Source organism: Asterias amurensis, chromosome 13 (assembly GCF_032118995.1).
Source record: "Asterias amurensis chromosome 13, ASM3211899v1".
In the NCBI taxonomy this organism is placed as follows: Eukaryota; Metazoa; Echinodermata; class Asteroidea; order Forcipulatida; family Asteriidae; genus Asterias; species Asterias amurensis.
Window position 1 is genome coordinate 15,864,279 of NC_092660.1, and position 72,089 is coordinate 15,936,367.

General features: G+C 37.8%; 2 protein-coding genes and 1 pseudogene across 2 annotated transcripts; 2 read left to right on the plus strand and 1 right to left on the minus strand.

Annotated features, from left to right (window-relative positions):
* Positions 1 to 14,430: 14,430 nt before the first annotated feature.
* Positions 14,431 to 51,650, plus strand: LOC139946284 (protein sidekick-2-like). Its single transcript, XM_071943908.1, has 26 exons — positions 14,431 to 14,527; positions 16,101 to 16,355; positions 17,119 to 17,253; positions 17,677 to 17,835; positions 19,088 to 19,219; positions 19,651 to 19,785; positions 20,084 to 20,215; positions 37,169 to 37,303; positions 37,382 to 37,513; positions 38,020 to 38,076; positions 38,683 to 38,976; positions 39,598 to 39,906; positions 40,746 to 41,030; positions 41,519 to 41,818; positions 42,007 to 42,291; positions 42,608 to 42,916; positions 43,074 to 43,364; positions 43,908 to 44,216; positions 44,656 to 44,940; positions 47,156 to 47,288; positions 47,822 to 47,997; positions 48,463 to 48,747; positions 49,564 to 49,802; positions 50,683 to 50,752; positions 51,093 to 51,348; positions 51,593 to 51,650. The coding sequence occupies exons 1-26, from the start codon at positions 14,431 to 14,433 to the stop codon at positions 51,648 to 51,650; spliced, it is 5,253 nt and encodes a 1,750-aa protein (XP_071800009.1).
* LOC139945889 (angiopoietin-1 receptor-like) lies at positions 51,606 to 57,398 on the plus strand. Its single transcript, XM_071943393.1, has 11 exons — positions 51,606 to 51,662; positions 51,881 to 52,059; positions 52,293 to 52,644; positions 52,986 to 53,096; positions 53,242 to 53,408; positions 54,123 to 54,236; positions 54,508 to 54,578; positions 54,747 to 54,787; positions 55,992 to 56,088; positions 56,553 to 56,658; positions 57,324 to 57,398. Coding segments are annotated over exons 1-11 (1,314 nt in total). The 5' UTR covers positions 51,606 to 51,661.
* Positions 57,399 to 68,941: 11,543 nt separating this feature from the next.
* Positions 68,942 to 72,089, minus strand: part of LOC139946285 (uncharacterized) — a 5,018-nt pseudogene continuing 1,870 nt past the window's right edge.

Genomic DNA, 72,089 nt, shown 5'->3' on the forward strand with positions numbered 1-72,089 from the left:
TAATTTCACGTGTAAGGTTTCCATTTACAACCACTTACTGTTTAGCTGACATTAGAGCTGACAGTCTTCCTCAATAGTCCAACTTATTTTACTACACAATTACAAGGTAGTATGTGTAGTACCTTGTTTACACAGTCTCTATAGCTTGCAAAATGTCCTTTGATAACCAATAAAACAACCGTAACAAGCTGCTTATGATTTCTTGTAATATTTCACAATAGGTTCTTTATGAGAATACCTTACCACGCAAGGAGAAACCCAGTGCACTATCCCAAAGGCATGTCTCTCTGGTACAGGAGTCGGTTTATGAACCCGTGGGCCCCGGTCCATCTGTACGTAGAGATGCACGACCAGCACCACCACCGGAACCACAACCCACATACGAAGATGTTGGTTTGCCCATATGGGCTAATCCATGGAGTGTCTTGTGGGATGATTTGATGGTAGGAAATAAAGTACTTGGGAAAGATCACTTTGGTGAAGTAGCTGATGGTGTTGTAAGAGTAAAAGGAGATCTGTGCAGGGCTGCGATCAAAAAGCTCAAAGGTATGTCTTAGTTCACTTTTCATAGTGACAATTACTAACAAAGAGAAGTAGTTTTTACATACACAACATAAAAACAATTTAACCTTGATGATGACAAACAATATATCTCTGTGTCTGCATTGTTTTCCTTTACTGTGGCAGTTTGTGTATTAGCTACTTCCCTTTTTATATCTTTTGGGAATATCCCCTTCTTGTTTGTTGTCGTACGGTTTAAACTTTGCTTTGGTTTGCATGGACAATGTCAATCAAACCAGGGACTTTTTTTAAAGTAATTTTACGGTGTAAACCGAGAGATGTCATCTCTATGCTCCTTCAGTATCTCCGATGTTTTGACTTGAGAAACGGTAAATTTATTTTAGAAAATGCAACTTCAGCTGACAGACAACATTTCTTAGAAGAACTGAAAACTATGACTCTTCACGGAAGTCATCCTAATCTCGTCAAGATTCTAGGCGCTTGTCAACATGAAGGTAAGAACACACTCAATCCATCTTGAGGAACCGGTCTTTCATAATACAGGTTTTCTCGGTCAAATTCGGCAAATGAGCAGTCAATTACATTTCCATGCGTTCGAATTAAAGCTGTTTCGATGTTCCGGTTGTTACCACACAATTTCGTTCTGAGCCGCGTCAAATTCCTGTGACACTCTGTTCAATTTAGCGTATCGTCGTTCTTTTTCGTGACACACACGCCTCAAGAAGCGTCTGCGAATTTGAATGCTGCTTTGATGAATTGTTAAATCGAATGACGCAACATTATATTTGACATGAAACAAAATCGAATGACCCTTTTCAGTAGCATTCGATTCCGAACGAAATCGAATAGCTTGGTGGTTAAATTGGCTGCTTATTTGCCGAATTTGACCGAGAAAACCTATATCAACTAACTCTAATATTATAATATTATGTTCCCTGTCTTGAACAAAATAAAATGTTCGCTCTGGTTGACTCTACAACCACGGCCAGTATTTGTCTTCAGTGATGGGACAAAGTACATGAATAAATGATTTAATGTATTTTAATTTTGAAATTAAAATTTGATAAAAAGGTACATTATTAAGAACAATAATACTTCAGAAATAGCATTGTAGTAAGCGTTTGACAACATTAACAAACATTTTGTTGTACGTGTTTTCAGCGTGTTTGTATTACAAACACGCTGAATATGAGGAGCGGGCTTAAGTGTGAATAAAAAAATAATTGTGAAAAAAAAAAAAAAAAAAAAAAAATGTTTTGGTTTGTTGTTCTCAATGTTTGTTTCAAGGTACATTATACGTAGCTATGGAGTACTTATCCAACGGTGACCTCCGATGCTACCTGAGGAAGGCTCGATCTATGGAGGATGATGGTCAAGCATCGCTGTCTCCTCAGAAGCTCCTCCAGTTTGCTCTGGATGTGGCTAAAGGAATGCAACACCTGGCTGCACATGGGGCAAGTATACAGTTTCCATTGTCTGCAAAAAGGGTGTAAAGTCTGTCTTAACAAGTTCCATAAACAGTCAATATCATCGAAGCAAAAACAACGGTAAAGACGGGAAAACAACACAAAACAAGCCGTGATGTTTCTTCTGCACACAAATCAAACTAATTCGTCGTTGAGAAAGAAACTACGACTGTACTAATCTCAGTTTGGAGCATTAGGTTCAAGTATTTTCAATGAAGATTTCTTATGGAATATCTCTTTGACATTTTTTTTTTTTTTTTTTTTTTTAATGGCATTTTAGGGACTCACTTGTTTGAATATAATGTTATTTCAACTCGGCCTCATATGTAATCTCATTATTTGTATGTGTGGTGTTGCAAGGCTGGTTCATAATGCGCCATATAAATGTATAACAAATTGTTTTATTTTGTTGTCCCTTCCTTGAAAATGCAAACTAAGATAAACGGTCATGTTTAGACCCTTAGAATAATTGATAATTTGTTATATACCATATTACAGATGATACATCGTGATTTGGCTGCAAGGAACATTCTCCTCGATGATAATCTGGTTGCAAAGGTTTCTGACTTCGGTTTGTCACGTGGAGAAGACGTTTACGTACAGACTTCCAAGGTACTAAACTTTACATTCACATACAAAGACTGCACTAAGGCCCTGCACACATGTGGCAGTCGAACCAACCAAAATTTACTACCTCCTTTCAAATGCAAAACACTATCAACTCATCAGACTTGCTCTGAAAAACTTCCAAACAAACTGGCTGTGAAGGGATTTATTGTTTCAGTAAAAAAATTATTCATAAAGTATTTTTATAAATGATTTATCTCCGTATGAGGTTTTTGTCATCTCTTGGTAAATATTGTACTTTTTGCAGACTCGTGTCCCTACTCGCTGGTTGTCCCTGGAATCACTGACCCACCAGACGTACACCTCAATGAGTGATGTGTAAGAAACTTTTTTCTTGACCAAATCATAAACACAACATTAATGTTTTTATGGAAACCATTCGAATTATGTCAATGTGCTTGTTTCACTGTGTTCGATAATGTATACTCATTTGAGGTTTTTCTCATCTCCCTCTCCGGTTTTTTGTTCACTCTCTTCACAGACAGAAGAGTGATGCGTAAACAAACTTTGTAAAAACAAAGTACAACCGCACAGTAGTGTGAACCGATCGATTAACGTTATCTATCAATGTTGCTTGTACGTGTGGTTGATTTCTTTAAGTGGAAATTGTTTACTGAACCAAGTGACTAATTATATTATTAATATTGATGCAATATGTTTTACACATTAGGTGGTCCTTCGGAATCCTGCTGTGGGAGATAGCCACACTCGGTAAGATTCATACCACTTTTAGTAATAGCCTGTGATATTAAACTAAATATTCCCCATATAGTTTAACCACGTTGTGATTATTGTTTGCATACCAAGGTGGGACACCGTACCCTGGTATCAAGACTCAGTTCCTGACATATAGATTGCAGAATGGATACCGTATGCCTAAACCAGGCAATTCTGATGCCAAAATGTAAGAGAAATTCATTATTTTTTGTTTTAAAAAGAAGACCCGAAAGAGGGATATTGAAATCATACATGTAACATAGGAAATCATCGGATGATACCAAGTGTGATGGAAGTCTTTATCAATCTTGAAAGTTTGTTGTTAGGACTAAGACACATTGTAGTATGAAGACCCTAAAGAGACACCAATTAAATGGTAAAACAAAATGTCAAATTCATCTCGTTACCTCGAGTATTATGAAATTATTTTCCAAACAGTTGTATGTCGATCATTTTCGGTATTTCGATTTGAACATGAATCACATTTCACATTATGGCCAAGGGTTTTAAATTATGCTTGTCGGTTAACTTGATTAATTCAACAGTTACAATTTGATGTTGAAGTGCTGGCAGGATAATCCAGATGATCGACCATCCTTCAAGAAACTTGTTTCTGTCCTTAAAAAAATGGCAGACAGCAACGCGGATCAGGTAAGACTAAAGTTGAAGAACTGAATGTTGTTGAATTAAGTTGAATTAGTTGCTCTTCTCATCGGGTATACAAAATACAAAAACAAATCAAATTTTAATTGAGCAGCAACGGATAACATAATATATAAAAAATGGAAAAACAAATCCCCCCAAAAAAAATCTTCAAAAGGAGATTACAGGTAACACAAGCATAAAACAACAAATTAAGATTCATTGATAAGTTGGGGAGGTAGTGCTTTCTGCTCTACCGGCTAGGCTTTTGAAGAAGGATACCCAAACATACACCCGATAGACTGTACAGGGGGTGACCCTTATTCAGCAACAGGAGCAGGTGGCGACAGCGCCATGCCTGGAAAAATAGTTGATTGTAGCCCAATTCTTGAAGCGGCCTCCGAGCCTTGTGTGTCAGACGACTTGCATTACAAACAATTTAAAATAAAACAAATCTCTATATATATAATATGCATATATTTTGGATTTAAAACAACGACCCTTCGTATTATCTAGCGGATATAACACAGAAACGGACGCGCCCGTTAACGAGGTCTTAACAATTCGAAAATACTTCAATACTGCGTCAAGGCTATCTTTAGACAATTGGTTGCAAATGCTTCATTTCGTGTAGCTTATTCATAGAGATGAACTGTAAAGCTTTGTTTATTTATTTACAGATCTACATCCGTCTATTACCGAGTTCGAACAAGTATTTGTACGAGAATATACACCCGGAGTTCGACGACAACTAACTTGATTTGTTCAAGTCGTATGGGCATCGTTTGACACCCGAACCGTTATTTTTTCCCAAACGCCCAATACACCCGACATTGTGAAGGAAAGGATATCGTAACATTAATTTTGCTTCTGCAAATCATTTAATCTCGCTACTTTTAAACGCGTTGGTGTAATTGGAAAAGCTGAATCGGAGTGCTATTTGTTAGCACATTCTATGTTTAACTCTCCAAAACGCCTTTGTACATTTACTCAGATAATTAATGACATACCATTTATAAAATGTTTTAATTGATTTTATTTTTCTAGAAATAGTACCGTTTAATGGATGTTAGCCATACACAGTTGAGTGTTACCTTCCATCTTTTTACTTGATCTGTTTTTATTTGGAAAAAGGAAGTTTATTCTCTGAGGAAACAACAAATCACAACAGTACATATTGAGTTGCCTTATTGGTATCAACTTCAAGTGCTTACTTTATTGAACCATGTCACACCACATTGGTTAATTATCAAATGGGGAAAAAAGTAACTATTTAATAACAAACTTTATTTGACAATTATTTGAAGTTCGAACACTGTTACAGTAATACTTTGGAGAAAAATTGAACACCGGTCCGCTTTGAAATATACACAGAATGCGAACAATGCTTTTTAAAACAATATATCTTGTAATACTCGATTATTGTAAACTACACCTGTAAAATGTATGCTTGGGATTATTTGTATTGAAGTTTTTGATCGTTGTTTACTATCTTATCATATTGTAGTTTGTCGTCCCGTTTGTTTTTCAGTACGCGCTAGTTTTTGACTTGTTTGCGGGAGTTCGTTACTTTGTTAAATTATAATGTTATTAAGACAATGAAATGGGTGGAACGATGTGAAATCGTCAGGGTTGTGGTCGTGCGATAATGAACTTAGCCGAAGACGTGGTCTTTTAAATCGCACGGACACGACACTGCTCGGTTTTAAGCGAAAGTCCAAAGATAACCACTCTTAAATCAACAGTGGTGTGCTTGAATCAATAAATTAGTAAGAAATTAACTATGTACATTTATAAGTGCTGATAAAAAAAATCAATATTCTGTTTTTGATATACACTTAATGAAGATTACATCAACTAGTGTGTGTTTATGTTCAATCTTGGAACAAGTAATATCCAACAAATGAAACTATACCCTAAATGAATTTATTTATCTTCCTTATGTTGATTGGCATTCCCTACTTGTATATTTTTTTACTCGTGACATAATAGCTTGTTCGTATCACTGACAATAACATAATTAAATATAATTAAAGGAACGTTACGTAATTGGTAAAAACAAAAATAGTAAAGATCACAGATTTACATAAAACTTACACGGTCTATTGATGATAGTGGAAACAAATCCCTTGAAATATTTCTGTCTGAAATGTCAAATTTGGTGAGAAACAAATAATCTAATTTCGCGTTCGGAGTTTATCGCTAAGTGAGCGTTTTATTCATTTTTGTTTTGGGATCGATGCGATGTAAAATTTGTAATCAGTTTTTCACTATTTTCTCGTGACCCAGATGGCCGATCGATCTCAAACTTTGTCAGTTTATGTATATTTTGGATTACATAAAGTGCTTACACTGCCAGCAACCTTTTTGCTAGCAAACCAATTTTATAATGTTCCTTTTACTAGAAGTTATATACTAAGTAAACCAACGAACGTAGGGATCAGATGGACATCAAACAGAAGGAAAGTAAACTAGCCTCTGATGAGGACATGAAAAACCAATGGCCAATGGGTAAATAGCTCTATGATTAAACATGAAGTTTCGCTAGTGAATAACTCAGTGGCATTGTTATGGTTTAATAACATTGAATCAAAATTAGTGTACTTATTGGAAACGTTTTGACAATTAGCCAAATGTAGAAATGTAGTTACTACTTTTAGGCATCTTAAAATAGAATAAAAACAGCAGCAAAATAAACAGCTAATAATTAAATGAAGGAACAACTTCGGCTGTTTTCAGGTCTCGCAATTTGTGTTAATTTAACATGATAATAATAATGGGCAGTTCCTACTTGACTTACACCCTGACCCTTTATGTATTTATTACTAATAACACTTTATGCACAACTTTACATTATGCAGAACTACCGCGTACAATTTGCGCGAATTTGATCAATAATTCCTTGCAAATAGTCATGAAACCACTTTGCCCATAAAAATTGCGTCAATTTCCTTATTGTTACAACATCGTATTCCTTTATATTGTTTAGACACGATTTAAGGTCACTGTTTTCTCTAGAACTTTCAATGTATTTTCAAACTGCGGGTTCTTTCATAATTGTACGATTACAAGTTTGATGTTGATAATTGGGGTAATACTAACCTGCTGCCTGCTTTGATCGAGATTGAATCTGAGCGTGTTAGTTGGTTCGTAATAATAATAATAATACAAAGTTATCAAATTTGTGCCAAACACGAAACTTGCCGCTGTTTGGAGGAGATTCTGCCCCACTATTCTTGGGATTGGATGTAGGAAACGCCGCCTCTCACGTAGACAATGACTGTATCAAGTCGTTTACCTATGCATACACACAACATTCTTTTGTTAGTTTTAAACAAAGCGAACTAGTAAAGGACCTGAAGATAATTAAATGAGCGACTGCGTATGGTTTTGAGTTAGGGTATTGACATAATGACATGTTTAGCGGATGGGCATGTGATTTCTTTCAAGCCAACCCCTCCACCTTACGGCGAACTGTGTACAAAGTTCTTTTGAAAGCGCCCTCTTTTTATTAAATTTCCTCCAGTGCATGCTAATTTCCCATGGGGACATAGTCTCCAAAATAACGTTGATTAGGGGCATTCTATTGTGTGGTTGTTAAAATAAATGTCTAGAGGGCGCTGTGTTGTCACAGCTGCATGATTCTCGTTGGACCAAAAATGAGCTGTCTTTGCCCGGGGGTCCCGACAAAATCACTGACGAATGAGTTTCGCCTCTTTGGAAGTCACTTGTAATCATAGGAATATTATGTCTGTTTTGGGGTGATTTCAAGGTAATTCATGAGAAAGTCTTTGTATGCAGTCCTTATGAATAAAGCTACACGTCCGTGAATACATTCTTATGCAGAAATCCTGTTTCAATGGGCGTGTAAGTCCACACAAACGTTTTGTTGTTGGTGTGTGTAAGTACATGCGTCATTGGTTACTGCCAACGGCAAACTTCAAATCGTCATGGTGGCCTACTCAAATCCATTCATGACTTCATCACTATCTCAAATGAGAGTGGTGTCTTACACACCAGCACTTTTGGCTAATTATGTTAATATGGCATTTGTAAATAAAAGGTAGACAACCATCACTTGTTTGTTGTGGTTGGTGTGTGTACATGTCAATGGGGACTTGTGCGTTAGTTTTTATTTTATTTAGCTTTTGGCCCTTTTGGCCGCCCATAATAACGACGATAAACGAACTAATTGTTAATAAAAGTAATTAGTAGGCAAGTTTGGAAGCCGGTCAAATTCCACAATCGTTCTTAGCAAAAACGACCTAAGTATCCGTTATTGGTCAAAAAAGAAATAATAATAACAACTGCATTTCCAATTCTATACGATGTTTATTTTTTATTTTTTTACTGAGAATGTTGCACCAAGTCTCTCTGCGCCCGCCGGTGAGAAAACATTTTTGTTTGCACTAGGGTTGAAATATTTCGTTGAAACAATAATTATGTATGAAGGTCCAAAACCTTACGTCGAGACGAAAAACTTCCAAATAGATTATTTAACTTCGTTAAATCGCATGACATAGCCAACCATACCGACTTTGAATTAGCAATAACCATAGCTTGAGATGATCGCAGGCCAATTTCAACCTTTATCCTAAACCACGAACTACTTAAGCATTATCAATGGGAATGGTTTCAAAAGGATTACATTAAGCATGTAACTTTTTTAAGTTTCTTGCTTCGTCACAACGCATATCAGTACTATTTGTCCCGACGGATACATCCAAAAACTTGCCTCTTTCAGAAATAAAGAGAGTTAATTCTGTTTTACTGTTATCATTCTCATTTTATGCTCGTTCAACCCTTTTCAGGGACCGAGCCCCATGAAATTGAATTAATTGTTAAATTTCAAAATTAAGAATAATTCTGGTTGAAATAGAACCAAATAAGTTGTTATGCTCAAAATTGTTTTGATTAATTACCAATAGTGTCCAACATATGTTGTTGGCGTGAATACTTAAATACCAGCAGAGTACGACAACACATTTCTGTGTGATATTCATTCAAGCGTATCAGCAGTTGCATACTTCATCATTGTGGCAGCTCCAACCTCTTCATTATACACTCCATAGGTACTCCATAGGTATTCAAGTTATTTGGTGTTCGATGGTGAGACCGCAGCAGACAACAACTCGTACCGCGAATATCAACGGCAATGTCTGAATGTTACAAGAAACATAGAGGATGTCAGGATTTTTAACAGCAAATGGAGACAAACATGGTGGGTGAGGTGGTTCAAACAGAGACCATGCACTTCGACATTAACAATGCCAGCACCAACGGCAGCGGTGTTTGTTCGTCAAAGGTAAACAAAATCATGTATTTTTTTACATTAGCTACGCAAAAGAAAAAAAAGAAAAAAAAAAAAAAAACATAAGCTACTTGGGTCATCTACCTTCAAGAAAATGAGTACGAAATTGTTCCTATACATGTGGGGAAAACCCATCTAAATATTTGTTTGAGTAAACTATTGTTTCCTGTTGTTCATAGTTATATAGATGGTACTATCACAGCTTTCTTGAAAGAGGCTGAAAGAGGAAACGTTGCAACAAAACTCATTGAGCACAATCAAACCAACAATGCTTGGCTCGAATTCTATAAAGAATTAATAGCATTATCCTTAGTTATTAGCCGGGTAACTTGCCATCAACACATTATAGATACTTGGCACTGGGAACTTCATTGATGGTTTATGTTTTCTCAAACTTCAAGAAATGATTGGCACACGAACTGTGCAATAGGCCTACACTCGTAACAAGCTAAACGATATCGCTCAATGAACAGTTTTTCCGAGGACACCAACTATTGTACTCGACATCAAATTGCAACGGGCGTGTGGGTGTTTTTTTTTTTCTTCTTCCTTTTGTCCGGCTTCTGTGTTGCCCAATCACCATCGGGTACTCACAGAGGCGGCCTTTATGCATACACAAACTAATTGTGAGGGTGCGCTTGCTTCTATTCAGAATATTGTTGTCTCATTCAAAACAAATGTGTGCAACAAAAATGTTCAATCTGAATGTAATAATGTCACTGTGTATTGTGACTGGGTTAGACGGCAATTATGTGCTGAAATCAGACACCAGCATTTGGATCTGGAACGTTCATGGAATTATTTGAACACTCCTGTACACCGTGGCCGAGCGGTTAAGAGCACCAAATTCTAGCTCTGATGTTTGATCAGCAGAGTGTGGGTTCGAATCCCGGTTGTGGCACTTGCTACATACAATTGGGGAGGTAGAGCTTTCTGCTCTACCGGCCAGGCTTCGGACTGATGATACCCAAGCCTACATCCGTATGGACTGTAAAAGGGGTAACCATGTTTCAGCCCTAGGAGTAGGTGGCTTTAGGCCTCTGGACAAAAATAATTGTAGCCCACACCTTGAAGTGGCCTTCAGGCCTTGTGTGTATGGCGACTTGAATAAAAAAATAAAATAAAAAAAGGACTGTGAACTATCGATACACTGTATCGATAGTTCACAGTCCTTTTTTTTTTTAGATTGATATTTTCAGTCTGTTTTATGATAAGTCTGGATGACGATTTGGAACGAATTAAACTGGACTGTTTCTCCTCATTAGCTAAACAGGAAATCAAGATGTCTATCACAAAAAGACGATCAACAAAAAATATTTGGTTTAGAACAGTTCCTCAATTTGTTTCTCTCCTTTGTTATTTGTTTCCCTTTTATTGGACTGGTACGGATTTTGAAGTTTCACACATTAATGTTTTGCGGTGTAACAACCGAATCAAGGGCAGTACGTGCTTCCAAATCATACAAAAAATACAATGTAATATCTATTAGCAAATAAAGGGAAATTAAAGCACAAATCACCAATGTTAACACAACAGTTTTGTTTTGTTAGTTTGACAAAAATTTACGTGAATTTGAAAAATTGGATCTTCACCTGTACGTTAATAAAAATGAACATTGACTGCTCCTTGTTGCTGTCTATGAAACGACCGTTGTTGTTGTTGTTGTGATTGTTGTTGTGATTGTTGTTGTTGTTGTTGTTGTTGTGATTGTTGTTGTGATTGTTGTTGTTGTTGTTGTTGCTGTTGCTGTTGCTGCTGCTGCTGCTGTTGCTGCTGCTGCTGCTGCTGCTGCTGCTGCTGCTGCTGCTGCTGCTGCTGCTGCTGCTGCTGCTGCTGCTGCTGCTGCTGCTGCTGCTGCTGCTGCTGCTGCTGCTGCTGCTGCAGCAGCAACAGCAACAGCAACAACAACAACAACAACAATCACAACAACAATCACAACTGCTGTTGCTGTTGCTGTTGTTGTTGTTGTTGTTGTTGTTGTTGTTGTTGTTGTTGTTGTTGTTGTTGTTGTTGTTGTTGTTGTTGTTGTTGTTGTTGTTGTTGTTGTTGTTGTTGTTGTTGTTGTTGTTGTTGTTGTTGTTGTTGTTGTTGTTGTTGTTGTTGTTGTTGTTGTTGTTGTTGTTGTTGTTGTTGTTGTTGTTGTTGTTGTTGTTGTTGTTGTTGTTGTTGTTGTTGTTGTTGTTGTTGTTGTTGTTGTTGTTGTTGTTGTTGTTGTTGTTGTTGTTGTTTTTTTTTTTACGTTGCCCTTGCTTTTCCGGTACTTTTGTTATACATGCCTACAGTGTTAGGAACTACTCATTGGCTTACACAATCTATTTCTCACATGAGCTTAGGGACTTCCACTTGTTTGTCAGGAAAGTGTATGGAAGGTATGGTTCTTTTTCAATAATAATTGAGATTTTAGGTCGCTGCTCTGAGCTTTTAGGTTTTTCTTTTAATAAAGGAGTATTGTGCAACACTGTGCAATGGAAGCCTTACATGGAAAACCTTGTATATCTGGAGTTTTATTAACGATACATAAATTAGTTTAATTCATAGACAATTCAATGTCATATGACATTCAAGTGAAATTCCGTTTACATTTCATAACTTTCCCTTACAGTAAATATAGTATATTTTAAGTTGTGATTATTATACTTGATTAAGTGATTGGTGCAAAATGCCCCACTTTCGTAGTTTGTCAATGTTAAGTTTGCGTCTTCGAATCAATCTGTTTTAAATCTGAGCGAGACCATTGAAGGAAACACGCAAAATTAACGATTATACAATAATATTGTTTAAATAATATCTCTTGAAAAAGGCCTAAAATACACCAGGATTTCCTTTTCTAGAAGGAACTATTCAAGTTATTTAACGAAGAAAAAGTAAATTTGGCAGCCAGTCAACTTCTACTCAATCTTAAATGCAACAAATTATAGTATTCGCCTTTGGTTCTTTAATGGACTTCGTAAGTTCCTCCTTTTGTTTTGTAAAGTTATATATTTATATGGTTTTCATTCATAGAATGGATCATTATTAAGCAAGGGGGAGCAGCTGAAGTCGACACACAGGCAGCCATGGCGGGACAGCTTCATGTGAGCTTCAAGGAGCTTTTCATACTGTTTGGAGTTTTTGGAGGTATGTACTTGAGTCCTAATAGATATGATGCGATGAAACGAGCCCGCTTTAGGGTCCTGGTATAGGGTATATTATGGGCGAAGCACTCGGCGGCTGTTATGGGGGTATATCCCCAGAACGTATTTAGTTTTGGCAATTCTTGAATAACTGAAGGAAAGTTCAACTTTCTACAACTATTTGCATAAATTAAACTTGGTAAAAATCTTGGAATTTGTTCTGTTCCCGAAAGCATTTGGATTTCGGCAAACTGTAAATTGTAAGTAAGGGAGGACAAAAAAGTACTTTGTAAATTTAAGTAAAGGGATGGATTTATATATGTGCCTTGTTGCTCAAACTCAGCCGACAAGAGGAATTGGTATTTTTTAAATTTCTTGTTCTTCAAGCCTAGCCCAAATGCATAGACTTTGCTTATGTGTATATATGCGAACGAGCGTTGTGCAAATGCACGATTCACGGTGTTGTTCTGCACCACTAAACTTACTAATCTTTAACCGGTTTGATACTTTAAAACGAAATGCTTCAGCTTCCTTACCGTATACCCCCCCCCCTGTTTAGTTGTTTGACGGTTTTCATTTTTGTTCCCCCCCCCCCGCATTGGAACATGTCGCATTTCGCTTTACCGTCTGCAACTATATACAAGCATGCAGGACATTGATATTGTTGGCCTACATAGTTACTTACGACCTTTTTTGCGGCATTCACGTGTTTATATGTATTCCCATTGACATTGTTGGCCTACATAGTTACTTACGACCTTTTTTGCGGCATTCACGTGTTTATATGTATTCCCATTGACATTGTTGGCCTACATAGTTACTTACGACCTTATTGCGGCATTCACATGTTTATATGTATTCCCACTAACGCATATAAAGCCATTGGACACTTTCTGAACAGAACAACAATTAAAAGTTTACATATCTACAAATATCTTACATGGTTTACATAAGGTAATGGTGAAAGACTTCCCGTGAAATATTATTCCATGAAATGCTGTAATTTTCGAGAAAGCAATAAAACAATTATCAATTCTCGATATCGAGAATAACGGATTTATTTTAAACACATGTCATGACACGGCGAAACTTTCGGAAACGAGGGTGGGTTTTCCCGTTATTTTCTCCCGACTCCGATGACAGATTGAGCCTTATTTTTAACAATTTTTATTTTGTATATAAGTTGTGATACACGAAGTGTGGGCCTTTGGAAATACTGTTTACCGATGTTGTGCGATTGCTTTAATAAAGGCTGGCTTCCACAAATACTTTTTATTTATTTTTATTTCTATTTTTTATTATACATCAAAAACCTCATTCAGCCTCCTCGAGTATCAAAAACAAAAATATGTAAGTTCGCCTTAGAAGAAGCTGAACTTTAAACCTTGGTTAAAAGTGAATTGATAGAGTTAACATGTTGTTATTATTTTGTACTAAATATCAGAGTATTTTACCGTATTTTAAAATGTTCAGAAGAACACCACATTCGTAAAAATCTAATGAAATAAATTTAGAAAAGTGCAAACTGTTCAAATTGGAAGGTCACTGGAAAATATAACCATAAAGGTTCATTAAAAAGTTGTCAGTTAAGGTGTGAGCGAGTTTGTACTAATATATCTCACCATTCCCTTTTTTCACATAAATATTGTTTTTAACAATGTAAACAAAATAATTAAAATCATTAGCTTGTTTGAATTTGTCCTTGTGCCTTGCTCATACTTTTGTTTGGTAGGTGAGTCTGTTTTTGTTGTTCTTCTTCTAATCAAACAAATCGCTTATTAAATTATGTTCCTCAGTCGTGTCATCAGCAGTGGTAGACTTTACCAGCGTGACAGCTATTGGCTCGCTGCAGGGAACTCATTACGCATTCATTGCAAGTTATTTGGTGACTGGTTATGAGACCACAGCATACAACAATGAAGAGCTTGGTTTTACACGATTCATACCGACTGGTAGAGCTACCAAAAGGATTGGGTGGACGGATTCTTCTGATTCTTTACCATCTACATTGTCAGACAATGTAAAGAGGAAGATGTACAAAGTTCGCAATGACACTACAGTAAGCGTCGGTGCGTTCAAATGGACGTATGGCTCTAACGAAGTGAAAACGATACGGATGAGATCCACAGGTGAGTGATTCAAAATGAATCGAGCATGTTACACAGTATTGCATTCACTTGCAAAACATTGCCTGTGAATATATTTTAATCGACTAGAGAATCACTGATATCGATTTTGGCTTTATTTGTGATTTTCTAAAAGAAATGTGAACGGGTGTGTAACAATTTAATTTGCTTTAAGTAAAACTCATTGAAAATGATTTCCATCAAGTAAACCTGTGATCACTGTCACGCTTTGCAAAAGGCCGAGTTTCAGGTGAAAAAAAAACTCAGAGCGCCATACAAATTAAAACGGCATTGTCATGAAACAAGCATCAACGGTAAACAACATTCATCTAGTCCTCGATGTGACTAAGTTTACGTCACAGTAAGGACTATAGATTAACACGGAACACAACTGAGTGTGCTTGTTCGGGTACAAATCATTTTGAGCGCACGAAATTTAATTTATTGCTCTTTAAAATGTATTATGTTGTGTCCTTCAAATAATTTTCTTCGATAAAATTACTAGAGTGGGATTCGAACAAACGAACCCGAATTAACGTTGGTTCGAATCCCACTCTAGTCAATTCTTTGTTCAACCCCAACAATAATTTCAAAATTTACCCAGTCAGTTTCCCTTGTGGTTTATATTGATATATTAAATTATTTTTGTGTTTCGAGCACACGAACTTTGTTTAAGTGCACGAAATTAATCCCGAGTTTTGTTTAGTGCTAAAATGACTGTGTCAGCACGAAATGTTTGTGAGCGCACAAAATGAAAAACTAAAAATATACTTGTGTTATTTTTGGTCTTCATCGTGTCCTGTTTGTAAAGGGGCTCCTTTGAAACAACCATTGTCCTATGAACAACAATTAAATACGAATAAATATGTGCTTGGCCAGTTTTAATCACTCTGTTTAATACCGGGTGCGGTCTGGATGCGATAATTACCTGAGCCAAAGGCGAGGATAATTATCAGCATCCAGACTGCAACCGGTTTTAAACAGAGTGTTTAATACTGGTCAAGCACATTTTTATTCCAATTTATAATTACCTTTTCGGTCAAAAAAAAAAAAAAAATCTAAAATATTTGTCCAAAAGTAAAAGAATACGCACAAATTATAATATTGTTCAATGATTTCTTTCAACAAAACACCCCTCCAGCTATGAATGTGGCACAGGTGTCCCAGCCGTTGCTCTCGACCAATACGCCTCTCTTAATACTTATGCATGACGTCATAATTCCTACCCAAGTGGCTGCGCCCATCGCCTCGTTTTGAGTTAGCATTGTGACGTACCTCATGCATAAATATTAAGAGAGGCGTATAAAAATGAAAGGTAAACAGCAATGGAGAGATAATGATAGTGTAAAACATTGTGAGAAACGGCTCATTCTGAAGTAACGTAGTTTTCGAGAAAGAAGTAATTTTCCACGAATTTGGTTTCGAGACCTTATAATTAGACTTCAAGGTCCCGAAATCAAGCATCTGAAAGCACACAACTTCAAGGGGACAAGGGTGTTTTTTTCTTCCATTATTATTTCGCAACTTTTTTTCTTGTTTTGTTGTGTCATGACGTTGTAATTTTTGAACTCCCCAGCAACCCTTCTACCCATTTTTGTCACCCGCACGGTGAACCTCAACGACAACGTAAGTCTGATAGTTAAACAAAAAACACCAGATGGACATATTCAACGGAGCAGATGGAGAAAGGATGGTGGCGATGTGATAAAACAAAGTACCTTTAACTTCGATATAAACAATGCCAATACCAACGACAGCGGTGTTTATGAGTGTCACTATCAGCAAAGACGCGGTGAAGGAAATCAAGCGCTACTGAGATTAATCGTCAGAGGTAAACCGAATAATTTTATATTTTTATTTAGTGACGATTGTCTCTAACAAAGGTTCTTCGTGAGTTTTTGCTACAACGTTTTTGTTCAATTACTCACCCGATGTTCATCCACTACCATACATTCAAGAAACACAATACAGAAGCTGATACCGCTAACTTTGAACATTGCAAAATAATTTCAAAGGTTGGGATCACCGTTTAGTTTTTCACTGTTTATGCTTTCGATCAAATTCCAGTCTCGGCATGCAAGAGCACTTCGACAAAATACTATCCTGGTTTTAGGCTATATGGATGAGACTTTTTTTTACCAGGGTCAGTCTATTTAATGTCTTGTTTGTGGGAAGGGTGAAAAAACCTTCATACCCCAGCTGTGTAATACATTGTGAAAGACTTTTTGTAGGGGAGTTAACTTATGACAAAGAATACGTTACTCACTGCAAGAATCATAAAGCAATCCCTGGGAGTTGGATCTTTTGTTTAAGATCTCACGATTACTGTTACCGTCACTTCACAAAACAAACCATCTCGGTATAACATTGCTGCACATTCATATCAAGGGTGTTGACAGCTTTTCCCCTATCAATGAACGCAAAAAAAAGAGGAAAATAACGTCCTCCATACAACTCCATCCATTGACTGTGATCTGAATATCATCATAGTTCGATACAAATCTTGGTAAACCTAAAATATTTTTTTGTAACAACGTTTAGCGTGACGTATGCTGATCATACGAGGTTTGTTACCTTCTTTTCTTTTTTTACAGGTTGTCCGAAAAATAAACATGGCCCTCCTGACTGTCGCGGCGAGTGCCCGATATGTCTGAATGGTGGCATTTGTGATGACGTTGGGGGTGACTGCATTTGTCCACCTGGGTTTGGTGGTAGACTCTGTGAAAGAAGTACGTATTTTTTATAAAAGAGACGATATTGAACAGCGGTTGTTATGAAAAAAACTCCCAAAGCACAACACAACATAAATTTTCAACTGAGTGTAATTGCAGAAGCATATCATAAACCAAAGATCTTTACACAACCGTAAAAAGAACTATATAGCCTCTTGAGTCAGTGGAGGTCCAACTTTTTAAATGAATATAACTTGATATTGGACATTGGACATTCACATATATCGGTTTGCACAGCGAATATCAATGTTGTTTGTACGATATTGGATATTGGACATATCAGCAGTGCGAGGACCCAATATTTATTGAGTGTAAATGATTCGAAGTACGGAAAACCGTGTTACCATTTTGCTTGTTATGCATTATACGTAATACCACCAGATATTCAATCATTGTTGATGTCTTGTGAATTGTACTTAGTTAAAGGACCGAACAGCTTTGGGCGTCATGAAAGCCTTCGCTGTGATGCTGTTGGGTTGCCACACGATGGTTCTACCTGCAAAGGAATGCTGTTCTGTTCACCAGATCCATACGGATGCAGCTGTGCCGCTGGGTACCAGGGACTCGAGTGCAAGACAGGTACACCGTTAAAGTCACCTGTAAATATTTTTTTTTCTAACAAGCATAAGAGTATAATGCTAACAAACAATAAAACAATTTGTTTAGTAATTGTTTGTCACGATTTATATGTTTAAAAATATATAAAGTTGTTTGAGGGGCTGACTCCGCCTACCCCTTTTGTGACGTCAATCGAGGCAGACTTTGCCTGCAATGCGTATAGTAAACACACTTGCAAGTTACATGTACGTCCAAGTCGTGAGTTGGTACGTTTCAAAAAGTGTTTTTCTGCATTCAGCAGCAATACACCTGGTCGGCATTGCCGGATTTTTTATTTATTTTTTTTTTTTTTTTAAACGTACAAACTCACGACTTGGTCCGCACATGTACTTTGCAATTGTGTTTACTCTACGCATTACAGGCAAAGTCTGCCTCGAGTGACGTCACGAACAGCGCCCTCTTGGGTCGGGGTCTACTCTTAAATTGGTAAATTACATAAGAACTGATTTTTTAAAACCTTAGTTAACTGTTTATTCACATTCCACTCATCAAAACACATAATATATTAGTGGCTTTATTTTGAAAAAATACCACTTCCAGTTGACTTTAACTCACACTATCAGTAACTATATAACTTATAATATGCCGTCAGAACACAAAATAATCCCTCAATCTTCAAACGGCAGCTCAAAACACACCCCTTCAAATAAATATATTAAATCCTGGACTCTTGACTTTGGGAACCGGCGCCCTTGAATGGCATTTTCTTTGTCAGATACTGTGCGCTCTATACAAGTAAGTGCTGTATATTAGTATTCTGTATTATTATTATTAGTTCATCAGTTAAACACACAACAGTGTTTTAAAGTGCTAAGAACAAAACGTAATTTCGGTGAAGAAGAAAAACAATGCACACTACAACATCCCTCCCCTCCCCGCAGTGTGCTTTAACTTAACTTGTTCGTATCAAGGTGGTTGTGCGTCTAGGCCCACTGAAGCAGTACACGGATGACGTCTCTATAATTGGGTGGAACTGTAGGGGAACGTTAACAGTTCGCCAAAGTTATGTTCAGATAAAACCAGACGGACTTCATACCTTAAGCTGAGAACCGCTTTAGAAAAATATTGGAATGTGTAAAACAATATTTAAGTGGTAATAAATTCGATACGTGCGATACGAGCGTTTAAAAGCGCTTACCATTATAACAGACACATACAAACTTGCGCTCATGTTTTTAGAGCTTTATCTCTGGTTCTTTCTTAACTGGTTCAGGTTGTGATGATGGAACATACGGTGCCAACTGTGCCCAGATATGTCACTGTGTCAAAGGGGTGTCATGTGATGGAACAACGGGTGTATGTAATGGAGATTGTGCAGCAGGATACAAAGGAGTTAACTGTCAAGGTAAGAGGACATGCCTTCAGTTAACATTTGAAAAATGTTGGGGAATTCAAAACATGATGTAATGTTCCCTTTCCTACTCTTCAGATTGTATCGATGGCAATTTCGGTGCTGACTGTGACCAGAACTGTCACTGTGCCGACAGTGCGTCATGTGATGGAACAACATGACAATGTGATGGAGACTGTGCAGAGGGATACAAAGGAGATAACTGTCAATGCCATCAACTGAAACTTGAAATGTTAGGAAGTTCAATTTTACAATGTGTTCCCTATTCTGCTTTTCAGTGTGTATCGAGGGCAATTTCGGTGCTGACTGTACCCAGAACTGTCACTGTTCCGACGGTGCGTCATGTGATGGCACAACGGGTCAACCAATTTGATATTCAATGTCTACATTAATAATCATCATGTCTCTCTACCTTTTGTTTTCAGTACAATGTACCTCAGGCGAATTCGGTGAGCACTGTGCTCACACTTGTCACTGTGCGGACGGGGTGTCATGTGATGGAACAACGGGCCGATGTGATGGAGACTGTGCAGCGGAATACAAAGGAGTTAACTGTCAAGGTAAGAGGACATGCCTTCAGTTAACATTTGAAAATGTTGGGGAATTCAAAACATGATGTAATGTTCCCTTTCCCACTCTTCAGATTGTATCGAGGGCAAATTCGGTGCTGACTGTGACCAGAACTGTAACTGTTCCGACGGTGCGTCATGTGATGGCACAACGGGTCAATGTGATGGAGACTGTGCAACAGGATACAAAGGGGTTAACTGTCAAGGTAAGAGGACATGCCTTCAGTTAACATTTGAAAATGTTGGGGAATTCAAAACATGATGTAATGTTCCCTTTCCTACTCTTCAGATTGTATCGAGGGCAAATTCGGTGTCAACTGTGACCAGAACTGTCACTGTGCCGACAGTGCGTCATGTGATGGAACAACAGGACAATGTGATGGAGACTGTGCAGCAGGATACAAAGGGGATAACTGTCAAGGTACGGATTGCAGCTGGAAATTTTTAATTTAAGAAACGACCAATTTGATATTCAATGTCTACATTAATAATTATCATGTCTCTCTACCTTTTGTTTTCAGTACAATGTACCCCAGGCGATTTCGGTGAGAACTGTGCTCACACTTGTCACTGTGCGGACGGGGTGTCATGTGATGGAACAACGGGTCAATGTGATGGAGACTGTGCAGCGGAATACAAAGGAAAAAACTGTCAAGGTTAGAGGACATGCGTTTTTATAAGTAAGACCTAAAGTCTAACTGCCCTATATATACCTCACGGTATACTAAACCTCAAAGACACAAACCGTTGAGAAAAAGAGTATCACTGCTCTTAGTGTGCATAGAATGAGTGTGACGACTAGTTATATAAGATCTAGACATTGTACATACTCGGCACGAAAGGAAGAAAAAAAAAAAAAATAGACATTAAGTGTTTGTGAACAAACACGAAGCTGTTCCGTGTTGTTTTGCTTGGATTATGTGCTTCATTGCCCAAGGAATATATAACTGAAAAAAGGTTTCAAAAAAGTTGTGTAGCTCTTGTTATAAAGTCTTACTTCCCGGTTGACACGTAAGTAAAGGTCAACATGGGCCCACAGCTACCAAAGATAAATCTGCAATGCCAAGGAGACTATAAAATCGGTTGTGTAGATATTGATATATAGTCCCACTTCCAGTTGACCCAGAAGTAGAGGTCAACTTGGGGTCACAGTTTTCCAAAGCTAATATCTGTTGCCTTAGAGTCTATAACTGAAGTTTGAACATTAGCTTTTTACTTTTTTAGATATGGGCTCACTTCCTGTTGACCCGGAAGTAAAGGTCAACATGGGGTCAAAGTTGTTTCAAACTAATCGTGAATGCCCAAGGAGTCTATAACTGAACAAAAATTGATAATCTGTTGTATTGTTCTTGAGATATGGTCCCACTTCCGGTTGACCTGGAAGTAGGGGTCAACTTGAGGTCACGGTTTTTTAAAGTTAACATTTTATGCCTAAGGAGTTTATAACTGAAAATATTTTGAAAATCTGCTGTATAGTTCTTGAGATATGGTGACACTTCCGGTTGACGCGGAAGTAGAGGTCAACTTGAGGTCACAGTTTTTTTCAAATTATCTCCAACCCCCAAAGCAGTCTTTAAGAATAAACAGTTGAAATGTCGGCCGTGAAGTTCTTGAGATATGATGCTGCAAAGATTTCCAATTAATATGCAAATGAGGGTCACTGGTGGTTAATTAATAAAAAAAATTAATATGTTTTATGATAGGAATTAAGCTAAACATCCTAAAGCTTCCATTTGATATTATTTTACGTGTTTAAAAACACATAATTAATTTGTAGGATACTCCTTTATTTTCCTACTCTTGCCGATAGGGGGCGCTCTTATGAGACGTTTCAATTGCACAATTTGTGCACGGTAATGTCTGTATCTGACTCTGTATTTGTATGTGTACATCGCAAAGCCCAAAACTGTCATAAAATGTCAAGCTACAATTTCCCCAATAGAACACGGCCCAGTTTTATGGCTCTGTCTGCTTCAACCAAACTCTGCCCATTTACTATACAACCACCATTCTTCGCTTACTGTTCAGGCGCTGAAATATCTGTGCAATTAGTTCAAAGCAAAGATTACATATGAAAAGCTTCCCCGCGCACAAACAAAAATATCCCTGCTAAGCTGTGAAATATGCAAGCTTGGAAAGCACACAAACAAAAGAAATCCCTGCTATAAGCAGTCTATTTCGCTTGACGTAAGCGCAAAATTCAATTCTTCTGCAGAGCACTGAATCTTTTTCATTAAGCAAGTTCGCATCATGACTCGACTAGTCGCACCTCAAACCTAACTACGACACTTGTCGACATAAAATACAGATTCTCAAGATTTGTGCCGCTATGTGCCGCGAGGGCAATATTAATTATGTTGCGAATGGGTGTGACTAGTGAATTTTACTACTCGACTAGTCGCACCTCAAACCTGACTACGACACTTGTCGAGATAAAATACGGTTTCTCAAGATTTGTACCGCTATATGTGCCGCGAGGGCAAAAATAATTTTGTTGCGAATGGGTGTGACTAGTGAAATTTACTAATCGACTAGTCGCACTTCAAACCTAACTACGACACTTGTCGTGATTAAGTACGGACTCTCAAGATTTGTGCCGCTATGCCGCAAGGGCGATATAAATTATGTTGCGAATAGTAGTAAGCAACACAACTGGTTCACCAAACAGGTCGTCGGGACAAATTTTTAATTATGTTGCGAATGGGTGTGACTAGTGAAATTTACTACTCGACTAGCCGCACTTCAAACCTAACTATGACACTTGTCGAGAGAAAGTATGGATTCTCAAGATTTGTGCAGCTATGCCGCAAGGGCAATATTAATTTAAGCAACACAACTGGTTCACCAAACAGGTAGTCGGGACAAATTTTGTAGTCGATGTGTGGACACGATTATAACTCATTCCCTGCTAAGCTGTAAAATACGCTTAGCGTAAGCACAGTTCTCTGATTACGTAAGTGCTGCGATTCTTTCCTTTAAAAGCCATTGGCCCATGACCAAACTACATAATAGCTTTTTAAACACAAAAGCAGCTTAACCATGCCTCATGTTCAAGTTGTGAATCAAGGTTCTGCTCAATTTCTGCACTTTTTGTAAGCAAAATGTTTTCCCTTTTTATTATAAGCAGCTCTATAAAACTGAGCCACTCAACCACCAGAGAAACGTCACCATAATAAAATCTCTGCTTTTGTATTCCTGTCGAAGAGTTTTTGTGTGTCACGGTCCAATTTCCGAACGTAACGCGAAATACTAGAATTAGTTTAGGCAAATGGTCCCCGGCTTGAACAAGGTGACTTTACCCGTAAATAACTCCAAATCCCGGGGGGGTCTATTTTCGTCGTCCACGCTCGTCGCCTGAAATGAACCCGGACCACGACGCACCATGCTCAGGCTTGTCAAATTTTGGGAACAAGTTTAGACTTGTGCTAGTCAGTAACCGTAAGAAATCTTTGTATATTGAACAAAAAAACGCAATAACACCGGTCGAAAATGGGATAAGGACTTGGTCAAGTTAACAATTTACAATTTTGACTATTCAAATCAAGTTTTACGCCGTACCCATGATCTTTGAAAAAACTTCCCCGGAAATACAGGTTTTTAAAAATAATTACACTGTTTCTATAAGTTCTGATGCTTTTAAAATGACCATCAATAAAATATATCTTAATCTAGAGCAGTTTTGGGAAGTGTACACATGTAATTTAATTTTAATGGAATAAATTATGTTTCGGAAAGCTGGGTTTGTTTACACTTCAAGAGCCTTTGTGTTTGTACACAGACACAAAACGTGCAATACATGACGTCATGGTGACGTCGTCCAGAATTTTATGTCGGAAATCACATTAACAGGACCTGACTAGTGTGTGGCTGAAAAAAAGTTTCAGGATTGGCGGTCTACTTTTTGAGATATGGTGTTAACTAGGTTTGCTAATTAAATATTCATAAGCTTAATTACGGCTTATTAATTAAAAAAATTAATATTTTTTACGATAAGAATTAAGCTTATGTTCTAAGCTTCAATTTGGTATAATAAACTCACTCTTTCGTATTATGGTTTAGGAGATTAGGCTGCCACAGAAACGTGTACAAACGCTATGGGATTTAGGGGAGAAACAAAGAATAATAATAATAAAAACAATAAAAATCTAGACGAAAACAATACCTGTTCCGACGGACGGTCGGAACAGCTAAATATACGAAGCTAAGTTTTGGCCGTTATGAAAAGTGTTTGGGGGGGATAAAGGAGAAATGATTTTAGATTGCGTAATTTGGCTAACGGCATAAAGCCTGACAAACTACACGAAACCTGAGGCTCTGAGGGATAATTTAGAAAAGGGAAATAGTTGAATAGACAATTTATAAAAGGGGGAGGGGGTTGGGGTGGGTTAGGTTATAAAAGGAGTTTTGAAAAAAAAAAAAAATAACTTGAAAGACAGCTTATAAAAGGGGGAAGGGGGGGTTGGGATGGGTTAGGTTGTAGTTAGTATGTTAAGCCGGCAACAAAGTACTTAACTTCCTCTTTTAGAAAAATAAAAAAAGTAAAAGCACGACTCATCAGGTGCAGTATGTTTTGAGGAAGGGCAGGTATTTTATCATAAATTTACTAGGTATGGAGGGGGTAGGGTTGGAATAAACTGTTGTTAAGTGAACATAAATTGTGGAAAACAACGAACGCTAACAAATGTTTGAAAACTAATTACGTTAAAATAAATAAAAACAATTGTGCATGGGCTTACCGTGGACGACTGAGCTTAGGTGATACAAGACAGAGAAACGGAAAAATTACCATGACTAATTGATGATAATTAAGGAATTAATAAAAAAATATTTGAAAAGCGTATGTGCGTTTGTTTATAGGGCGCGCGTGAGATGTGTGTGTGTATATTTACCATTAATTAAACTTGGTACAAATCTTGAAATTTGTTCTGTTCCCGAAAGCATTTGGATTTCGGCAAACTGTAAATTGTAAGTAAGGGAGGACAAAAAAGTACTTTGTAAATTTAAGTAAAGGGATGGATTAATATATGTGCCTTGTTGCTCAAACTCAGCCGACAAGAGGAATTGGTATTTTTTAAATTTCTCGTTCTTCAAGCCTAGCACAAATGCATAGACTTTGCTTATGTTTATATATGCTAATGAGCGTTTTGCAAATGCACGATTCACGGTGTTGTTCTGCACCACTAAACTATAACCGGTTTGATACTTTAAAACGAAATGCTTCAGCTTCCTAATCGTATACCCCCCCCCCCGTTTAGTTGTTTGACGGTTTTCATTTTTGTTCCCCCCCCCCCCCCTCCCCCCGCATTGGAACATGTCGCATTTCGCTTTACCGTCTGCAACTATATACAAGCATGCATGCCATTGATATTGTTGGCCTACATAGTTACTTACGACCTTATTGCGGCATTCACATGTTTATATGTATTCCCACTAACGCATATAAAGCCATTGGACACTTTCTGAACAGAACAACAATTAAAAGTTCACATATTTACAAATATCCTACATGGTTTACACCAGGTAAATGGTGAAAGACTTCCCGTGAAATATTATTCCATGAAATGCTGTAATTTTCGAGAAAGCAATAAAACAATTATCAATTCTCGATATCGAGAATAACGGATTTAATTTTAAACATATGTCATGACACGGCGAAACGTTCGGTAACGAGGGTGGGTTTTCCCGTTATTTTCTCCCGACTCCGATGACAGATTGAGCCAATTTTTTCACAGTTTTTTTTGTGTATATAAGTTGTGATACACGAAGTGTGGGCCTTTGGGAAAAACTGTTTACCGATGTTGTGCGATTGCTTTAATAAAGGCTGGCTTCCACAAATAAACATTTTTATATCATTTAATTTGTTATTATACATCAAAAACCTCCTTCAGCCTCCTCGAGTGTCAAAAACAAAAATATGTAAGTTCGCCTAGAAGCTGGTTAAAAGTGAATTGACAGAGTTAACATTTTGTTATTATTTTTTACTAAATATCAGAGTATTTTATCGTATTTTTAAATGTTCAGAAGAACACCACATTCGTAAAAATCTAATGAAATAAATTTAGAAAAGTGCAAACTGTTCAAATTGGAAGGTCACTGGAAAATATAACCATAAAGGTTCATTAAAGTCACCTGGAAATATAATTGTTTTTCTTTCAAACATAAGAATATGTGCTTACGAACAATAAAACATTTTTTTTTAGTAATTGTTTGTCACGATTTATATGTTTAAAAAATATATAAAGTTGTTTGGTGGGCTGACTCCGCCTACCCCTTCCTGGTCGGCATTGCCGGAAAAAAACATTTGTTTTTGTTTTTTAAACGTACAAACTCACGACTTGGTCCGTACATGTACTTTGCAATTGTGTTTACTCTACGCATTACAGGCAAAGTCTGCCTCGATTGACGTCACGAACAGCGCCCTCTCGGGTCGGGGTCTACTCTTAAATTTGAAAATAACATAAGAACTACTTGTTTAAAACCTTAGCTAACTGTTTATTCACATTCCACTCATCAAAACACATATAATAATAATAATAATAATAATAATAATAATAATAATAATAATAATAATAATAATAATAATAATAATAATAATAATAATAATAATAATAATAATAATAATAATAATAATAATAATAATAATAATAATAATAATAATAATAATAATAATAATAATAATAATAATAATAATAATAATAATAATAATAATAATAATAATAATAATAATAATAATAATAATAATAATAATAATAATAATAATAATAATAATAATAATAATAATAATAATAATAATAATAATAATAATAATAATAATAATAATAATAATAATAATAATAATAATAATAATAATAATAATAATAATAATAATAATAATAATAATAATAATAATAATAATAATAATAATAATAATAATAATAATAATAATAATAATAATAATAATAATAATAATAATAATAATAATAATAATAATAATAATAATAATAATAATAATAATAATAATAATAATAATAATAATAATAATAATAATAATAATAATAATAATAATAGTAAAAATTTATAAAGCGCCATATCCATCGAAAACAATGCTCCATGGCGCTAATACAGAGAAACATTAAAAATTTAGATAATCAGCAAAAACAACAAGATATAAAAATAAGTTCAAAATCAAGCGAACAATGACAAGCAATTAAAGAAATTAACAATAAACAATGGAAAAGTATAAATATACAAAAGTATGCACAATTTAAAACTGCAAAGAGATTGTACAAACAGACCAGCTGTGACCAATAAAATTGTAAAATGAGACATTCACTAAAACTCCAGGGAAATGATAATTAACTACAGAATGGAAAATAAATGCTCCAAGAGACCTTAAATGAATAATAAAAAACACAACTACTTGAACAATAAACAGTTATAAAAATGCCTTTCCAAAGAAATGGGTTTTTAGCCCGGATTTAAAAACATCAGTACTTGCTGTTTCCCTGAGACACAAATTCAGCTGGTTCCACAAGTTAGGGGCAATGGCGGAAAAAGCTCCATCCCCAAAAGTACATAATCTGGTATTGCAGTGTTGTAGTCTGGTTTTATCACATGATAACCGTGTGTGTCTACGTGAACATGAGCTAGTAGTATGCAGTAATTTACAGAGATGGTCAGGGGCTAGACCATTTAAACATTTATGAACTAGAAGACACACTTTATACATGATTCTATAATTTACCGGAAGCCAATGTAGCTTCATGAGTACAGGGGTTATATGCTCGAATTTTCTGGTTCCTGTGAGAAGCCTGGCAGCAGAATTTTGCACTCGTTGTAACGGTGCCAGTGTGGACTGGGGTAAACCTGCAAACAAGGCATTGCAATAATCTATCTTGGACATGACTAGCATTGTTATAACTTGCTCAGTGACAGAATAATTCAAGTATTTCTTGATCTTACTGATATTATGCAGATGGTAAAATGCATTGCGAGATACCTCACGAATGTGATTTTGCATGTTTAAGTTACAATCAAAGATGACCCCAAGATTTTTCAACTGTTTTGATGATTTAATGCAGTGACCTCCAATATTAATGTCTACAGCGGAAACTTTCTTCAAGGTCGCAGCCGTGCCAACAACAAGAACTTCAGTCTTATCAGTATTTAGTTTCATGAAGTTGTAGGTCATCCATGATTTTATATCGGTACAGCACTTCTCAATGACATTGACATGGGCTGCAGTGTCATCGAATGTTGGTGATGTTGAGATGTAAAGCATGGTGTCATCCGCATAAAAATGACAAGTCAGGCCGTGCTTGCGGATCACTTGACCCACAGGCAGCATGTACACGTTGAACAACAGTGGTCCCAATACCGAACCTTGTGGGACACCGTACTGAAGCTGATAAGTTGACGAGCCTGTTTTGTTGTTTTTGCATATTCTGACAGTTTGGGATCTGTCAGAAAGGTAGGATCTAAACCAGCGTAGAGTATCCTCCGACACACCGATATGCGACTGAAGCCTTTGAAGAAGTATCTGGTGATCAACTGAATCAAAGGCTGCGCTGAGATCCAGCATGACGAGGATTGCTACTTTACCCTGATCAACACTTAACAAAATATCATTTTGAATAAAGGTGAGAGCAGTCTCTGTCCCGTGGCATCTACGGTAGGCGGATTGATAGGGCTCGTACAGTTGATGATCAGACATGTGTTGTGTCAATTGTTGAGCCACCACTTTCTCCAAAATTTTAGAGCATAAGGACAAGTTTGTTATTGGCCTATAATTTGTTGGGTCCTCAGCAGCTTCGTTTTTCATCTGCCGACGTTTGGGAATTGGTGTGACGGAAGCTGACTTGAGTGCTCTAGGAACTACTCCATGAACAATAGATGAGTTTATGACGGATGTTATTACTGGGGCCACAACCTGGGAACATGATTTTAGCAACTTTGTTGGGATTGGATCCAGATGACAAGATTTTGCAGGTGATGTGCGAACTAACTTCTCGACTTGGATCGATGAAACTGTTTGGAGCGCTAGTTGACTTTCCGGGCTGTGAGTAGGATTCGTATCTACGTGAACCTGCACCACCGCACATTCACGATGCACAGCTTCCTTGCAGTTCATGCGTATCTTGTGAATTTTGGACTGGAAGAACTGACTGAAGAGATGCGCGATCTCATTTACTGAACCACATGAAGGTAGACAAGTTTTATTTTTACGACCAACTAGGTTGTCTAGCACTTTAAACATCCGATTTGCATCTCCTCGGCAGTCGCTAATGAGGTCTCTGTAGTAACTGCATTTGGCTGCTCTGAGAAGTCCAATGACCTTGTTCCGTTGATTTTTGTACAAGTCTCTGTCAATTGTAAGTTTCGTTGAGCGCCATCTGCTGTCTAGTCTCTTTCTCTTCGCTTTCTCCCTGCGCAGGTCATCAGTGTACCAGGATGTATTGGGACGAAGAGTGCGAGTTTTTGTCACTAGTGGAGCATGTTTATCTAGAAGATTGGCCAACACTGTATTGTAAGTGTCAGCAAGAACATCTGGGTCGGTGTCTGCCGTAGCTATGTCAACAAATGACGATCCGGTGACATCCTGAGCAAATTGAGTAACATCAATGTTCTTGATCTTTCGATAAGTCAGAGATGTCCGTTTGCGTGTATGTTTGTGGACATCGAGTGTGCATATCACCAGAGAGTGATCAGATATTGTAGGATCAAATACATCAACTGATTTGATGATGTCGAGTGATGCCTGAGTGATTATCAGATCTAAAACATGTCCTCGGTTATGTGTTTGTTTCTGCACATGCTGCTTGAGACTGCAAGATTCCAAGAAGTTTGTGAAGGCCAAGGTGTCGCGATTATCTGGTTGATCACAATGTATGTTAAAATCACCCATGATTACAAGCTCCACCGGGGAGGTGAGCATCTCCTCCAACAGATGACCAAACTCAGTGAGAAATATGTTCATACTGGAAGCAGGCGGTCGATAGAGAACCATCAGTCGAAGTGAAGCATTTTTGCACTTTATGTCACATTCCATGTGTTCAAACGAGGTTGCGACAAATCCGTTACATTTTTCAAGTAAGGTAAGTTCTGGTTTATACAACAGTCCAACGCCACCCCCAGATTTACCCATTCTGGGGTTTTGAATAAACCTGTGGCCCAGAGAGGTAAGCTCGGCAATGGTGACAGTGTCATTCTCCTTCAACCATGTTTCTGTGATACACAAAACATCAACATTGTTTTCGTCGAAAATCTCCAGTACCTCTGTGGGTTTATTACATACTGAACGAGTGTTTAATGTACTCACATTGAGATTGCAGTTGGGTTTGTTGTGGTTCTCATCATTTCGGATGCACACAATATTCGCATAGTTTCTTCTTGAGTACAACGCCGGGTTATTGATCTTCTTTAACGAGTCATTTAAAAATGGCCGCCGTCTTCCAGTTATAGTTGGTATTTTACCGTGTGTTGTTTCATGATAGCACGGACGCCGACAGTTGAGTTGGCCCCCGCGACCGTTCCGACGTGTTGGTGGCTTATGGCTGATATTTAGCTCACGTAAAGTCTCGAAAACAGCCTGTGGGAGTTCCGAAAGTTTTCCACAAAGTTCTCGAAGCTGTCTAGCAGAATATACCCGCCGCATTTTGATTGAGCCCACCGCCGTACCTTCCCGGTAGAGTAGATGAAGAAACACGGTGAACGGTTCAGTGATCTTGCGTGCATGGATGAATGCGTCTACAGTGTCCACATTTCCAAAATGACGAAGCAAAGTCCGGCCAAAATCCGAGAAATAGCAATGAGTTATGCCTTCAAATTTGCACAAATGAAGTAGAAGACATGTTTAAAAACATTCAGTGGAAATAAACAAGACGTAGAATATAAAAGCAGAAAACTGATAAAAAGACTGCAGACTGGAGCCACTTAACGTAGCGCTCACACGTTTGCTAACATTATATATTAGTGACAGAAGCTTTATTTTGAAAAAAATACCACTTCCAGGTGACTTTAAGAAGTTGTCAGTTAAGGTGTGAGCGAGTTTGTACTAATATATCTCACCATTCCCTTTTTCACATAAATGTTGTTTTTAACAATGTGAACAAAATAAATAAAATCATTAACTTGTTTGAATGTTTTCCTTTTCCTTGCTCGTACTTTTGTTTGGTAGGTGAGTCTGTTTTTTCTTCTTCTAATCAAACAAATCGCTTATTAAATTATGTTCCTCAGGAGTGTCAACAGTGGTAGACTTTACCAGCGTGACAGCTATTGGCTCGCTGCAGGGAACTCAATTCGTATTCATCGCAAGTTATTTGGTGACTGGTGATGAGCCCACAGCAACCAACAACGAAAAGCTTGGTTTAACACGATTCATACCGACTGGTATAGATACCGACATCACTGGGTGGACGGATTCTTCTGGTTATTTCCCACCAACATTGCCAGACAATGTAAAGAGGAAGATGTATAAAGTTCCCAGTGCCACTAAAGGAAGCGTCGGTGTGTTCGAATGGACGTATGGCTCCAACACAGTGAAAACGATACGGATGAGACCCACAGGTGAGTGATTCAAATGTGAATCGAGCATATGACTACGTTTTGCATTTACCAGAATGAAGAACATTGCATGTGAATTTATTTTAATCGACTAGAGAATCACTGATATCGATTTTGGCTTTATTTGTTATTTGTTCAGCAATTACAGACCCATTTCTAATTTGAGTTTTCTAGATAAAACTATTGAAGAACGAATAGTGTCACCTAGATTACAGGTATTTATGCGGGTCAACAATCTCACTGACTCATTTCAATCTGCATACAGACCAAATCACAGTACCGAAACTGCCTTAATACGAGTTCACAACGACATTCTTTCTGGTCTTGATCAACAACAAATTACGGCTCTTTTTCCCTCGATTTGAGCGCAGCTTTTGACACCGTTGACCACTCTATCCTTTGCCATCATCTGCATGACGTCATCAGTCTGCGGGATCGTGCTCTACAACGGTGTCAATCCTACCTGGAATGTAGGCCGCAGTACGTCCGTGTCGGGGATGCTGCCCCAGAACCTGTAACTTGATTTATCTGTTCCTCGGGGTTCTGTTATCGGCCCGCAGTTGTTCTCTTTATACACATTCTCTCTTCAATAAATCATTCAGCGTCACAACCTTCAATATCACCTTTACGCTGATGACACACAAATATATGTGTCTTTTAATCCCTCACAACAACATGCCCAGTCCTGCATCAATCGCATTGAGGCTTGTGTTCGTGAAATTCGTCAGTGGATGAACGTCAACTTCCTGAAAATTCATGACAGTAAGACCATGGAGGAAGGAATAGAAGGAGCTCGAACGAAGGGACTTCAAAAGTCGAACCCGTGGTACCGCAACCGTTTAACGACACCTCGTAATCACCACATACCTTACACAGACAATGGGCGACCTGTCGTATGTGAGTTTGCGCGTGCAAAAATTGTGTACACTTGTGCTCACCAAATCGAAAAACACAATTGGATACCAACCACCCTCGTGTGCTAATACCCAAATGTTGAACCACCGCTAGTGACCGGAAAGTCACAAAAAATGTAAAAATATGCCATAATGTTTCCGTGAAACACCACAAACGGTAAATGAAAACGTGTATATTCACAATTCTTGTCTCCAATGATTCAACTTTTCACGCAGGCAAGAGCGCAGTCTGGCGGTACCACACGTTCTGTACAAAGAGATTTAATCATACTCGTTAATCGGCCGTCCAGCTGGAGGTCTCCTATCTTTTTCCTCTGGCCAGACAGGGGCATTGTCAGAGTATTATTTTGTTACTCTGCGGTTTTCCGGGTCGTTCGAGCTCCTTTTATTCATTCCTCCATGGTAAGACCAAGTTCATGTTGATTGGATCTCCACAGCAACTATTCTATCTCTATTCCCTTTATTACTGTTGGGGATTCTCACATCAAACCAGTCAACCAAGTTCGCAATCTGGGTGTCATTTTTGATTCATCGATGACGTTCAAGAACACGATGAACGTTCAAGAATTTCTAACACAGTTCGTTCTGCTTCATTTCACATCCGTAACATAGGAAGGATCCGAAAATATCTTGATCGTGCTTCCACAGAACAGATTGTCCACTCCTTTGTTACATCTCGTCTTGATATGGGAAATTCTCTTTTGTTTGGGCTTCCAGATGTTCAGCTATCCCGCCTTCAACGCATACAAAACACTGCTGCTCGTGTGGTCACCTTAACAACAAAACACTCTCATATCAAACCTGTTCTCTTAGATCTTCACTGGCTCCCAGTATCCTCTATAATCATATATAAACTCTTGCTCATTGTTTTCAAATCTCTAAATGGGCAAGCACCTGCTTACATCCAAGACATGCTCAACATCTACAAACCACCTCGCAATCTTCGTTCTGCTAACAGATATCTTCTTCAAGAAATCAAGTCTAATCGCACCTGGGGGAACAGATCTTTTTCTATTGCGGCACCACGTCTCTGGAATCAACTACCTCTTCACATCAAAACATCCACTTCCATTCACTCTTTCAAAACATCTCTCAAAACACACCTCATGTCTATAGATCCGTTCTTTTGTGTTTAATCTTTTTCGTTTCTTTTTTCTCTGTAATAGCGCCCTGAGCACTTTTGTGGATTTGTGCGCTCTATAAGACCTCGTTGTTGTTGTTGTTGCTGTTGCTGTTGCTGTTGCTGTTGCTGTTGCTGTTGCTGTTGCTGTTGCTGTTGCTGTTGCTGTTGCTGCTGCTGCTGCTGCTGCTGCTGCTGCTGCTGTTGCTGTTGCTGTTGCTGTTGCTGTTGCTGTTGCTGTTGCTGTTGCTGTTGCTGTTGCTGTTGCTGTTGCTGTTGCTGTTGCTGTTGCTGTTGCTGTTGCTGTTGCTGTTGCTGTTGCTGTTCTTGTTCTTGTTCTTGTTCTTGTTCTTGTTCTTGTTCTTGTTCTTGTTCTTGATCTTGTTGTTCTTGTTGTTCTTGTTCTTGTTATTATTATTTCTAAAAGAAATGTGAACGGGTGTGTAACAATTTAGTTTGCTTTAAGTAAAACTTACATTATTTCCATCAAGTAAACCTTTGATCACTGTCACGCTTTGCAAAAGATCGAGTTTCAGGTGAAAAAAAAAAACTCAAAGCGCCATACAAATCAAAACGGCATTGTCATGAAACAATCATCAACGGTAAACAACATTCATCTAGTCCTCGATGTGACTAATTTTATGTCACAGTAAGGACTATAGATTAACACGGAACACAACTGAGTGTGCTTGTTCGGGTACAAATAATTTTGAGCCCACGAAATTTGAGCTCTACATAATATCTTGCTCTTGAAAATTTATTTTGTGTGTCCTTTAAATCATTTTCTTCGATACAATTATTTTGTGTTTTGGGGCAAACGAATTGAGTCTAAGTGCTCGAAATTAATCCCGAGTTTTGTTTGGTGCTAAAATGACTGTGTCCTTCGGCCTCGTATTTTTCCACGAATTTGATTGCGATACCTCATAATTAGTTTTCAAGGTCCCGAAATCAAGCATCTGAAAGCACAAAACTTCAAGGTGACAAGGGTGTGTTTTTCTTCCATTATTATTTCGCAACTTCAACGACCAATTCAATTCAAATTTTTACAGATTTGTTATTTCGTCCATATGTTCAGACACATCAAGTGAAAAGACTGGTCTTTGACAATAACCAAGGTGTCATATGCCTTTAAACGTGAATTCTTTTATTCTTGTTTGTTGTGTCATGCCGTTGTAATTTTTGAACTCCCCAGCAACTCTTCTACCCATTTTTGTCACCCGCACGGTGAACCTAAACGACAACGTAAGTCTGACAGTTAAACAACATACACCAGATGAACAGAATAAAGAGAGCAGATGGAGAAAGGATGGCGGTGATGTGGTAAAACAAAATACCTTTAACTTCGATATAAACAGTGCCAATACCAACGACAGCGGTATTTATGAGTGTCACTATCAGCATAAACGTGTTGAAGGAAATCAAGCGCTACTGAGATTAATCGTCAGAGGTAAACCAAATAATTTTATATTTTTATGTAGTGACGATTGTCTCTAACAAAGGTTCCTCGTTAGTTTTTGATACGTTTTTTTTTCTACCCACCAGATGTTTATCCATTATATCATACATTCAAAAAACACAAGACAGAAGCTGATATACTGCTGGCCTTGTCGGCTAACTTTGAAAATTCCAAAACAAGTTCAAAGGTTGGGATCACAATTTCGTTTGTCACTTTCTAAGCTTTTGCTCAAATTGCAGTCTCAGCATTGTCGCGTTTGTGTGAAGGGGGGGGGGGGGGGGCTTAATGCTTAAAACCGAAACAAAAATTTCATACCCGAGTTGTAATACATTGTGAAAGACCTTTTGTAGGGGAGTTAACTTATGACAAAGAATACGTTACTCACTGCAAGAATCATAAAGCAATCCCTGGGAGTTGGATCTTTTGTCTAAGATCTCACGATTACCGTTACCGTCACTTCACAAAACATACCGTCTCGGTATAACATTGCTGCACATTCATATCAAGGGTGTTAACAACTTTTCCCCTATCAATTAGAACGCAAAAAAAGGAAAATAACGTCCTCCATACAACTCCATCCATTGACTCTGATCTGAACATCATCATAGTTCGATACAAATCTTGGTAAACCTAAACTATTTTTTTGTAACAACGTTAAGCGTGACGTATGCTGATCATACGAGGTTTGTTTTCTTCTTTTCTTTTTTTACAGGTTGTCCGAAAAATAAACATGGCCCATCTGACTGTCACGACGAGTGCCCGAGATGTCTGAATGGTGGCATTTGTGATGACGTTGGGGGTGACTGCATTTGTCCGCCAGGGTTTGGTGGTAGACTCTGTGGAAGAAGTACGTATTTGTTATAAAAGAGACGATATTGAACAGCGGTTGATATGAAAAAAAAATCCCAAAGCACAACACAACATACATTTTCAACTGAGTGTAATTGCAGAAGCATATCATAAACCACAGATCTTTACACAACCGTAAAAAGAACTATAGCCACATGTAACTATTGAGTCAGTGGAGGTCTAACTTTTTAAATGAATTTAACTTAATATTGGACATTGGACATTCACATATATCGGTTTGCACAGCGAATATCAATGTTGTTTTTACGATGTTAGATATTGGACATATCAGCAGTGCGAGGACCCAATATTTATTGAGTGTAAATGATTCGAAGTACGGAAAACCGTGTTACCATGTTGCTTTATATGCATTATACGTAATACCACCAGATATTCAATCATTGTTGATGTCTTGTGAATTGTACTTAGTTAAAGGACCGAACAGCTTTGGGCGTCATGAAAGCCTTCGCTGTGATGCTGTTGGGTTGCCACACAATGGTTCTACCTGCAAAGGAATGTTGTTCTGTTTACCAGATCCATACGGATGCAGCTGTGCCGCTGGGTACCAGGGACTTGAGTGCAAGACAGGTACACCTTTAACTCACACATTCAGTAACTATATAACTTCTAATATGCAATCAGAACACAAAATAATCCCTCAATCTTCAAACGGCAGCTCAAAACATACCCCTTCAAATAAATATTTTAAATCCTGGACTCTTGACTTTGGAAACCGGCGCCCTTAAATGGCATTTTCTTTGTCCGAGACTGTGTACTCTATACATGTAAGTGCTGTGTATTATTATTCTGTATTATTATTATTATAAATTCATCAGTTAAACACACAACAGTGTTTTAAAGTGCTAAGAACAAAACGTCATTTCGGTGAAGAAAAAAAAAATGCACACTACAACATCTCTCCCCTCCCGCTGTGTGATTTAACTTTGTTCGTATCAAGGTGGTTGTGTGTCTAGGCCCATTGAAGCAGTACACGGATGATGTCTCTATAATTGGGAGGAACTGTAGGGGAACGTTAACAGTTCGCCAAAGTTATGTTCAGATAAAACCAGACGGACTTCATACCTTAAGCTGAGAACCGCTTTAGACAAAATGTTTGTAATGTGTAAAACCATATTTAAGTGGTAATAAATTCGATACGTGCGATACGAGCGTTCAAAAGCGCTTACCATTATAACAGACACATACAAACTTGCGCTCATGTTTTTAGAGCTTTATCTCTGGTTCTTTCTTAACTGGTTCAGATTGTGATGATGGAACATACGGTGCCAACTGTGCCCAGATATGTCACTGTGCCGAAGGGGTGTCATGTAATGGAACAACGGGTCGGTGTGACGGAGACTGTGCAGCGGGATACAAAGGAGATAACTGTCAAGGTACGGATTGCAGCTGGAAATTTGTAATTTAAGAAACAACCAATTTGACATTCAATGTCTACATTAATAATCATCATGTCTCTCTACCTTCTGTTTTCAGTACAATGTACCTCAGGCGAATTCGGTGAGAACTGTGCTCACACTTGTCACTGTGCGGACGGGGTGTCATGTGATGGAACAACGGGTCAATGTGATGGAGACTGTGCAGCGGAATACAAAGGAGACAACTGCCAAGGTACGGAATAATGCCTTCAACTGAAATTTGAAATGTTAGGAAGTTCACATTTACAATGTTCTCTTTCCTGCTTTTCAGTGTGTATCGAAGGCAAATTCGGTGCCAGCTGTGCCCATATATGTCACTGTGCCGACGGGGTGTCATGTGATGGAACAACGGGTCAGTGTATCGGAGACTGTGCGGCGGGATACATAGGGGATATCTGTCAAGGTACGGATTACAGCTGGAAACTTATAATTTGAGAAACAGCCAAATTTGAATTTTATATTAACGTCCATCGTGTCTCTCTTTTTAATTTTCAGTTGGGCCTCAGATTTTCATTTTGAGGTTGAACGCTAAGATTGTGTTTAAACAGTCAATTATTGTATCCATGAACGATAATAAAATTGTATGTGTACAATGACACTTACATATGAAAATTTCGTTTGAAAAAGTGGTGCCATTCTTTAGAAAATGCCGAAATTATGGAGCAAGTGTAATAATAAGAACACAATGACAGAAATATTACACTGACATAAATGCTTCTCGGATTCGAACTGTAGGAAATAGCAACCGATGTCTTTTATCATAACAACTTGATGTAAAATGTTTCTCAAAATGATTTATGCTTTTCAAAGCTGATGTTAAGCTTACCGAAAGTTGTGTGTTGCCAGAGTGATAACCAATCAACATGCATTATTTTATAAGTTGTTATACGTGGTGTTTTTATTCAACAGAGCAATGTCTTTCATATGGAGATAAGCTATCGTGCAGTACGACTTGTACAATATTAGGTAGGTTTCATTCATTGGCTGAACCCAGATGCGTAGGCTTCTTCCCAATTCGCTCTTCCCTATCTGTGATCCTTTTATGACAATCGCCTTTTGCTCGAAATTATCTCAGAAATTTGGGTATTCAGTTTTAACCTTTAAATCGAAAAATGGTCTGATATTGAATTTCTCCCCCATGTGTTTTTTTTTTTCTCACATATTTGCTTATGCTTTTTTTGTTAGACCGAAAATCATGACCCTCTACTTACTTTCTTATATCCTGCATTGCCTTTTGCATTCTTCTTAATGTAGCTTAGTCGTGTCTGGATGTATTAATATTAAGTGAGGCGTGGTCTTCCAGGCCAATGTAATCATGGCATTAAATGGATTAGTTCATATAGACCGTATTGAATAACCCCTTTTCGGTATGAAAGTCGCCATCTTGTAGGGCAAACCGTATGCGCGTCCAAAAGCGTACATCAAAAGCACGCAGCACACAGCATTTCCGGTGACGTCATATTCAATACGGTCTATACTGGTTCATTTTCACCCATTGAGCAGGACTGTGTGAAGTGAATTGTATACGCTCTTCACGATGTTATACACTCGGAATGTTCCAATTGATTTCAGATCCCAACATGATACCCCAACGTCTCAATGTGTCTTCTTATTCTGCTGATGATTCATTCACTCACACATTATCATGGGAACCGGTAATGTGCCCATCAAATAACTTCAGTATAGTGAACTACGTATATGAGGTGCTTGATGGACACGGGAGTGAAGTTGAACCAGTTGAAGTCGAGTATACTTATGTCAACCTTAACTTGTCTATTTGCACAAGTTATCAATTCAAAGTTGCTGCACGAACGAGTAAAGGCGTCGGAAATAACAGTTTTGTATTTTACACAACTATATCAAAGGGTAAACAGTTTTTTTAAGAATTTAAATATACATTAGATTGTAGTTTTAAAGTTTTTTCGTTTATACCATGACTCAAATAGTTTTTCACTTCTCTTTCATGCTGACAACAAGAAACAAAATTCATGAAAAAGTTATAGTATAGGGAGTTTTTTGTTCGTTGGCAGAAGTGGTCATGGCGGTTATTATTCAAAACTGAAGTTCCATCAAAAAAGTATATTGAAAGTGTTCAGCAGTACCACTTAAGCCAACTTGCGATGATGTGTACACTGGTCTATTGTCATACGTAATACCAGTCATCTCGCACCGGCACAGTCGGGCGAGCTTGCTGGGAGGAGGAGCAACTTTGCAGGGAACGACTTTGCCATGGTGTCATATTTCAGTCATATTTCAGTCACTCAAGCCCACAACCAACCAAGGCTTATTTACACAACCGACGTAGCATGCACTCAGCTTAAAATGATAAATTTAATTTCTTTTACAATACAATAAAATGGTTATTAATAGGAACAAAAACCTGGAGTTTAAGTGGGAAATCAGTTTCATTTGTAATTTTCTTTCAGTAATTTTGTGTTTGCTTCGAGAAAAATAACTCCACACTCTTTTATCCGTTTCATCTTGAAGTTCCAAATCCTGTCACCAACATAACGGTCTCATCTATCATTGATACTCAACTCACGATATCATGGGCTGTCCCTGTTACCGACGCCCAAGGTCATTGTCCTGCCATAGACTACCTGGTGACATATGACCTTATAAACCTTGAGCAGTGTCAAATGGTCAATAGACGTATTGACACATTGAATACAATGGCTACTACAATTACCATTGACGGACTTGAAGCTTACTCAACATACAGGGTGAATGTTACATCCAGAAACCAAGCTGGGAGTAGTACCGCCTTCACCAGTACCACGAGAACAGAAGAATCAAGTTAGTATCAAGTGTGATGTACGTAAGGTTGTGTTTTGCTTGCTTCCATTATGTTAGCCTGAACATCTGACCTCACACTTCGAGGCTAGTGAATAACATCAGAGACCGGCCTTAAGACCGGCCTCAAAACCGGCGTGTATATTCATCTTTGACCTACATACCTTTCACATAGCGATACGCACAAACTCTAAAAAGTACATCCACATGCATTTATTGGGACACACTACGCACGTGGACACGCGGCACCAGACGACCGAAATAAGCTTTCCATAGCTTGATTGGTCAACCGAGGTGACCTCCAACCAATTAAAACAAACCCATCTACGGTAGCTTTTAATCACCGCATGTATCCAATGATATCATTGTATCCAAATGAAATACCTGGATTTGTGTTAGCTTAGTAGACATGTGAAGACTGTACAAACTCAGTTTGTAAAGATGTTTTCTTATAATGCTTCTCTCAAACTGTGGCGAATATTCTTGCGAATATGAATATTTGAAATTCGTCATGAACTCACCCCGAAATTGCGATTGGATAGTGAATGTTTTCTCGGTCGTCCCTCGACCTCTCCTTACAAATATCTTACGAATAATACGAACGCTTTACCAGCTGAGGTCTCGAATTCATTTCAAATTTGTTTTGTGAGAAATTACTTCTTTCTCACTTTACGTAACTTCAGAGGGGGACGTTTCGCACAATATGTTGTTATAATATCGATAGCTCTCCATTGCTCGTTACCAAGTAAGTTTTTATCCAACAATTGTTTCGTGTAATATTACCAATAGTGTATAGTCCATTTAATGTATTAGTTTTTGATTGTGTTTTTTTTTTATAACAGGACCAGAAGCACCCATTGTAACTGTCAACTCAACGTCTACAGATTACATCGAGTTTGCCTGGGAGCTTCCCTGTGGGAAAACAGGTGGCATTATAACAATGTACAAATACCAGTATCGAAAAGCAAATAATAGAGAACAATTCAATAGTCCTATACCAACAACGGATAAACTTGGAAGGATTTCTTCCCTGACACCATGCACTTTATATGAATTTAATGTAAGAGCTTCGACCAGCATTGGAGAAGGGCCGTGGTCCGTTACTAGGCATAGTACAACAAAACAAGGTAATTAACTGAGTTTGTTTTTGTTTAACATAATACAATGCTTACTAGCCTACTTCGAACTTTTGAAGCATGCAGGCAGTGTAGATTGTAACTTTTTTGTTTGTTTAAATGCTGCTAGTAAAACATCTTACATTGCTCTTCATATTTTACTTATATTGTGCCAGCTTTAAGCTTCTTCCTTACAATAAATATGCAGTATGTATGCAACAGTATGAGTGACGCCCTCATCCACGCAAGTTGAAAAGGGCAACAGCACTGCTAGTATTTCGCAAAATTAAAATCTTCTCTCGGTTCTGTTATGCTTTCAGGGCCGTGAACTTATGGAAAATTAAGAGAATTAAAATCGCAGAAAACATATTTTTCTTATGTTCCATCCATTTACGCATGTTTTAAATATTGAAAACAAATTGCTATAGGATATTTAAAAACACAGATCTTTCTCTGTCTTTGGAAGTTATGCCAACTTTTGTTTAATTTGTTTTTTACAGCCCCTTTGCATGTAAAGGATTTGGATATCCAACCAAAATACCACGATAAACTGGTTGTGTCTTGGCAAGCCAGACAAAACGAGCCGTGCCCTGCCACTGGCTACATTGTGACGTATGAACTCATCCGTTTTGACCAATGTCGAGAAGGTGACCGTTCAGGGGGTTCAGTTCTAGTTACTGATACATTTATAACGATACCTGGATTGCAAGCACACTCTGAGTATCGGATCAATGTTACCTCAAGAAATGAAGCTGGAAATGGAACCACTCAGACCAGTTCAAGTAATACAGGGGAAATAAGTAAGTATATTTGCCGATGCTTGAGTAAACTTAATGTTTAATAAAGTACGTCGATCAGTTGCTGTTTGAAGGGAGTAGCCTTTTCTTTGGTTCTAATTTGCATAAAACAATGTTGTTTCTCATTGATTAAAAATGCACTGTTTTTCTAGCTCGTTTTTGAATTATTGTAAACGTTGCCTTCCAACCAGGTTTCCGGGTAGCGCCCAGATTCCAAAACAGTACAGTGTCAGCAAGCAGTATCAACATCACCTGGAACCCCATCCCATGTGGTAGTAGAGGAGTTCGTATCACTGGTTATAGAGCGGATTTGTCTCATCTAGGACAGAGCCGAACCAGTCAGTCTCTGGATGTACTCACCACGTCTGTACAGTTTGACCGCTTATCGCCCTGTACATCTTACACCATCACTGTCACTACTTTAAGTGGAGGCGGAATTACATCGTTTGACCATGCGGAAAGAACAAAGACAATCGGTACATGTATACAACGAATTTATTCTGAAATTGTTTCATTGGGAAATGGGTGTTGTTATTTGAGTAAGGTATTTAATTAATGAAAATGCATTGCATTTGTGTTTTTTTCGGAAGATATTATGTGGTTCCGTTGAGTTGTTTGGCCTTAAAGAAGCATTACCTTTGTTCAAGGTGAGGCTCATGATCATGCATATTGAACCTAGTTTTATGGCAACTTGTAATAATATGTTGGTAATGTCTTTCAGATTATTAAGTAAACAACAATTTTACTAAACCAGAAAACAAACATGTTTGTTGTTAACATGGCTGTTTAAAGTTCCAGGTGTTGTTACCGGCTTGACTATCAAAAGCAAAGCAAATGGTCAATTGATAGTAACTTGGACAGCTCCTAGTTCCAACCGTGACAATCATTGTCCTGCTACTGCTTATGAGTTGACCTATGAACTCATCAATCTGGAGCAATGTCAGGAGGGTAACCATTCCGGTGGTTCATTGAACACTTCAGATACAACCCTCTGTGTCGATGGTCTCTATCCATACTCTACGTACAGGATCAATGTCACAGCAAGAAACAAAGCTGGCAATGGACCCACGATATCCAAATCAGCGATTACAACAGAAAGAAGTAAGTGACATTCCTTATTGCTTTGTTAATCTACCATTTAATGTATTTATTCCGTCAGCCTTGATATAGGCATTATGTCAATGTAATTGTTGCTGAAAGATTAGCGCAGTTTCTGAGTCCCCTTAAGTTAAATGTTTTAACTTTGCCTTCCGACCAGGTCTGGGGATTGCGCCGTCGTTCAATAGCAGTAGAGTGACGTCCAGTAGCATCAACATCACCTGGAACCCCATCCCATGTGGCAGAAGAGGAGTCAACATCACTGGCTACAGAGTGGATTTGACTCGAGCAGGGCAGAGCCAAGCCAGTCAATCTCAAAATGTTTCAAACATGTCCATATCTGCACAGTTTGACCGCTTATCGCCCTGTACATCTTACAACATCAGTGTTTCTACTTCAAGTAGAGGTGGAGCAACATCGTTCAACCATATGGAAAAAACTAAGTCAGTTGGTAAGTAAAGTATGAGAGGGATAAAAACATGGTTATACAAATTTGTTTTAATTAAGATGTAATCCACATTGATTTGTTTTGACAAAACCGGGCCCGTGATTCATAATGCTTGATTTCGCTTAAAGACACTGGACAATATTGGTAGGCTACTTGTCAAAAACCTGTGAAAATTTGAGCTCAACTGGTCGTCGAAGTTGCGAGATAATAGTGAAAGTAAAAACACCCTTCTCACACGAAGTTGTGTGCTTTAAGATGCTTGATTTCGAGACCTCAGATTCTAAATCTGAGGTCTCAAAATCAAGTTCGTAGAAAATTACTTCTTTCTTGAAAAATATGTCACAAGGTTTTATACTTTCATCCTTTCCCCATTACTCGTTACCAAGTAAGGTTTTAAGATAATAATTATTTTAAGTAATTACCAATAATGTCCACTGCCTTTAAACTCGCTATGTGGAGTTTATTTTGATAACTGGATGAGTAGGTCTTGCTAATTGATTTCCCTTATTAATTGCAATATACTTGTTTGTGGATGGCCATAAACAGTTCCAGATAGAGTTACTGCCTTGACGTTCAATCACATACAACATGATCAACTTGGAGTGACATGGATAGCCCCTGCTAACCGTGACAATCCATGCCTCGCCATTGACTACCTGGTGACCTATGAACTCATCAATCTGGAGCAATGTCAAAAAGTTGACCATGCCGGTATTTTATCACTGAACACTTCCGATACTTCAGTCATAATAGAAGGATTGGAAGCATACTCTACATATAGGGTCAATGTTACATCGAGAAATGAAGCTGGATTTGGGTCATCGAAAGCTAGATCAAAAATCACAGGTGAAAGAAGTGAGTATTAATTGTCAAAATGCATGTATTATAATTGTTTGATTTTAATACGTACAACACAAACGCGCAAAAGATGTAATTATTTATCTTTTACAGATAGTGGAATAAATTCACTGCATACTCTTGAATTGTTTTAGAGCATTGCAATGTACATTAAATGTTGGTGATTCCAGCCACACCATCTAGACCATGCAGATTTTAGTGCCATCGTCATAATTTGTCAGGCGCTTGATTTCAATACAGTTCGTGTGAGTTGGTTGAACCTCATCCGACCCATGTCACTTGATAACAGCAACGCGGCATTTACATCCCAAAGGTCATTTTGAACATTTCAATTTGAGCTCATTATTTAAGATCGGTATATTTATCTGTACAACCAAATTCACAAAGAAAGGGATGACATGAAGCATAAAAGACTGTGTTTGGTGATTTACATTAGGTCCTCAAGCTGCGCCTACGTTTAATGAAAGTGAAGTGACTGCCAGTAGCATCAGCATCACCTGGAACCCCATCCCATGTGACAGCAGAGGAGGCAGTATCCCAGGCTACATCTCAAAGTTGTTTCTAAGAGGAAACGCCCAAAGTCAAGATGACGTGATTGGTGAGAGTACGTCTGTACAGTTTGACGAGTTGTCTCCATGTACAACCTACACCATCGTAGTAACTACACTCGGAACAGGCGAAGGCACATCATTTGAGCGGGAAGAGACCACATATACTATCGGTGTGTACATAACATAGAAATGTTTACCAAAATGAGTCTCAAACAAAAGGGAGTAGGATCATGTGAGAAAGTAAAAACAAAAAACATTAAACAAAACGCATTACAAACAAAGCTTCACTGAATGGTACTTGGGTAAACACAATTGTTCGAATAATTATATAGGGGAATTCAAGTCGTAGAAAATTAACCTTTGTTGCTTAAATAAAACAGGCATACAGGTGTTAACCAATAAAAATATTGTTAATAGATTGTTAAAAAGATGAATGGAATTGATTTAAAGGCAGTGGACACTATTGGTAGTTACTCAAAATAATTATTAGCATAAAACCTTTCTTTGTGACGAGTAATGGGGAGAGGTTGATGGTATAAAACATTGTGTGAAACGGCTCCCTCTGAAGTGCCATAGTTTTCGAGAAAGAAGTAATAATCCACGAATTTGATTTCGAGACCTCAAGTTTAGAACTTGAGGTCTCGAAATCAACCATCCAAACGCACACAACTTCGTGTTGCAAGTTTTTTTTTTTTCTTTCCTTCTCGCAACTTCGATGACCGATTGAGCTCAAATTTTAACAGTTTGTTATTTTATGCATATGTTGAGATACACGAACTGTGAAGGCTAGTCTTTGACAATTACCAGTAGTGTCCACTGTCTTTAAATTTAATTTTTAATTTGTTTAAACAAAACCAGGCCCGTGATTCATAGTTAATAATATAATAAAACTGGTTGTGTGGTGTTTGGTAACTTGACGTGTATATATATTGATTCCCCCAGCTTAACCGTTAATCGCAATCTACTATTTTGTCCATGATCATTCCATAGCTCCAGAAGCTGTCACTGGCTTGACTATCAGACGCATACAACATGATCAACTGAGAGTGGCATGGAGAGCCCCTGGTACAGATCCAAACAATCCATGCCTCGCTACTGACTACCTGGTGACCTATGAACTCATCAATCTGGAGCAATGTCAGGAGGTTGATAATGCCGGTGTTTCATCACTGAACACTTCCGATACTTCAGTCATTATAGAAGGATTGGAAGCATACTCTAAATATAGGGTCAATGTTACATCGAGAAATGAAGCTGGGGACGGAACAGCGACAGCTAAATCAAAAATCACAGGTGAAAGAAGTAAGTATTAATTGTCAAAATGCATGTGTTATTATTGTTTGATTTACGTCCAACACAAACGCGCAAAAGATGTAATTATTTATCTTTTCGTATAGTGGAATAAATTCACTGCATACTCTTTAGTTATTTTAGAGCATTGCAATTTACATTAAATGTTGGTGCTTTCAGCCACACCATCGAGACCATGCAGATTAACGAGTCATCGTCATAATGTGACAGGCGCTTGATTTCAATCTGCAATTATTGTGAGTTGGTTGAGCCTCACGACCCTTGTGAATTGATAACAACAACGCGGCGTTTACATCCCAAAGGTCATTTTGAACATTTCAATTATTTGAGCTCACTCATTATTTAAGATCGGTATGTTTATATGTAAAACCACATAAAAAAAGGATTGCTATGAACCATAAACGACTGTATTATTTGATGATTTACATTAGGCCCCCAAGCTGCGCCTACGTTTAATGAAAGTGACGTCACTGCCAGTAGCATCAGCATCACCTGGAACCCCATCCCTTGCGGTAGCAGAGGAGGCAACATCACAGGCTACAGAGCTGAGTTGTATCTTACTGGACACAACCAACGTCATCAGAGTGTGGATGTATTAAGAGGAACGTCTGTACGGTTTGTCAACTTGTCTCCATGTACATCATACACCATTGTAGTAACTACACTCGGGACAAGCGAAGGCACATCATTTGAGTGGGAAGAGACCACAGATACTGTCGGTATGTACATAACATGCACTGTTTACCAACATGAGTCTGACGGTAAAAACGCCTTACAAACACAGCTTCGCGGGAGAGAATGTCCGAGACACGTGCTTATCAAGAAGTAAAGTACCTTTGCGGGTTGCATGTCGAGTTTTGACTACAAAATAAGTTGCATATTATTGTTCTTATAAAAGCACCAGGAAGAAGGACGACAAGTAGGCCTAGAGCTGCTTGATTATTTTAATAATATTGGAAATTGATTTAAATGGCTGGGTTAATTCGCTGCTTCATTTTGCTCTCAGGGATGCAATATTGGACAAATAAACTTAAAGAAACGAATAACAACATCACATCTGTCTTTATAAACTAGCTCCAGGACGAGTGACCGTGCTGCGGGCAAACCCAACCTCAGGCGCAACCCAGATCCATGTTACTTGGCAGAACCCCAACGCCAACAACTGTCCAATATCTAAATACACAGTGGAATATCAACTCACGAACAGGTAAATATTTTACGATCACTAAAAAAAAAGCCTAAGTCAATGCTAAAGTATTTCGTATAAACTGTTAAGTATCTATGCAAGTGTTTGTTTCATCTCAGATATTGATCTTATCCACCGATAAAGTCATAAGTTAAAAAATGTCTACAGAAATAAAACAAAACTTCAAAAAATACTAACTTGAGTGAAAGTATATTTTTCAAATATCATGTGATAACGGTTCTTCACTAAAACAAATGCAATGTTATATCATATTGAAGCAATGGTCAGCCGACCATTGTTTGAATGTGTAAGTTAGTATAATAATAGTTATGTCCGTCCAATAGCTTAAACTCGTCACTGTTCTTTTATCTCGGTAATCGCAGACGCAAACACTATAAACAGGCGCAGGAACGATATTTCAGAGTAATGCCAGCCACTCAGATTTATGTGGGTTTTTCGCACAAAATTACCGATGGCGTGATATCCTTTAAAACAATTTTCCTTTAGTTGTTGTACTAGGAATAAATCCTTTAAAATAATTGTTTTCTTTAAAGGGACCAGTGTGACAGTGAAGTAACCCATAATCGTGAGCAGTGGCTTGATGGCTCCCTGTCACCAACAACCATAGCTGGATTATACCCTCACTCTACATACATCGTGTACGTCACGCCTTCTAATAGTGCAGGAGCAGGGGGGAAAGCATCAGCGATAGTCATCACCAACGACACTGGTAGGTATATTAAAACTGGTTTGTACGCCTTGATTAAAGGCAAGATGTGGGTTAATGGAGCCTTTACCAAGAAAACAAATCGCTTTCCTTTATTGAAGAATTGCAATTGTTAGTAAAAACAAAATAGCAAAAGGGATGCAAAGGTATGCATAGGGCACGTGACTCTGGAGTTTGCGCATTATAAATATTTTGTTTTTCTTATTATCATCTTCATTGATCAAGGGAGGAAATTGGTAATGGTATAGTGTGTAAATAAATTAATAAATAGCTTCATGAAAGAATGTTTCACCAGATAACAAATGAATTGAACATGTTCATTGTTTACTTAAATGTATTGTTGGCAAATTCGAATGTCGTTCTGACTGAAGGACTACATCGTTGGCACTGCTGTATGTATACAATCACGACACTTAGTAATCAGACCACCGTTTGTTTATTTTTGTACAAAATTGTTCCCAATTTTAGCACCTTCCGGTCCTCCAAGAGATGTGGAGTCTACTGTTATTACCAACCAAACCATAGCATTCTCGTGGAAACAACCAGCGTGTGGTCAGCGTAATGGAGTCATAACCCAGTATCATTACAGACTCATTGACAGTGAAGGAGTATTCGAGGAAGATACAACCTCTAGTACGGGGGTAGAGTTCACTAGTCTAGTTCCCTTCACGTCATACACACTGTCAGTATCTGCCCACAATCAATTCGCTTCAGGACCTGTTGCTTCATATACGACTCGAACAAAACAAGGAAGTAAGTAGTAGGCCTACACAATCAAATCAGTTAAATTCAATCACACATTTATTTACATGCTTTACATTATTTACGTAACAAATATCGATAACAACAGAATAAAGTAAACTAATATGAAGTAGGCCTAACAGGAGACAGGATAAATGTCAGAACTAGAGTATGGGGATGTTTTGATAAACAAAAGCTTGTAAAAAAAAAAAAAAAAAAAAAAAATGGACAAAGAATAAACAAACATACATACATGCACACAGAAGGACATACGCCGACGAACGTAAGACATGACAACTACTCTGACACAAGATAGTCATAGGAATTACAACACATGTGCATATTAAATCAATGTGTTCTAAGAAGCCTGTTTGCAACAAAACTACCATTATTGATAATGAGATTATTTGGAGTGACCAACATTTTGAATTTTGTCAAGCAAAAGTGCACACAGCAACACAAATCACTCGATGTGTCTATCATAGCTCATGTATGAAGACACAGAAAGCGACCATAGTATTAAACTAAATCACTGAACAATTCAGCCAGTTCGTTGAACTCGCTGCCCTTCCAAAAGGTACAAATGTTTCTCAAAACATTCCCAAATAAAAATAAATATAACCCCCCCCCAAAAAAAAAAAAAAAAAAAAAAACAACACACACACACAAACATCACCACAAATAAACAGTAGTTTGCAAACACATGGTTAGAACCCAATAGTTAATGTTGTATAAAACTGCCTCCAAACAAATGAAGAGTACGTATTAGGCTACGCAATTAAACGTTTTTAAACTGATATTAATGGTACTTTTATTCACATCTTACAGTTCCTCCGCCCCCAAGCAAAGTCACTTTTCCAGTTACGAGGAGCGACAGGATCACCGTAGCGTGGAACGCTCCCAGTCCTCCTCATGGCATCATCATCAGCTACGACCTTCGATATTGGAAGACGGGGTCAGGGAACCAGACATTGGGAGATAGAATACGAATCACAAAGCAGCTTGCTAGTCAGTACCAGACGAAAACGATTATGGCCCTGGACAAGAGTATTAGTTACTCAATACAGGTATTTACATTGCATCCAACGGTGTCATCGTAATCATTACCGAAGCTTTCCTGTGATGATTCTATGTCTTGCACTTAAGTTGCAAGTATTTTTTTCTTTCTTCCTTTTTCATCCCCGTTTTCAGAATGAAAGGGTTGGTTCTTCAGGACTTCGTAATAACTTCAAACCATTTATTGAGAGGGGCTCTCGCAAAAATGATTTCTTTTTGTTGGCATGATTTAAGTTGTCTCGATAAAGTTTCTCGCCGTGACATTGAATGAGTGAATAATTTACCTCAAAAGATGACTTTTTAAACCAAAAATGTTGACATACCGCCCCGATGCCAGTAGGCCTACATCTTCTTGATGAGACCTGGGTTGTTATTATCAGGAGGAACATATAATCAGTGCAATTTAGTCCACAATTAAATGCATATCCAAAAAAAAAGAATATAAATAAACGTGAAACACTTAAAGGCACTGGACAATATTGGCAATTACTAAAAATAATTGTTAGCATAGCAACGTACTTGGTAACGAGCAATGGAGAGCTGTTGATAGTAGCAAAATTATTGTGCGACTAGGGTGGTGTTTTTTCTGGAATTATTCTCTCGCAACTTCGACGACCAATTGGTTTAAATTTTGGCAGTTTTGTTATTGTATGCATTTATTGAGCTACACCAAGTGATAATACAATTACCAAGCGTAAACAATAATGTGTTGACTCTACACAACAACAGTCATTTAGTGACCACAATTAGGCTAGGTCTGGAAGGGCTGTAACGATAGTGGTATTAACGGGGACAAAGGGGAGAGGAAAATGTATCGATATTTTAATACACAAAATACAAGTAGTATTATCCTTCTTTGACATTTAAATATATATTGTAATTCTCTTTCAGATCCGAGCTGAGACAAGTGTTGGACACGGTCCATGGAGTGACATCTCAACAGTCACTACTGTGCCCAAAGGTTGCACGCTAATGCCGTTTGTTTTAAATAAAGATCAATAAAAACTCTTCAAGACTAAATCAATTCGTTATGTATACATACAAGGCGTTACTGATGAAGTAAAACAATTTAATAAATACATCAACAATAAAAACAATAAATTTGAAAAAAACGTTCACCAATTAAAATAAAAATGCAGCGGAAACTTTCCTCACTGTATATTTTCGTATAATATGCCCAACACTAATTCATACCTGACACTAGTAGGCTGGCGTACGAAGCATGCATGTATATTTTTTAATCATTGTATTTTTTATTTTATTTTTTTATTTATTATTTATCCCATTTCTCCTCTACAAAGTTCCTACACCTCCAAGCAACGTGACTTTCCCAGTAATCAGAAGCGACCGCATCACCGTGTCGTGGCTTCGTCCATCTCAAGGCGATAGCATCAGTTACGAGATCCGCTACTGGAGAACAGGATCTGGAAACTCATCATCGGCTGAGATAGTTAGAGTCAAAGATAATCAACAGACTGACCTTCAAACAAGAGAGATCACGAACCTGGAAGGAAATGTCAGTTATTCATTCCAGGTATGGTGCCAAGTAAACCACAGGCAATGCTGCATCAGAGAAAGAATTAAAAAAAATGCTCCCAAAAGGGTGTTCAAACTGCTATGGTTAATAGTTAACAGTCAATGTCATCAGCAGACTGACCTTCAAACGAGAGAGATAACCAACATGTGAAAATGGTTTAACCTATTCATTCCAGGTATGGTGCCAAGTTAACCAAAGGCATTGTTTAACAATACTTTTGAAATGTCAATGTCATTGAATTGTTTATGGTTTGGTCCTTTTTAGATACGTGCTGAAACACATTTTGGACTTGGAGGATGGAGCAACGTCTCATTATCTGTAACATTGCCACACAGTAAGTTTATATACTTTTCCCGTGGATACTTAATATGTAATATCTACATCAAGGCAACAGGGTCATTATTTGATACCGTTAACCCAAAAGTATACCCTGATCAGGGTATACGTTTGGGTCATGAAGATGCATGTACTCATGTCATCGCACAAGAACACTCACAAACGACCATTAAATAACCTTTAAGTTTAAAAATGCATCTTCTTTCTGTTCTGTAGTGAACGCATTAACTCAGACGCCTATCACTAGACTGAGCAGTCTTCTGATTATCGTTATCTGTGTCGTCATTGCTGCTGTTGTGATTGTAGTTGGTGTAATCGGTTACACCCGAAGACGTCGTAAACGAAGAAGACTAAATCTTTTGCAGCTTCAGGGGTTAAATGCTGACCAGGAACTCGTGAGTAATAAGTTGCATTTGCAGGTATGATTCAAAAGACAGAATTAAATAGAGAAAACATCACTCTAGGCTACTACACGCCTGCCGAAACGTTTCCAAACCAACCCCTTCCAACACAAAATCACCAGACATTTTGTTTTAAGGCTCAAAATATAGTTGAAATACATTAAATGCATTAAATATACAGTGACCAGTTTTTATATTATTTTATTTGCTATACTGCTTCACAACAGGTTTCTTATGAGAATGCCGAACCACGAGAGGAGAAACCAACCAATGCACCAATCCCAAAAGAAGTTTCACTGGTACAAGAGTCAGTTTATGAACCTGTGGGCCCCGCTTCATCTGCACGAAGAGATGCACTCCCAGCACCAGCACCAGCACCAGTACCAGCACCAACACCAGATCCACAACCTACATACGAAGATGTTGGTTTGCCAACATGGGCTAATCCATGGATTGTCGCGTGGGAGGATTTGATGGTAGGAAAAAAAGTACTTGGGAAGGGTCACTTTGGTGAAGTACATTATGGCGGAGTAATGTTTGAAGGAGATGTGTGCAGGGCCGCGATCAAAAAGCTCAAAGGTATGTCTTAGTTCACTTCCCATGGTGAAAATATTAAACGAGCATATAGAAGCAGATTTAGACGACCTTCAAACAAAGCAAAATAATTATTACAAACAATAATGTGATTGCATCTGCAACTAGGTTGTTTATATTGGCAATGCTTTGGCTTTTTGTTTATCTAATTTGAGAATTGCCATCCGTTTTTGTTCTCGTTCTGTGTTATTGGGTTTGCGTAGACATAGTGTCATCGAAACTAGGGACTAAAAAACAATAATACGATGTAACCGCAATTTGGGAAGATTTAATGACCAATGCTTCTAAAGTAGTTCCGATGCTTTGAAACGGTTAACTTATTTCAGAAAATGCACTTCCAGCTGACAGACAAAACTTCTTCGAAGAATTGAAAACTATGACTCTTCATGGAAGTCATCCCAATCTCGTCAAGATTCTAGGCGCTTGTCAACATGAAGGTAAATAAATGTTTGTTCAAAATTGAAAGAAGGGAACGTTCTGTATATTGTCAAGAATACTTGTGTGGTGTTTGACAAGCGTTTGACAAAATAAAACCTCTTGAATCGCCGTATTTTGAGTTGTTTGGTTTTCAAATTTGTTAAGGTGTATTGTATGTAGCTATGGAGTACTTATCCAATGGTGATCTCCGTTGCTACCTGAGGAAGGCTCGATCCATGGAGGATGATGGTCAAGCATCGCTGTCTCCTCAGAAGCTGCTCCAGTTTGCTCTGGATGTGGCTAAAGGAATGCAACACCTCGCTGCATCCGGGGCAAGTACATCATTTTCATGTTTTCAAAACAAAATTTAACCAGACTACTATGACTAACATACAGGCAGTGCCATCACAGCAATAACTAAGCACATTGATAAAGACTGGAAGGCCGCACAAAACAAGTCTTGATATTACTCTCAACATTAATTAGATTAAAGCCATCCTTTCTTCAGAAATTATACTGCTGTAGTATTCTTACTTTGAAGACAGCATTATGTTACAGCGGGGCTTAGTTATTTGTATGGCACACACTCTTAAGCTGCAAAGTAGGTAGCCCAACAACTTAAAGACTACGTCATTCACAAACAAAAATCTATAAAAGGTAATTAACATGTATTTTGGTTTTACATAAAGAACTCTTTGAACTTTAATGAACAATTCATACTCGCAAAGATTATTCGCATATTATATTGAAAGGACTGGTAAGGACTCTTTGATCACTTGCCTGAGTCTAGATTTTGGTTTAATGCTTGATATGTATTTTGGTTTTTTGTTTTTGTATAGTTGAAGTTGCATAAGGCTCTTATAGTATACACTTTTTAAATGGCTCATGATATTTTTAATATCATGAGCCTTAAAACTGTGTGTGATTGGTGTACTCTCTTGAACATGCACAATAAGAACAACGGTCGGGGAGTAAGACTAGCGAGTTGATGTTCTCATCTTGGTAATCATTTTAAATTTCATTTTTTTTTTTTTTTTTTTTTACAGGTGATACATCGTGATTTGGCTGCAAGGAACATTCTCCTTGATGATAATCTGGTCGCCAAGGTTTCTGACTTCGGTTTGTCACGTGGAGAAGACGTTTACGTTCAGACATCAAAGGTATCGTACGCTTTAAAAGCTACACACAGGGACGCATACAACGGATGTAGCGTACGATCAATCTAAAGTGTTACCATTGTCTTTTCAAAACAAATTTCCATTCAGACGTGCTCTTGAAAACTGTTTGGCCATGTCTAAACACACTGGCTGTAAATGAATCTTGCCATGTTCAATTAGATAAATGTTTCAACCAGTCATTTCAAAACATAAACGATTTGCATTTTTGTGAGAGGTTTTTCTCATCCCGGTGTAAACTTTACTGTCTTTGTAGACTCGTGTCCCAACTCGCTGGCTCTCTCTGGAATCACTGATACGCCAGACGTACACCTCGAAGAGTGACGTGTAAGCAAAATTTGTGAAAACAACAGTATTTGCACATAAAAGTATTTTCATGCAAAATTATCGATTGCAGTAAAATATCAATGGACTGTTTTAGTAATTAATTTTTTTACTGAAAATTGTTCCTGAACCAAGTGACTAATTTGATTTAACGTTTGTTTCACACACTAGATGGTCCTTCGGAATCCTGCTATGGGAAATTGCAACCCTCGGTAAGATAATTGTTCCAAAATAGTTTTAGTATTGTCCAACTTAATGTCTAAATGACTAAATGCACTTTTTCATCATTTTGATTGGGTAATCGGTGTATGGGTAAAAAACAAAAATTAATATTCTTCATCCCCGTTGCAAATTTAACATCTAAACTGGTCACAAAAAGTAAGGAGCTGAACTGTTTCTCTTCAAAATGATACCACAATTGCAATGATTACATGTTGCTGGACTTGACCTCGTTAATGAGAATGAGACAAAGTCACAAATCAAATGTGCCAAAATTAGCATTTTTGTGTTACCGTGTTTACAATCAAATTGTCACTGTAATTCAAACAAGCAAGACAACTTACTGATCTTAATCCACTTTATTGAGACAAGAAGTTTGGTATAGAGCAAGACAACTTACTGATCTTAATACACTTTGTTGATACAAGAAGTTCAGTAACGATGATCCGAAGGCGTTGATGACAGCCTGGCATCTTCTTCTCATGCTGCACAAAAGTCTTGTGATGCGCTGATGATGAGGGATGGCGTACCATTCTTCATTAAGGAACCTGGTTAGGTCAGCCACAGTTGATGTGTTGGTGGTTCTGGCGCGGACAGCGAGGCCAAGCTGGTCCCACAGATGTTCCAAGGGATTCAGGTCTGGACTGTTAGCGGGCCAATCCATCCGGTGCACTCCAACATTGTTCAGGTAGTCAGCCACCAGTCGGGCTCGATGGGGGCGAGCGTTGTCATCTCGACAGATGGCATTTTGGTCTAAGAGTCTGCAAGTATGGGACTGTAATCGGCTGTAGAATATCGTCTTGCAAATACCCATCAAACAAGGTGTTTTTCAAGAGATGAGGGTTGATTGTGTCTGATGAGCTCACTGGTTCAAATCTTTGTGTAAACCATTAATGGTTCTGAAAAGCTTGATCGGTTTGATTGTTGAGCATTACCTATTGACCATTTAGCACAGACAACGGTAATTTTGGCACATTTGATTTGTGACTTTGCCTCATTGTTATTCGTGTAGCCAAGTTCAGCGACATGTAATCATTGCAAATGTGGTATCATTTTAAAGAAGAACAGTTCAGCTTTGCATTGATATATACCATATACAAAGAGAGTCTTAAATAATAACAAATATACTGGATTGAAAAAGGTTTCCTTACTTTTTGTGAGCAGTTTATTATAATTGTGATTGATGTATGTATACAGGCGGGACACCGTACCCTGGTATCAAGACTCCATTCCTGACATCAAGGCTGGAGAATGGATACCGTATGCCCAAACCAGACAACTCCGATGACAAAATGTAAGATAATGTTGTTATAAAATATATATGATAGAGGGCAGAGTTAAATCATATTCATACAAAATTTATGCAAATCATAAGATGAGACCAATTGTAACAACAACAAGTGCATTTGATATGCACCATGGAAGCTTGTTGTATGACATGGATACAAAATTATGCCATGCTTACTATTATGGAAAATTTTAATGTTTAGAGCAAGAACGTGTAGCAATACAATGCGCACTGAATTTTGTCATATTTTTGTTGAATATCATTGCTCTAGTCTGTCACATTACTCCCGAAACGGCCCAAAGAAAGTCATCCTTACAATGATCGGAAAAAAAGATGTTCTTGTAAGACAATAATTTGATACCATCGGTCTTATAGGAGTGATTCAGCTTGTGTTTAATATAAATAAGCATTCAAATGATGGCCAGGGATTTTAAATTATGATTGTCGGTTGATCTGCTTTACTAAAACAGTTACGATGTGATGGTGAAGTGCTGGCAGGAAGATCCGGATGATCGACCATCCTTCAAAAAACTTGTCTCTATCCTGGAAACAATGGCCGACAGCAAGGAGGATCAGGTGAGACTAAAATTAGATGTATAACTTATTGTGTTGTTAAATTCAAATTATTGATGCTTAGACTTAAACACGTCTCTGAAGAAAGCTTGCCGTTTTATGATTAACTTAATGGCCTAAATGAGTGAAGAAAATGGAAATTACATAAACAAAATTATAAGCCCTCATCACAATTTTTGACACTTAACTAGATGTTTAGTAGGCCTAAGTGTTCTGTAAGCTGTTTTGACAAGTAAACTGTAAACTGAACATGTTTCATCTAGAACCAACCCTATTAGACATTTTAGCTGATCAAGGTTTGTGTTTTTATTGTGTCATTTTAAGATCGAAAACAGGTCTTGATTAGTTTCTTTATAGACATTCCGAAGAAGCACTTTTTTTTACAGCAAATTTAATGTTTGAAATAAACTCTTGCCACAATTAATAATAAATGCAGAATAAAAAAAAATCGAATACTCGGTTCTGGTTTCAAGCAACGACCCCAACTTAAAGAAGATAACTTAACAAATAGGCGCACTATCATGCCTGATGACGAGGTCTAAGCATTTCGATAATAATGTTTAATGCTGCGTCCAAGCTTGTCCCCAGACACCTGTTAGCGACGGCTTAGTTTCGTATATCCTTACTCATTCCTAAAGAGTATTGAAGTTTTGTTTATTTCTTAACAGATCTACATGCGTCTGTTACCGAGTTCGAAACAGTATTTGTATGAGAACATACACCCGGAGTTGGACGACAACTAACTGGGTGTTTTCAAATCGTATGGGAACCCATCTTGGTACAAGTCAAACCGATATTTTTGTTTTAACGCTGGCGTATAACACGCGAATTTGTGGAGGTACTGATGTGTCGTAACATACTTTTGCTCATACTATTCAATGTAACTGGTTAACCTTGTGTACTTAAAAAAATACGTAGTTGTATAGGTAAAAGGAAAGGGATCAGATAATGTTTTGGCCATGTTATCCAAACGCCAATGTAATTTAGACAAAAGCACATGGATAATCCTTTTATTGTATCATTGTTATAGAAATAATAACCGTTTCATGGTTATCCGCTTGAATCCACTAGAAGCTTTTTATACAGAAAAAATTAACTGCTTATAAATCAACAAAAAATATAAACTGTGAACTTAAAAGTGATTTTAAATGGACACATGTTAGGCCTTATGTATGTATGTTATAGCTGGTAGTTTCTTGATCGTTTTTCAGGTGGTAGTTTATCTCAGTAGTTTGATTGTCAGTTCGTGATTTCGCTATACTGTTTTAAATTGGTTTGTGGGTCTTCTTTGCTTTCATCGAATTGTAAAATGCTGTTAAGGACACAATCGAGTGAGACGTGGACATGAACGCTCGATTTAAAAACACGTGGTCGTGGTCGGGCGGAAAAGGACCGAGTCACTACTATTTATATCCATTAATGAGTGCCCCCTCGTAATAATGAGCGTTATAATTCTAGCGAAAAATGCATAACCTTTGTCATGATTTCCAATTCGTGTCAAGTCCGGTTCGCGAAAGGATTTTGCAGACGTACGCGTATTGATGTGTTCACATTGCGTTGCGTCTAAACAAGTGCCAAGGGTAATAATTGTGCCACCCGTATGTTTAATATACTTTATCTCAGCATCTCAACATGTCGATATCGTACTTTTAGTCATGGCCTCATGAACTCCTCTTTACCAATCAAAATGGTTGAATTGTTCTGTTAGGTCTTTTTGAATTTAATGTGACGTACGGTTTATTACAACAACCATTCTTTTAATAATAAGATTGGAAGTTTAAACATCTAAACTCGAAAGTACTTACTAGATCCATTGTTTGTCGTACTAAATCTACTTTTAATTGGGAAACCCCACCAGATCGTTAGAGGCCCACACATCAACATGTACTATAACTTTAACTTGAACATCGGTATGTTTCAATAATTTATCACCAAGAAACCTAATATTAAAGTTATGGTAAACAATTTGTGTTGTCATGTATTCAATCAAGATTACATCGAATCCTGTATATTTATGTTGAAGTTCGGGATCAAGTAATATCCTATAGGGAGAAAACTTAACGTGGGTAAATATATATTACTGAGCTATATAATGATTCCATATCGTTCATTTTCTTATCATATGAAGTTTGTCATCCTTCTTGTTAATGGTCAATCCTTTCATTGGTATGTTTGGTATGTTCCTCATGTTATTATTCTACATGGATATGTAATTAACTAGTTTTTTTGTTGTGCATCGCTCGGAGTATTCTCTTATATAAGATACTGAACTAGGATTGAAATATTGTGTAAATTATTCAACATTCAAGTATTTTTGTCATAGTGACTTTATACATAGACATGAGAACAACCATTGCTGATACTATTGGTTGGTTTCATATATTTAATTCATGGCTTTTATCAATACACACACTTAAAAGAGTTGGGTTGGTGAATACGATGAAGTTCAAACTATGTCCTTGTCAATATTGTTGCATTCAAAAGTTCGTTAATAATAATAACACTTATAATGCGCCGATATCCACCACTGGTGATGCTCATGGCGCAAGGAAGAAAAACAAAATTAATGAAAAGCAGCTGTGGAAAAGTGGGTGTTTAGGGCCTGTTTGAACTTATGAATAGAAGACATGTTACGGATATTAAGAGGCAGATTATTCCAAAGAAGAACAACAAGTCGTTCCTTTGCTACGGAACCCATAACGGGACATGTAGCTCAAACATTGGCAACAAATACTGAAATAAAAAAAATAATGAGAAAACGAAACTATAATCAAAGTATCATGATTTCATAAAGACGAAACAGTATTTCGAGATAACGCTTCGTGGTAAAAACATGCAAGGGAATAGTGTTCACACCTTGTTTACCATTTCAATTTTATCTGATTACCTCACCCCTTAGGGGGGATACGTACCTGGTGGCTTGTTACTACAAGAAAAGTAAAATATTTAAGACCAAAGCATGAATCAGTGTAGACAATTCATTGGCATTGTAATAGCTTAACATCATTAATTCAAAACAAGTGTACTTTTGAGAAGCTACAGCATCATTAGCCAACGTGTATAACATAGAGTGCTTTAGGCCTGCTTAAACTGTTTGAAGCAAATTAAACAGCAAACAAAACCATAACAAGAAAACAACTTTGGGTATTTTTTAATTGTATTACTTCGGGTCATTATTACGTTCCAGTTGCTTGGTAGCTGTCCAAGCCGTGTATGCCTTGACAAAAGGCTACCTTGTAGGCAGAAAATGTTATTGTCCATATGAATATTGGTCCAATAATAATTTAAGCGATCCCATGACAAACATATTGCAGTATGATTCTGTTTACTTACGAATACACATAAGTTCACGATGTTAAATACAAATGAGAAAAACAGAAGACCTGAGTATTATAGTTCGAGGTTCAATTTGGATGATTTTGAATATTCTGGTAATAAAGAAACATATGCTTGTTAATTTAAGCTGTGTTTACTTTGTGAGGCAGATCGAGTCCCCTATGAATACTTTGATATTGAAAATGTTCACCTAAGTTTTCTGTAAGGGGTGACCAGAAAATCGTTGACACTGCTGTGACAGGAAAATCTGTCATCCCGGGAATTCTTTCCCCGAAAAATGCGCATAAACTTCTTCCGATAGCGCCCTCTGTTGAACCATATTCAATCAATGCTAAATAAGTTTATATGGGGGACAACATATAGAGGGAAATACTTCTCTAGTACACCGGTGTCAGATGCAATTGTGTCCGCCACGCAATACTGTCCGATTAGGACATTTTTGCATATGCAATTGTGTCCGGGGCTATGCAAAAACCGTCCGGCGGCATGTACGTGACTATACATGTATGTGCGCGCGTAAGCGAGTGTGCATGCACTGGACCTACGTAATGCAGCATGAACATGCACGTATTTTATGATTGCAGCGAATACCCAACAGCCGAACATTTCCCATGTCATTCAGGACATGCACTTAGCATGTAAAACCAATGGCGAACACGGTTCCGTCGACCAAAGACGTTTAATTGAATGTCAGACAACACCGTCGAGTTGTCCGCGGACGAGTTGTCCGGATGGACGAGTTGTCCGACGGGCGAATTGTCCGACGGACGAATTGTCCGACGGACGAGTTGTCTGGTCTCCGTTTAATTTCTTTCAAGGACAGCTTTGCACGGGGCGGACACTACTGCATATCCAAATGTGTCCCGGCAGACACAATTGCATTATGCAGCAGCGTCCGGACAGACACGATTGCATATGCAAAACCGTCCGGTGGACATTATTGCATATACAATAATGCATCCGGATAGTATTGCATATAATAGGACATAATCGCATGCCCTTTTCGCTTTTAATGAAGAGCGAAAAAACTGTGTTAATATTCACGATCACACAAAATCCAAAGTAGTTGATAACCGTTTCTAATAAAACGCCCAATTTCGATGTCACCTTTTTTGCCAAGTACCACCATAAAAGTTCGGTGGGCATGTGTGTGTTTTTTGCAAAGCCAAGATTCCCAAGCGATTGTGGGTATTATCTCTTTTGACGCGCCAACTTTATATTAGGTCTGACTCTACTCTAAAATTAACGGTCCAATTAAAGACCTTTCAAAACACAATTTTTCAGTGAACACCAACAACTCTGTTACATCGAGCAAATTGTACTCAACAACAAATCACTCCATTCAGGAATTACCCGAATGATCAACCAATCGTGTGTGTGCGTGTATGTGTTTTTCACTGCGTTTAGTCTTTGACTAAATTTGACTGCCGTTTGTGGTCAAACCCAATCGGGTGACCTTATGATGGGTTTCTTCACTAGTGATTAAATACATTGGACACTATTTATAACTTTTCAAGACTAGTCTTCACAGTTGGTGTATCTCAACATTTAATGCATAAAAAAGCAAATCTGTAAAAAATTGAGCTCGATCGGTCGTCGAAGTTGCGAGATAATAATAAAAGCAAAACACACCTTTTTCGCACCATGGTCTAAGTCTGAGGTCTCGAAATCAAGTTCGTGGAAAATTACTTATTTCTCGAAAACCACGTCACTTCAGAGGGAGCTGTTTCTCACAATGTTTTAGACTATCAACCTCTCCCTATTACTCGTCACCAAGAAAGATTTTATGATTATAATTATTTTGAGTAATTACCAAAAGTGTTCACTGCCTTTAAACTATTGCGTTCAGGATAATTAACTTAATGTAACCCCCCCCCCCCCCCCGGATAGCAGCCGTTAAGTTCTTACATCAAAATATATCACTATATTACGTGATGGTAACTTTCCCTTAAGTTCTCATGACCGTGGTTCCTATCGTTGTGCGTGAGGATGCAGGGTCTCTTCAACTCGTTGTTGTTGTTTCAAGACAAATGTTGACAAAAATGGTTTTGCAGTCTGAATATTGTCCGTGTGTATTTTGAATGCGTTCACAGCGACAATAATTATAAAGTCATATGGGTATCACTTGATATGCAATACTGTCTTGATCGGACAACAATTAGCTTGAGAGTTTCATGATCTCTTTGATTATTCGACCTTGGTTCTCCGTTGTGATTTTTGAGTGGTCTGGATGAAGATTTGGCATGAATTAAAATGGATAGTTCCTCATCTTAGCTAAACAGGAAATACAGAGGTTTATTGCAAACTGATTTGGGGAAAAACTGTTTTACAACGGTTCTCAAAAGTTATTAAAGTATGCAATCATTTTGTGTGTTGTGTTCTTACGTTTCCTTGTACAGTATTGGTGAGGGTTTTTAAAGTAAGAATCATTTATCTACAACCATAATCGGGTTGGATTCGATATAAAGTAAATTATTTACAAATTACGTCACTAAGTCTTTTAAACCAATAGTTATTTGATTTTTATTTAAAAACGTTAGAAGCTAAATGTTAACAAAAGGCTAGTAAAAAACGACAAAGACCAAACATCGTTACTGATAAGCATACAACATGAATTGTTTAATTCGAAAGCTTACTCATTATGAAGACTATAAAAGAACCCCGTTTCTGTGAAACATGTCTACAAAGTTGTACTGCCCTCGGACAGCTATACATCTTGTCAAACCTTTCACGAAGACAATGGGGAAAACTGAAAACTTTGCATAATATTGTATTATCTTCATTTTGTGTTGTATGCCTCCTGACTCACACAATTCAATACACATGTTTACTGTTTTCCTTCTTGAAGTATAGATTTGATCATCAAACTAAACATGAGCTTTTGTCTTCAACTCTAAAGATAAAACGTTAGCAATGTTGAAACAGTGTTAACGCGTAAATACACAACGAGTTGAAATGTCACTAATTTTGTCCTCTTCTTTCCCTTTGGATTTTATGATTAATTTAATCACCACCACATTATTAATATTGAAAAGGAATAGCATTTCCTGTAGGCTTTATGAAGACGTGGTTATTTTTTTTTCGCTACCCTATAACTGCGCGGTGTCCACTACGGCCTAGCGATCTATACATTCTCAGATGGGCTTGGGTCGACCTCCCTTTTTGACAAGTAAGATGATGTCAGGTATGTCACACAACGTTTGATTTAAAAACAATATTGAGATTTCATAATATTTCATAATAATACATGATCGGTCAAGATTTGAGAACTTAATAGAGACATACATGCATTAACAAGTGCAAGTTGTATGAAACTTTATTAACGACAATCAATAGAAACAATGTCAAGTCTTACTCATTGTCAAAAGACAAATTGTTTTTACATTTCTCTGGTAAAATGTCTTCCCGTATTCCACGTTCGCTTTACTGTAAACAATAAAGTCAATTTTTATTCTTGATTGCAGGCAACAAATTGTAACAAAAGTGTATTCCATTTGTGGTAAATAAACGTTTGCATGCGTATCCAAGTACAAATCAGGTTCAATATCTTAGCTAGACTAATTGAGGAAACATGATATTGTAATGATGTGCAATTCAAAAGAAACATTTCCGGAATTAATGTTTTGATAACATCTTTTAAAAAGAGCAACAGACACCAGGATTTCCTGTCCAAGGAGGAACTATCCAAGTTGTTTAACAACGATTAAGCAAATATGGCAGACGGTCAACTTCAACAATCTTCATCTAAAAATCAATAATATATATCTTTCATTTGTCAACAAAAAATTGCATAAGTTTCTTATTCAATTGTATGAGTAATATAATTGATTTTCCCTCTCAGAGTGGATTACAATAGGCAAGAGGGAGCAGTCAGTGTCGCCTTACAGACAGCCATGGCGGGAGGGACAACTCCGTGTGAAACTCAAGCTGCTTTTCATATTGTTAGGAGTGTTTGAAGGTATAGTCCTTTCTTTATAGTTTTTTGTTTACGCTTTCTTGAATGTCATGACGTCGCCATGATATTAAAAAGGAAGCAATCGTAAACTTAAATAAATGGGTTAAATCTTAGCTGCAAGTTTTAATAGTCACTACTTATATATCTATAAAAAAAATTAAGTTGTTTTCCAAATGTTTTTATTTTAATTTTTACATAAAATATTGCAAGAGGAAAACAGTGCAATTTTGATGCACTTTTAAAAATGTTGCTTACATGTTTAACTGTAAGCAACATTTAACATATTGCGTTAAGTGTTAGTATTTACAACGTGTGGTACATGAGCACGCACGAGGGCCCTGATTTTATCTTTGGGCGAAACCCTTGGTGGAGATTGAGGGGGGGGGAGACTCACAAGAAAGTTTTTGGTTTAAGCATGTCCTGAGTGGCTCGTTGACAAGCTCTACATTCAAATAAATATTTACTTACATAATAATTTGTTAAAAGATCTTGGATTTGGTTCTATTCTCGGAAGCTTTTGGATTTTGACATTGTATGACCAGGGATGACTCTCCATCATCTGCGCGCTTGATAAACTGTTGGTTTTGTTCTTTGCTGTTAGTGGCTCTGTGTGTGCGTCTTCATTTATATTATACTCTTGCCCAAAGTAGGTACATTGGTTGCACACCTTAGTTTAAAGGATTATTACAGAATCGGTTTTGCTACAAACAAAAAACAGTTTTGGCAGTGTAAGCACTTTTTGTAATACACCATACATAAACTGACAAACCTGAAGAAGTTTGAGATCGATCGTCCATCTGGGACACCAGAAAATAGTGACAGACGATTACACATTGATTTGCTAGGCATTGATGCAAAAAAAAAAAAAAAAAATTACACGCTCACTGAGCGATAAACTCCAAACGCATAGCTAAATTTGTTTCTCATAAAATTATGACATTCCAGTCAGGAATATTTCAAGGCGGCAACACGCTAAGCATTTGTTATGGAACCTTTTTTTGTTCCTTAAAACTAGCCGAAATGGGGATAAAACGAAAACATAGTTCAAGTTACCCTGCCTGCCCCAAACAAACGTTTCTGTGGGCACATTATTTTCGGGCACACAAAATTATCGCAATTGCATAAAATATTGCATGTCTAACAATTTAAAGCTTAATATAAATCGAATTAATAAAAAAAAAAAAAAAAAAAAAAAAAAAAAAAAAAAAAAAAATTATTACTGCAACCGAGTGTTTCATACGCGGGATTTTTTGGTTAACCTTGCCTTCGTGAATGGGTCTTTATTATCTTCCGAACAAAACGAAACGTTTGATTCTTTTGAATGTTATGAGCTTTTCATGAAATTTTTCATTTTTGTCCATATTTACACTGCTAGAAAATGTCCAGAAAAAGAATCGATACCAAAATGCACATTTTGTTCATCACTTGATACCACCCTTTGTTTTCTATATAGTTTATTTTCAAAGGCAGTGGAAGTAGTATGAGAGGCGTATATGACCTCCTTTTTGAGAGGTGGATCATGATCCACAGGTCTTGTGGATCATGGCTCGGATGGGTTGTTGTAAGTAGGATGCCTGATGGGGGTGTGACGAAGACCCCCCCCCCCCTTCTTTTTCTTTCTTATTTTACCAGCACAGACAGCAAGCGGGGAGGTCAAAGTGTAAAGACATCACAGTAAGACGATACATTGTATTAAAGAACTTGGATATATTATTATTAATATTATCTTCTTCTTTTTCAAGTTTGAGTTTAACATTTTTTTTTTTACCCAAAGACCTAGTGTAAGTAACACCCCTCGGCCAAGAGTGTACGAGTCCGGTAGTCTGCTACGTTTTCATCGTGTTCGAACTTGCCCTCAGTTGTCGGACCGGCCAACAAAGACCCGAGTGGAAGGCCCAATTATACGTACGTAGCGACCGGACTAATCAAATTGCCCCGCGTTGATTCCATCCAGGGTTTCTAAAAATGTTCCATGAGAATATCGCAACAAACTTTCATTTTAGTTTTAAATGTACACCCTCCTTTTAGGTTTAAATACAGTATACATATATTAGAGTAATTGTAACATATTAAATAATAATTAGAGTTTAATATTGTGTTGGAAATGTCAAATAAATAATACTGTAATACTAATATACTTAGGCCTACCTAATAATGATAATAACACACGAATAAAGGGTGGTGAAGCAATCTTAATTTGCAGCCACAGACCGACGCAACAGTATAGTAACATCAAACAATTTGAAACTTTTAATTAATGACAACACCAGTGATCTACACAAATTTTAAATAATATGAGCCCCAAAGTGTTGGTACAACCGAGGTAGTCTTCGAGAAAGGATCGAATGCTGGGCAGGTAGTTTTGCATAATTATGTTTTGGTTAATTAATCAGATAATGTTCTTTTCTCATTTACAACCTTAATACAACCCACACACACGCGGACGGTTTCCTCGTCTATTTTGAAAAGATAATTTAAAAAGCCAAAACTCGTCGCTATTGAACGCGTATATTAATACGACGTTGAACAAACAAGAAAACCCATAAGCTTACTTCAACGCTACACCGATACGACGGCGAAGAGTTTCTCAAACTAAACACCAATAACGTTAGTTTTAATAGATATTGAATTAGTTTTTGTAAGATCATTCACAAAGACAAACAAACAAACAAACAAACAAACAAACAAACAAACAAACAAACAAACAAACAAACAAACAAACAAACAAACAAACAAACAAACAAACAAACAAACAAACAAACAAACAAACAAACAAACAAACAAACAAACAAACAAACAAACAAACAAACAAACAAACAAACAAACAAACAAACAAACAAACAAACAAACAAACAAACAAACAAACAAACAAACAAACAAACAAACAAACAAACAAACAAACAAACAAACAAACAAACAAACAAACAAACAAACAAACAAACAAACAAACAAACAACCCCATTAAGCTTACACCGGTAAGACGACAAAATGTGTGTATCCAGCTCAACACCGATTCAATAGTTTTCAAACGGATATTAAATTAAGTTTTGAGCCACACAGGGTAATCAAACATCCTCGTTATTTGTGTGTAGACATAATAGTGTCGCGAGTTGTACGAGAAATATGATTCGGAATATAAATAATTCATCCGTTAACCTTGCCGTGCCGTGTTCCCTTCTCTGTTTGTCTACAAAAGACCAGGGTAGATAGTTACTTTGAACCCGCCAGGACCCTCGGTCACCGAGCTTTGCTTCCACGGTAGAAGTCAACAGATGACGTCACAGCGGTCCATAACAACCCAAACGTGTCAGTTCTTGTTCCGCGGGTTAAGGTTGAGCATCGTCGTCTCAGACGTGGTGACGTCACGCGACTTGTTGGGCCAGTGAGACAAGTTGGATCTTGTTTCTGTAATAGATTTTATCCGGTGAAACTTTGTGAAGCTCTGAAACGAGGTTGTTCAATTTAATGAAGACTTCTGACGTGTTAACACCGACAACGTACCAGCTATATGACTATGAGCACAGTCGTCGCACGGACGGGGTGACGTCACGCGGCGTGTTCCTGTTTTAGCCTCATCAGAAACTTGACAAACGTTATTTTCAAATATTGAAATGTCAACTTAAATACAACATGTTAAATTAAGATAGGGATAAGGACAGTTGAACAAAAACGTGTGGTTGTTGATCTATTCATACATTATAGTTTTTATTTTTCAATCGTTGCTTATCGTGGTCCACACAAACCGAGCATGGAAAGTTAATGACAGTATCCCCGTATTTTGTTTTTACTTTTGATGAACTAATTAGTGTTTGTTTATTATTATTATACCATTTTTTTTTTTTTTTTTTTTTTATTATAAGATAATATGTTTTTTGAGTGTTTGTTGTGATAGTTCAAACTTACGAACATCGATATTTACTTTCCGTGTTTGTTGTGAAGTTTTCCACATTGGGCACGCGTATTAAAAACAAATCGTGAGAAATTGTCAAATACCGTAATACGCAAGCATGAACAAACCAGAAAATGGGCAAACACGCAGAGAATAGTTACCGAGCTATTTTATTCGTGCTCAACAAGAAATTAGATAAGTTACATGCCTATTAGTAAATTATAAACGTATATGGGATTGTACAGGAATAATTTAATTAACGCGTTTCAAACATCGACTGATTACTTTTTAGAAGTTTTACTCTAAAAATTAAGCATTATTGTTTGATGCAATATTATTTGTATAACAGTTAATGCCCAAAAGTAAATGTTTTATCTTAAGAAACCGGCATGTAAACATTTCAAGTCGGTTGATGCCTTTGATTACACACTTTTGATTTCGCAGTATCAGTAAAAAAAAAAAAATTGTATTTTTTAAACCATAAATTGGACGCACCGCAAGTAAATTCAGACAAAGCAAAACAAATGCCTTTGTTGTTAAAAAAAAAAACCTGTCTATTGAATATAACAATATTGAACATGTTGTTATTGACAATAATATATTGATCGTTTTGATTTAATATACAATGCTTTAACTTGTTTTAAGATAAAAACATTCGAGAAAATTTGCTGATTGAAATGCTATGAGGGAAAACTGCCGTGTTGAAAATTTGAGAATATTAAGTAAATGATTCATGATTGTCATCTCTGTTATTTACTTTTTCTTATTCATTAACTTGAATTCCAATGATGCGTAAATCATCGCTGAAGAAAAAATACAAGAATAAAATGAAAAGTAAAATTCTTTAAAAGAGAGAAGAATACTGCGTCGGATAAAGGACTATCCCAAATTGTGTATCTTGCCATCGTAAACGAAACTCGTTATTTAACATTCTATAATTATCCACAAATGTTTTCTTGGAACAGTCTCGCTGTGCATATTCACCAGGCAAGTTCTCTGTTGAAACTCATATGTTTAAAGCTGGATTTTTATTTTATTTTAGTCTGCTTATTTTTAATTGTATTTTTCTCTCTCTTTTCTGTATACCGTGGCGGTAATCTGCCGTCTATAAAGTATTTACAAGTCCAGATAGGTAGTCGTCACACCGTCTGATGCTACTTTCCGTTTGGGATACATGTAAGTAAAGGCAGTTTTGGTTTGCTCGTAGGTGTACATCCCGGCTCCTCTCATTCTGAAACCTCGGTTGACACCTTCTCCCGCCTTCTGTGACTCGAGTACGTCCATGTATCGCTGCTTGGTGATGTCATTCCCAAGTTTGTTAAGTCCCTTGCAGCTGATTTTGTTCTTTGCACCGAAGCAGTAGTACGTCTTACTACAAAGGGCTACGATTCCATCCCCTTCCCATTCCACCTTAAATAGTCCTGGAGTTCTCTTATCGTAAGAACGATGTTCCGCTGTATCTTCTCGAGGAAACCATTGGTGTTTCTCCTCCAAGTATTGCTGCTTCATGTCTGGCTTGATGACATCGTCCAGGTAGTTCCCCGAGATGGCGAGATATGCCGAATCCGTGTCCATCTCGCACATCTGGAAGTCGGAGGGGTCGATGAACTTTAGAAGAAAGTCGTAATAGAATTCAAGCATCCGCAATTTCGCGTACTGATAGACGAAAAAGCCAATCTGTAGGGGGAGGTTGAATCGAATTACTTTCTTTGTCATGTCGCATTCATACAACTCGTCGTCAAGAGAATGGAGCGCACGGAAATGAGAATTGTTAACGTAACGAGGAGCATCGGCATCGGTACAGACTCGGACGTTCATGTGGCGCTCCTGGTCGGTGACTGTCTTACCATACGCAGAGTTACCGAGAAGCTTCATGGTATCAGCCAGGATGGATTTTGTAGGGTCACGATCACCGGCCCTTCTTGCATTACTGACATCATTACCGAACGATTCAAAACATGGACTTTTAGCGTACTGAATGACTTCGTAGATGTGTACGACTTCCAATCCGTGATTGATGTACCACTGAAGGAGGGGAGTTGTCAGCAAGATACGCTCACCAAACATACTACCAATGAGAGTGCGACGTGGTTGCCTCATGACACCTTCTCGCTCAGCGTAGTCCCGCATGTGATCTCCAATATCCTCACGACTGACGTTGGTGTTCTTAAAGACGGGTGGCATTTCTGCAAAGTGTGCTCGAAGTGTAGAAGGGACTCTGATCTCATACTCTACCATACCGAACATGGATCCATCCATAACACAAGCCAAAACCTCCTGTTGGGTCATGGTTTTCTTTTTGAAGTGGGGCAGTCGGATGGTCCGTAAGAACCCTCTCACGGTGTGGTCAGTCTTCTGTATTTCGCGCCATTCACACTCCCACAGCTCTATCAGCTTGTAACCTTGCTGCCGTATGTATGCAGAGGTATCTTCCGTTTGGCGTCTTAGTTCGTCTCTACTTGCTTGCCTGACTTTGTTAAACTCGTTAGGGTTCAGATGACAGGGATGTCCGTGCCAGTAGCAACCGTGGAACTGGAAAATAGTATTGGTTTCTTTGCAGTAACCATCCACCGGGATCATTCGACCACCCACACGTTTCTCCTTGCTGTTAAACTGGTGTCGAACATGAATACCCTGCGAGAACGCAAGCCAGTCCAACCATTCTGTTGCCATGACACCGAACTTGTGACTTCTCACCGGCTTAAACTCCCGTTCGGCATTCCTCCTGATGAAAGTCCCTATCGGCATATCTTGCATTATTGACCAGAGATACAACGCGTTGGCGTCGAAACCCACGATGTTTTCACACGGTTTAGGCCCTCCACGAATGGCTGTTTTCCCTTTTTCGTGATACCGGTGGAAGACGATAGACGGTCCTCCTACGATGTTCTCTTTAATTTTGTAGAACAAGTCCTTATTGGCCTCGTCAATGAGGCTGAAAAATACATCCTTCGGTAGCGTGAGGAACAGATACTGTAGTGATAGACCCGGTACAGAAATGGCAGACTTGAACATATCCATATTGCGATCTCTGTAAAAGGCGAACATCTTCTCTATGGCTTCGAGGAAGGGGACGACGTCAAGATTGTTATACCATATCAGAAATTCCCGTACCGTAGTCATACCCTGCTCCTTCCAGACCCATTGACAAAAACTCATACTCCTCCTTGGAAATATTTTTCCCTTTCAGCTTACTGTAAAAGTCTTGGTGAGGTGGAAGCTCTCCAACGTCAAGCTTTTGCAGGTCATCTACCCATTCATAGGGAAAGAAACCCTTGGTTGTTTCGCACTCGTACGCCTTTAGAAATTTGGAGTAGCTATAGCCGGGTGCCAGGTAGTTCGTTATGTCTAAGAATTTCAACTTCTCGGTTTTCAGGGCCATGTAGGTGCTGGTTCGTTTGATGATAAACTTCAAAGGGTCAGTCTCTTGTAGAACTGGATAAAGATACCGCTTGATGACGTTAATGTCGTACTTTCCCGAATTAAAGCCAAGCACAGGTAACTCTTTGAGGTACTCGTCCAGCTGCTGTTTAACCTTTTTGGTGTGGTTGTACTTTCTGCGCTCTTCCATGTTGTCCTTCATTGCATCCAGCAGCTCGTCTAGCTCTTCGAAAACACCTTCAAATTGGTCCATGAGTGATATGTACGCAGTTTGACTTATGGTATGTAGGTAGTCTACCATGCCCGAAACTAATTGAGCCGGACTACCGTCACTCACGAAGCATTGTTTTGTCTTCATCGGTCTGTGGAAGTTTGTGAAAGTAGGTTTCGAAATCGTATGTCGCTCTGTATGGATAGTACTTCATGTTATCATCAACCTCCACTCCCAACTCAGACAATTTGTCAAATACTGTTAACGGAAGCTGGTAAGCCCCTCCGCAGAACCGATGTTTGTGACGTTAGCATCACAGGTCAGTTCGTGACGCACCAAATCGGTTGATCGAGTGAACACCGTGCAACACTTGGAACAGGCGTAGGATTGGCTGTACGTCTCAATATCGTGGATGAAGGAAAAGTGTCTTCCCCACAAATTCAGGTCCAGTTTGTCTTTGTAGCAGTGATGGGAGCGTCTAACTAATTCCGCTTTAATTTTACTGTTTTGGGTACATGCCACATTCTCGTCCTGCTCAGTATCAACCTCCATATTGTCAATCGTTTCGTCTTCGTCGCTGTCATCTAACGGTAACAGCATGTACACGCGTACTCTTACTTTGAAAAGTTTCTCGGCTATAGACAGCTCGTCTAAGGTGACCC

Coding starts and splice junctions, on each gene's coding strand:
- LOC139946284 (XM_071943908.1), top strand. CDS start 14,431: ATGTACAAAGTTCGCAATGACACTACAGTAAGCGTCGGTGCGTTCAAA. Junction 14,528..16,100: donor GATACGGATGAGATCCACAG/GTGAGTGATTCA, acceptor TGAACTCCCCAG/CAACCCTTCTACCCATTTTT. Junction 37,304..37,381: donor CAAAGGAGACAACTGCCAAG/GTACGGAATAAT, acceptor CCTGCTTTTCAG/TGTGTATCGAAGGCAAATTC.
- LOC139945889 (XM_071943393.1), top strand. Junction 53,097..53,241: donor AGGCGCTTGTCAACATGAAG/GTAAATAAATGT, acceptor AAATTTGTTAAG/GTGTATTGTATGTAGCTATG. Junction 53,409..54,122: donor AACACCTCGCTGCATCCGGG/GCAAGTACATCA, acceptor TTTTTTTTACAG/GTGATACATCGTGATTTGGC.